This window comes from Drosophila innubila (assembly GCF_004354385.1).
Source record: "Drosophila innubila isolate TH190305 chromosome 2L unlocalized genomic scaffold, UK_Dinn_1.0 4_B_2L, whole genome shotgun sequence".
In the NCBI taxonomy this organism is placed as follows: domain Eukaryota; kingdom Metazoa; phylum Arthropoda; class Insecta; order Diptera; family Drosophilidae; genus Drosophila; species Drosophila innubila.
This window is the reverse complement of record NW_022995372.1, coordinates 5131428-5202338: the sequence shown is the minus strand read 5'-3', so window position 1 is coordinate 5202338 and position 70911 is coordinate 5131428. Positions and strand designations below refer to the sequence as shown.

Sequence of the window (70911 nt, the reverse complement as noted above, 5' to 3'; positions counted from 1 at the left end):
GACCCTTAGCATCGAAATCGAATCTTGGTCGAAAATAATTAAATTTTCTAAATGAACAAAAATTGAATACAGAATGAATTTAGAGGCCAAATCATGATCAAAATGGCATTCCGTTTGAAAATCTATTCAGTTTTGAACAAGTTATGATAGTTGGAAGTCGGACAACTCTTAGACCTAGCAACTTTACCACAACCATACCGGTACAAACGTTTTTCTTAAGTGGTTAACTATTATTTTTTATAAGTGAATATTTAGCTTTCAAGTTCCTTTCAAGTTTTTTGTTACTATGAACTCTATAATGCTTTAATATACAATATTAATATATATATTATAACTTAAAAAGCCCGGTATTTTATTTAGTATACCTATTCAGCAGTACTGCTCAAAGCGCTCTTTAAAGCGAAAGCTCTAAAAAACTGTGCTACAAAGTGTGTTGCAAGCAATTTGCAACTCGTTGCCTTTAAAGTAGCACAATTTCAATTAAAGCAATTGCATGGCTGATCAAAAAACGCACTCAGGGCACTTTTGAAGGCGAATTGGCGTTGTAAGGGAAGCAGAGAGGAGCAGGACCAAATTAAAACACCGACACCAAATAACCAGGCCAGCAGCAATTGTGGCACTGGCAGTGGCAGTGGCACATGGGTCCATTTATTGCTTCGTGCCACATTCCGTTGCCACCATTTGGATTTTTGCCTCGACTCCTTGAACAAGAACAACACTTCGATGTGCGCATAATTCACAGCTGAGTGAATTTTAAGTGGTTATTGCAAAAGTTCGCACAAGCGAAAGTGTTGAATGCCCTTCTGCAACCTGCCTCCCCTTCCCCTTCCCCTTCCCCTTCCCCTTCCCCTACCGCATCTCACTTTCTACTTGCCCCTGAATTTCCACTGTAGTGTTCAGCATATTGGTTGCCAGCAAATAGGAGCGCAGTTTTTATTGAGTTATATAGTATGTGAGGGCAGGAGACTGAAGAAACTGCAGCGTCGTCGTTGAATAGACCAGAAATTAGGTTAAGCATTATAAATAATTTGATTAGCCTTAATTGGCGTGAGCTTGCAACGCGGCGGCGCCCAGGCCGAGAAAGCAAAAGGTCGTCCGTCTTCAGGCTTTTTATGATTGACAGGCAACTGTAGGGGGAAGTGAGAGCTGCCAGACGGTAATGATTATTATATAATTGAAATTGATAGGCAACTGAGTAGAAGGTGGAGAAGGAGAAGGGGCAGGCAGAGGACAGGGCGGTAAAGCAATTGCCAAAGTTGCCACTTGCCAACTTCAATAATTCATTAAAAGAAAAATCCCATTTAATTCCAATTAAAGATGCAAAAGCAGCTGCTCATCTAAGGATAAACAGACAAGCGACCGACCCCAATTTGAAGAATGTGTCATCCTCTCCATCCAAAGTACGTGTCCAACCGAGAAACGTGCTCAAGTTGAGATTTAAAGCTACATTCGATGGAAGAATTTGTGCACTTATAGCTAAGATTTCCATTAGACAAAGTTGTTGTTAAGTAACGACTAGCTACTACCCTGTGATATTTATAAAATTCCGAAAACTAAAATAAGAATGGATTGTTGCCTCAACTATTTAGTCAGTTCACAAACCATATTCTAGATTATTTTAAACATGGTAAGCAATTTTGTACAGGATATCAACTGCAATCTGTAAGAGTTGTGTCTCAGCTAAGTATCCAGTTCACAAACATTTTCCTAGACTTTAAGTATTTTAAAAACCATCTTAGTTAGCCAAGAATTCGCCAACTGGATGGTCCTGAACGTTGGGAGGCTGTCACTCTCTCTTAAAACTCGCTCGCTTTAGTCCAAGGAACCATTCAGTTGTGGGTTCGAATCCCGCCACGGGCATGGATGTTTCTCATTGTCTCGTTTAATGTACTGTCTAATTGTCTATATGTTTGTCTCTCTAATTGTTCACACACAAATCTCTCATCTGAATATCCATTCGAATTCACCTTCATCTCAAAAAAGCGCATATTCCCAGATTAAAAGTTTCGAAGAAAAACTAGAAAGAACAGTGTAAAAAACTGTATATATGTACATAAGCTATATAAGTTAGATTAAGTAGAAAAAACATAGAAATAAGAAAAGGCGACAAGTACTAGATTTAAGCGATTTCTTCTCTCATCGTCATTGGATAAAGGCTCAAAGGTTCACACTTTCCAACATCAATTATATATATCCAACAAACCAACAACAACGGGGTTTTGGAATAACGATGGTCGAAATAAATAACACTGATTGTAAATAAATAATAAAAGTTACTTTTTATACCATTTTTGATTAAAAGTTGTAGATTTTTTAAATGATCAATGATTAGTAAAGTCCATATTTAGCAGATATCAATTTATTTATAAATAGTAGGAATAATTACCCACTTACCAAGTAAATGAATTCAGATTAAACTGTTTGATTTTTATGAGAATTTATTTTCATTAGTCTCATGGGCTAAACACATTGCACATTGAATTTATTTATCATTAACACTTAAATCGAATAAAATTGAAAAACACTCACACACTGATGAATTTGTAGTTAAGTCAGTTAAAAACCACCGTAATCAGCATTAAAAACCACAAAAAATAAACAAGCAGCAATGTGATAAGAAAGCATGCTTGACTAGGCAGATACCCTGTATTTTGTTTAAGCTAATCGTTTTTCTTTGTTTTTGATATTTGATGCTGACGCTGCTTGTTATACTTATTTTAGCCACATTAAAGTACCTTATTACAGGGTATACAAATGCAACTAAACATGTGGGTGCAATTATCAGAAATATCAGCTTTAAAAAGCAATACGCAAAACGTTCAGTCAAAAATCAAATGAACTGATAAACGAATTCAATGCGATGCGCATTGGGGCGTGGTCAGGGCGTAAAAGGAGGCGGGGGAGGATAGGGGAGGTCAGGACAGGCCGAGTAAATGCAAAGTGAAATTTGCACAACCCAAAATGCAAATTGCTGCCTGGCGCCAATTACAACAAGGCGAGTGGAAAGCGGAAAAAGAGAAAAAGAAAGGGAATGAGAGTTGGAAGAGAAAGGGTTAAGGGGTGAGAGTGTGGAAATGTGCACAAATTGAAAATGAAAATGGCAAAATTACTAAATTCAAGCAGCGGATCAAGTGGATTTCAATCAGCAGGCAGTTGAAAGTGCTATAAGAAAAAACAGCGAATTTCAGAAAATAAGTAAACATTTTTGCCATGATAACTAAATAAACTGCTGGAGAATTTAGAGAGTTTTAGTGAGAAAGAGGGGGAGGAATTGAGAGCAACTGACAGAACAAATAAACTGGCAGGCAATAGCCAAAAATCAAGCTAACAACAAATCCCAATGACAAAATCAAGCAATTGCAATCGATATGTACTACACACACACACACACACACACACACACACACACGCACACAATAAATGGTCATGTTTCGGTCTGTTGAAGAGATCTCAGTCAGGTGAGGTATGGAAGGGGGTTGAAGGGAACCTGATACTCACCCATTTCGACAGACATGCGACATGTTGTTGCCTCTCTTCGTTTCTCGCTCTGTCGAAATGTCAATGCAATTGTCAGTCTCTTCCTCAGTTGTTGTTGCTGCTGTTACTATTTCTGTTGTTTGCCGTATGCATCATCAATTTAGTGTGTGTCCAGCAGGATATTCGATTGGAGTCCAATTGGAGCGTCCAACTGCTGCGTCTCTTTTTGATGGGTTACAGGCACTGAAAACTCAAATGCAATAAGCGTACCCAATACTTATAGCTCAAAGGCAGAAAAGGAAAGGAAATCCTTAAAAAAGACAAGCCAAAATTGTATTGCTGGAAATAATTAAAAAAATATTACGAAATATTCTTGTAATTATCGTTGGAAATAAGGGTTTATTATTTAAAATCACATAACAAATATTTATATTTAATTATTAGTTTAGTAAAGCTATAAATTCAAGTCTAAACTTTAAAACTATTTCCTTAAAACTACTGGGGCTATGATATTGTTATTAAAAAACTAAATTTTCAACAATCACATCAATAAAATAATTTGAAATTATGAAAATAAATTAAATATGTATATACTGAATGACAATAGCAATTGTTTAATTCAATACTGCAGAAAAATTACCATTTAAAATTGTGCAAATTTTTTTTAACAATTTGAAAAACCTTTATAAAATGGCTTTTAGTTTTGTCGCTCAGCAAAATTAACATAAAATATAAATATTAAATAGTTTTTATTTAAAACAATAAATGTTATTAAGAAAATTTTAATTTTATTTCGTTTTCAACTGAAGCTTTATGTGATTTTTAGATTATTTAAATCGAACTAACATTTTGAACTTATATTTACATTTTTCAACTCATGCACTATACAAAAAATTACCTTTGTTTCCATTTTATCTAAAATACCCAAAAAATGAATGTTCAACATTTGTGCATCTCTGTAATAGTATTTGAAGAGCTTCAAACCAAATCCTATTTTCCCTTCATGTGCATCAAATATTTGAGGTAATAGGAGAAATGAAAATTTATACACTGAGCGCACTTAATACGAGCAATGAAAATAATTTTCGCAAATTTGTGCTAACCATGGCAACTGCAGTAGACAATGGACAGATGATAGCCAGAACCAGACACAGGCCAGAGCAGAGCAGAGTCGACTCCAAATGCGGCATAAGCGGCTTAAAATCATAGCAGAAAAAAATGGCATATATGGATGCAGGATCGGGGGATTGGCAGGAAGTATTCAAAAATAAAAATCGCACTCGAAACTCATTACAACAAAGGGTGCTTCATCAGTGCGACGGAGGCAGTTGCAACAGGAGCAACAACAACAGGGGAACATGCCCACTTAAGTCGGCATTGGTGGCCATAATCAACTCGCCGCCGTTGTTGAACACCTTTAACATGGTGGGGAAGGGGTGGTGGTAACGGTGCGCGCTGTGGCTGCAACTTGGGGCAGCATTTCATTTGCAGCATATCCTCGTAAAAAGTGAAAAGAACAATGGCGTGGCAAGTACCAACAGGGAATCATGACTGCGGGTCTCTCCCTCTCCCTCTGTCTCTGTCTCCGTCTCCGTCTCTGTCCCTGTCAGCTTGCCTCACACAATACCGGGGCACTTAAGCTCATGCTTTTTGATGCTGCCACCCACGATATCTCTTCCTCTCTTCCTTTCCCTTTCCTTGTGCCTTTGTCCTGTTCCAGTTTCCGGTGTGTGTCACAAGATTTTTCTCATTTTGCAACCGGTTGAAGAGCGTCGAGTTCAGCGTGTCAGGGCGCAAATTCATTTGCCTCTCTTTCTTCGCCTAACTCCCGCCTGTCTATCTCCCTCTCTCTCGTTCTCTGGTTATGTGGAGGGCAATATTTCTGATACCAACACTGTTGTCGGCAGGTAACTCTCTCTACCCTACCTTCTCTCACTCCCACTCCCTCTGCCACTGCCTTCTCCTGCTTCTGTGGACTGACAATGTTGGCGTTGACGTCATTGGCACTGGCGTTGCCTTCTGCCGTTTGTCATTCATTTACCAGTTCCCCGCTCCCAAGTCTTCCTCTTCTATTCCTGTCAGCCTATTGGGTCCTTAGTCTAGATGCAGCTAGTCCCATTATTTATGCTTTTTAGATAGCTCTCTGTACACACTGGATAGATTGTTTGCATCTCTACTCCTGGCACCTAAAGGTATCATTCCTGTCCCTCCTGTCCCTCCCGTCTCTCTCTCTGTCTCTTATCTGTGTGCGCTTCTGGCAGGACACCAGAGATTGGTGCAAACATCTTCAATTTGCACTTGTCGTACACTTTAATTGTTATTGTTATGCGTGACGAGATTGTTCCAATCGATAATTGTCGTTCAGTTTGATTTTAATTTGAATGACCCGCATTGCATGACTTTTGTTGCAGTTCTCTTTAAAAATTCCCAACTGCTTTTTTTTTATATATTATTCAGGTTGCAGTTTCGATTCTATAACAATTTAGCTAGGACACACACCATCATGCATTTCTACTTAAGTGAGTGCGTTAAACTAGAAATCTGATTTACCATATTCTCAGCATTTACAGTATGAATTGTAATAATTCTTATTTAAATTAAATATTGCAAATAGAGAGCAGGGATTATAGTTAGTAAGTTAAGTATTTGAAAATTTGAAAACTAAAGGATTATTTTTTATTTACTTGTTTTATTTTGCTCAAACAATTATACTGAAATTGTATCACAAATACACAAATTTGTTAATATAACTGGTACAAATAATTGTCAGAGTATATATTAAATTGATAATAAAATAAAAAAAATATAATAAAAATGTTTAATTGTTGAATTGACAAGCAATTACACCCAATCGAGATTCATTTAAATATTTGGTTTAATAACTTTGATTTGAAGTATTTTACACAGCTGCTGTGATGTCCTCGACTCGCAACACTTTATCATCGTCAGTTGGAAAGCCCAACCCTTTTTGTTTGGGGGTGTCAAGAGTGGGCGTTATAGGCAAAACGCCCGGCAGTGACCAAAATTACAAATAGCGGTTATTATGAAGCCATAATTTATGCAAATACGTTTGTGGATGATTGTCGGAGGGGTGTGGAAAACTGAGGCAGTTACTTGACGCAACCAGCTCTAATTTTTTGATTAATGGTTTGCTAAAAACTGAGACACGTGCTCGCTGAAATGAGACCTGGCATTTAAGTTGACGAACAGTACCCTTATTTAATAGTAATATGCATAGTTAACAGCGTTGAGTGTCTGACAGTTATTGTAGGAATAAAGACGATTTGTGTGCGACTAAAGATAGTAGTACCATTTATTTGTAATAAAAGTTGAGGGCATTCATAATTATTATATGATAAGACAACAAAATTTGACATAATAAATAAACTAAATATCCAGCAAATTGTGTAATACCTTGTTCTGTGTGTATACAAAATCATTTAAATAACTGAAACAGCTCTTTGAACTGACTAATTTGAAGGCCTTATGTCACGAGCTCATCATTGAAAAAAAAAAGACCAGCTTCTAAAATCAATAACATTCATTTCAAGTATTTTGTTTTGAATATAAGACCATTTTAAGACCATGTTTCTAATACTAAGGGCCGGTTTTTCAATGTCTAGTTAAAGGTTTTGATAACTATATAAGAAATTTTTTGATGTAAGATGTGTAGAAATAAATGTCAAATTTGAAAATATCTCTTTTATAAAACTTAAAGAGGCATTGAAAACCCGGCCCTAAGAATATTAATCTAACATATCGAAGATCTTATTACAAGAATAAAAATCACAAATCGTTAGGAAAGTATAAATATATCATATTATCTCTGGTTAGAGTCGTCATTTCAGATAAAATCAGAAACGGGTTCGAACCCCACTCCGTTACAAGGAAAAAGCACAGTAAAGTAACATGTTTCAAATTTGACAAGCCAGAATAAATTGTTTTAATAAAAATTTAAAAAAATAATTAATTAAATATTTATGTTTTTTTTTTTTTCTGACTTACAATTTATTCCTATAATAAGAACTTGGAACCAAGATGTGTTTTCTTTCTTTAAGAATTTTATGTTCTCGACGCATTTTTTTCTTTGTTTTGAGACCAAACTCTTAATTTTAGAACATTATTTCTATCAGTGTAACAGCCCAAGTATTTTCAGTTCGTGCTCTCTGACCTGTTCAACGTGTAGAGTATAGAATTTACAATGCGGTTGCTGTAAAGCGCAAATATTGTTTCCAATTGCAAAACTTGCACACATGGAAAGATATTTACCTGGCGGGCACAGACAGGCATCGCATACATGGAGTATTATTCAACACTGGAAACTATATGCGAATACAACTCACGTAGCTCGCGAATATGATATGCAACGGAGTGTATGCAGTTGAGATACATACATACATAAATATATCTATAGAGAAGATGCATGGATGCATATAGTATATCATGTGTGCTTTATGCATAACCCGGCCAAGGTTCCACCAAACTAACTCTCGGCTACCCCTCCCCCCCCCTCGTTTTCATTCCTGCCTTTAACTGTAGTTTCGTGAGTTTTGCAAGTTGTTTGCTGTTTTTCATGTTTTTCATGTTTATGCGAAAAACTTTTCCCAAGCTTCGCCAGTACACGACGCGCCTTGAGGCATATTTTCGTTCTATGTCTTCCGCTAGGGAATCCGATGCAGACGAGGAAGCAGGAGAAGGGAATGCAGGGTATCTGTCTGTTGGGAACAGTGCCAGCAGAGTTCTTGGCGGGATTGCATTGTTTGTCTTTTGGCTTCAGCCGTTGCGGCGCTGTTTGCATTCTGGTTTATGCATCTAGTTTTTTATGCAATTTTTTTTAGTTTTATTTCATTTATTCTGATGTTGCTGTTGCTCCTGATGCTGCTCCTAGTTGTGCTCCTGCTGCATCCATTGGACATATTAAAAGATTTACATAGTTAAGCTCTTCAAATTGCAGCCAAATGGCGTCATATTTTGTTATTATGGCTTAAACCGACTGGCCAGTCCAGTTTATGCACGGATGTATAAATAAAGCCAGCAACTAACAATTCATTTGAATGTCTTAAGTTACATCTTTATAACTAACATTTCCTAACAAATTGTTTTTTATTTCCAAAGTCTGGTTGGTCTTTTATGCAAATGGTCAGTTACTTGTCTATTAACTAGCAAATCAACAAAATGTTTAAACTTAAATACAGTGAAACTTCCATGTAGCAAATTTGTTAGGAATCATTTCTAGTCTTAAAATCTATAAACAAAACTTTTGAAATATGATAATATATCGCAGAAACCACCACGACTACAGTTTTTCAGATTAAATGTTTTTTGTGGTAATTACCGTTAACTATTATTATTATCTACTATCCTACTTAGTCGCAGAAAGGTTAAAGAAGTTGAACAGCAGTAATGGCTAATCAAAGTTCTTTAAGCAATACAAGCTCCTTAGAGTATGCAGTAGATTTTGTCTTGTTGAAAAAAACACCTTTCAGGAACTTTTATATATATTGAAATAATTAAGGGGTATCCTATAGTCGGGATTTCGACTATAGAGTCTATGTTATAGACTTTCCGAATTGTTTTTTTTTATTCATAGACTGATGGAAAATATTTAAGAATATTCGAAGCTATTTGAGTTAGAGGTTGATTAGATTAGATTGTTCATCCCTTCTATACCGTTCTATAACAACATTTACCCGCACTTTAATAAAAGGTGTTATGTACATTTGTTATAAAGAAGTTCGACTGTAATCTCTTTCTGCCCCTACAAAGTTATGGCTGCACTCAGCATTTCTTGGACAGTGAGCTCTTCAATAGCTGGAAATCGTCAAAGGACAGACAAAAGTTGAGAAAGTTTTGCAGTTTTTTATGCTCGATTCGGTTTGGTGTGCTTCGGTTTCGGGAGGGTTATAGGGGTCAGAAGAGGAGCACGCTGCCACGCAGACAAAAGATAAGATAAGATAAAGTTCGGCACAAAAAGTGTATGCAGAAAATTGAAAACCCAATTGAAAGTTATTGAAATTGCACAATAATTTCTTCAATTGCATGCACTATTGAATTTCTGTCATAAGTTTGCTTCTCTCTGTGCTTTTCTCCAGCATTCTTTCACTGCCGAGGGACAGCAGCAGATCGGCGGGGGTGAAGACAAAACAAGAGCAAGAAAATTCAGTTTTGCTTTGTTGTATAGCATTGTGTGTAATTATGGGCAGTGGGGAAAAGTGTAGTAAAGTTTTCGGACCGTCATTCAGCATTCAGAAGGGGTAATTAATGGTAATGGAAAATTTTGTATTCAAGAGCCAGAGAAACAGAATAAGAGCCTTCATTATGATTATGGCCAATGCATAGATATTACACTTCACTGAGCTCATGTTCACATCAATTGATTTAAAATTGTATAAGAAATTTTTGTTTGTTTATTAATTTGAATTTAAAGATGTTTAAAATTGTGCTGGTTAAATTATCACAGTGCCTTACAGAATAAATTTAATTTATAGTAATTTAATGTAATTGCCAATTTCAGATAATAAGCACAGCTTAAAGAATATTTTCTACACATTTGATAAAGCTAATTTAAGTTGAACAAACTTATTTAATTTGAAAAAAATAGAGTATTTTTCCTAATATAATCACTTAACAACAATTGAGTTATAATTATTAATTATTTTCTGTAAAGAAATAATCTATGATAAATATCCTTAATAACAATAATGGAATACGTATATATATGAGTGTATCCGATAAAAAAAACTCTTTAATAAGCATTATCTTCAAAAATATTTATATAATGAAAAAAATTGAATGCCCGCACTCGTATTCATTTTCATTCATATTCGCATACACGAATCTGACATTGACATTTTATGCATGACATTCTTTCACTTGCGGCTTGTTATCGAACCCCTATTGAAGCTGCCTTCCTCTGCAATACGTCAGCCCCTTATCCAAAAGACCGTTGACATACCCATGTCAAGAGAAAAAGAGCAGTGGACCACAAAAAAGAGAATGTTGTTGTTGTTGGACTGCAAATGACGCGAGTTGTCAACGTGAATTAAAATAATTGATTTATTTTTAACGCAAGTTAAGCGAATAACAAAAGTAAAATTGACAAGCATAACAATGTATGGAAGCACGACGAATTAATACCCTTACAACTACTTGTAGTAGATGTAGGTGTCGGATATATTTAGATTGCATTTTTCAGTTTTGAGATTAGGCTTTAATGATATACAGAGATTTAATAATGAATCTTAAAAATTGGTTCTAAAGAGAGCAATATATAAATTTAGAAATTAACTATCACACATCTATAAAATTTTTTTCAAAAATTGTACCCCATATACCGCCTTCAAAAATCAAAATTCCCTTCCATGAGCTGAGAAAACCTGAAAAGGGCCACCCACTTGAAAGTTGTCAGTCGCAGGAAAGTTGACTAATTTGAAGGGTTCTTAGGCTGCTTGAAAAGGAATGAAAAACAAATATTATATGAAAGTTATTAAGGGAAGCAATAAATATGCAATTAACAAATTTGTAAAAAATCTGTACAGTTTACTAAACTTATTAACCAAGTGAGCAAATTAGAAAAGGGCTGACAAGAGAAAGGGGTGTCTTGTTACAAAATCAAAAAGAATTGCCAGAGTTGCCCCAACCACGCCATTCCCTTATCTTTTGCCCAATTTTGTGTAAATTGTCAAAATTATTAATTGCGGTCATTATTTACAGCTCCTTTCAGTTCAAGTTCTATAGTCAAAGCATATCCTGCGGGGCTTTGTCACTGCCGCCTTCCGCCCCCTCAAAATACACTCGAAGACACAAACCCCTCGAACTCCATTTTAATTAGCCAATAAATGCCGTTGTGAAAATTACGCCACAATGAGAATTAATGCCGCCTGTTAACCGTAAGCGATTTGTTATCGTTAAAATATAAAAAGAATTTGACTTTGCCCCGACATTTGGTAAGTTGTTAAGCTGCCAAAAACTTTGACTAACCGTCCTTTTTATACCTCTTCTGGGTTAATCGCTTTCTTGCCTGCCCGCCCTTTTATTAGCCAACATTAATATTTTTATAGAATTGCGTCCATTCTGTCTGTTGTGTGTATATTTGATACAAGTCGCCAAACTTTCTGTTTCGCCTCGTTAATAAAGACATAACGATAGCCTCGAGTCTTTTATTGAAGTGTCTTCATTTAGTTGCGACGTCCGATAAGTTCCCGAATTTCATATAAAAATTTATAATGTCAATTGTTTGATATAAATTAAATAATTTATAGTATTTCTGTCTAGTCTTAGCATTGGATCTGCGGAAGTTTAAGTGTAATTGTTTTGGAAGAGTATGTAAATAACCTATTTTTTTTAATCTTAGATTCGGAAATTACATTGTTTAATTATAATAAGAAAAACGATTTTTAGGAATCTTGCAAATTGACTCATAACAAATAAAATAAATTTTATATGTAACTCAAATGTGAAATTCAGTCGTAATAATCCAATTAATATTACAGTTCAAGACGAAAACAGTAGTTATAAATAAATGTATATATTTTATTTTAAGGTCAACAATAGTAGTATATTTGATTAATTTATTAATTCTGCTCTAAGAAAAAACATACCCTTACCACAATCAGTATATGGAATTAAGTTCCTTATTCCTCGTTTTTATTGACAGTTTTTGTTGTTGTTTTGGATGTGTGCTCGATACGCAAATGCGAAATGTTATCAGCTCATAACGCGAGGCGTCACATTGCCACAATTACTTCCCCGCCTGCAGACAATCAGGAAGAGCAACAACAACAACTACAACAACAACCAGAAGAAGCACAATTGAAGCATTTAATCAAAATAAATAAATCGGTAAATGTTGCCGACAAGTTTGAGGTTGAATTTTTCAAATTGGAAGGATGCCAATGACAATAAAGAAAATGGCAGTCAGCTGGAAAACTTCGGATAAGGTGCAAAGATACATTTTCAATACATATAAAAAATGTGCGAGCGATTCGTTGATTTTAAAGGAAATTTCAAACGGAAATTATCTAAAAAGTATGGGGAAGTCGTATATTTTTTTTTTATTTTAGTATATATATAAATTCATTCACAACATACTTACAAGCATAAATATATGATGCGATAGGAGCAGAAATGGCAAACCAATTCAACTTTACACGCAAAAGCGAATCCGAGAACCCTTTTCTGCATACCGAGTATTATGCGATTTGCATATATAAATAAACTTTATCAAAAACATATTCATAGCGCCCGCACACATTTACAACATGTGGCAAGAGGGGCAAAAAAACGATTTTCCACTTGACATGTGCTCAAGTGGCTGCCACTCGGAGTTGCTTTTGCTTTTGCTATTGTTGTTGTTGTTGTTGTTATTATTGCGAGGATATTCAATCTGTTTTTTCCATTTAAACAATTTTCAAAACTTGTTTATAACTCAATTTTGCAAAATTTAACGAAATAACACTTAAATAAATAAACACAATGCGCACACAGCATCAGCCAAAAGTTGAGCTCCAAATGAACAATTCCCCAGTTTTGGATGATTGTTGTTGCCCATTGTTGTTGTTGTGTTGCCCGCTTCTCACGCATGTAATACAATAACAACAATAGCAAGAACAACACTAACAACAATTGCTTTTGTTGTTTGCCAGCTCTCAACAAGCACGCGAAGAATCCTCCAAACAAAATGGATATATCAAGCGCTTTAGTCCTGTGTGCTCCAAAAAGGATACACAACAAGTGAAATTGCCAAATGCCATTTGCTCTCTATATATGTTACATGTGTGTGTGTGTTTATCTGAGTGCATTTGTAAGTGTATTTGTAAGTGCTGGAAGGAGTATTCGTGGCAGCTGTAATTTCAGACAGACTTGCAAAAAATGAAACGAATCAACAACTTATTAAAAGCAAATTCTGCACGTTATTTAACACAAATGCATAGCAGACACATTATTTTAATTTTAAAAATGATTTTGGAATTATTACCACTTTTCTGTATACCTTAATTTACCTTACTTAAATTGTGCATTTGTAGAATTAGCGGATATTTTATAAAATATCATATAATGCATATACTACACCATTTTATGGTTAATTGTATGGAAATTTATTTCTTAATTTCCTACTAAGATCTATATAATCTCAAATAAATTTGAAAAAATTGTTCCATCAAATATCTAAAGATGTAATAAATATATCCATGCTATTCAATAAATATTTTACATAACAAGAAAATTGTTTAAAACTATAGATTTTATCCACATACATCTAAAACTATGAATAGTTATCTAAAAAATTATTTAACAAAATTAAATTCATATCCCAAAACAACAAATATTTTATTAAATTTCGGATTCATTGAAATTTAAAATGAAACTATTAAAAGCAAGCTATACTATGAAAATTAAAGCAAACCATAAAGTTTCTACTAAATCTTAATAGAGCTTTCAACTTTGGCGGAATGTCTAAGGTCTTCTTCTTAAATTACAATCCGGTTTTTGTATAGGCCTTGCAGATATCCAAACTTTATCGTTTCTTAACGGATAAGAATACTACTTTATATAAAACCAACAAAAAGTTACTGTCGCACTCCGTTTAAATTAAAAATACTAAAGAGCATTGCATTCAAGCACAACTTGTGCACTGATAAGCTGCAGCTCAACTTGGCAATTGCTAATTAGCCGGGTTAACATCTCTCTTCTCTTTTCTGCTCCCAACCTCTTCTCCTCTCTCTTCTGCTCCTGTCAAACCAAGAACCCATTGTTTTTCAGCAACTTCTCCACTTGAGTGTCCACAATTTATGCATTTCCATGGCAATAACGTTGAAAAGCGTCGCAAATGAAATGCCATTCAAATGTTGTGAGAGTCTGGCTAAAAGGGTTGGCTTGAGTTTGGGTGGCTTTTGGTTAGTTGGTTAGTTGGTTACCTGGGTTGACTGTGCACCCTCAGCCAAAGGTCATGCAAATTAGTGCAACAACACTAACAAAATCAGCAGATACAACAACAATGCGAAAGTTTTCATGAATAGAAACTGCCACAGTCTCAGCTCCCAGCTTCAGATTCAGCTCAACGTTCGTAATCTTGGGCAAAAACTTGTAAAAGTAACTGGATAATGCAGCCAGAAGCTGGAATGGCATAGAAATGCAACCCACGGGAGAGGCTAATAAAATGTGACACTCCGAGCCAAGGGAGAAAAACCTCGGGTGGTTTATGTTGTTTTTTGTATATCTTAAGTATTTACGATTAAACAATATTAAATTTATAGTGGACATTTGTCGTATTGCAAGCAGCTGATTTCTTTAGATTTAAAAACATATTTTGTGACATACAATATGTATGTATTATTTAATTAGAATTAAAGCGTTGATCTTCTACGTGCAAGGCTTATAAACTTAACTATTCTTTTTCTCATTTCAGCCTTTATCAAGTTCTAAAATAAGCCATTCCGCATCTTTTCGTTTATAGAAATTTTTTCGAAATCAATTTAAAATGACTTTACGAACAGTTCCTAGCTTAAAACTTCTGTTTTCACGAGATCAAACGTTGTTTTTCTTACTCACCTCTAGTCTGTATTAAATTTGAGTTTTGTTTATGCTGATGTTTAGTTATAACCGTCAGCTTATACATTTTATTACAAATATACCCAAATCATTACTCATATTTATTTAACATTATTTAACTCTGTTTAATATAAGCTCTCTGTTAAAATATTTGTTCTGTTATGCTCAAAGCTTTGCTTGAAGCTGCTTTTATTTCAGCTGGAGGATCTGACATGATAAAATCTACAAAATTTTGACTCTTTTTCTTACTAAAAGCTTTGTTAAAGCTTATTGAGATGAGCAGAGTTTGAACAAATGTTGTTAATCACTTATAAATTAAATAATTCGAATAATTTGTAGATAGTATAAATCAAAATCTATTCAGAAATCGTAATAACTAATTTAGTCCGAAAGTTACTGAAGCAAATGAGACTTTAGTTCATTGAGGCATAGAAAATTACTTACTAATTTGCTGAATATTAACAACTCGCAAACATCCTTGCAAATGTCACAAACACACACACAAACACACACATTTCCGCACACCTTGTGAAATTGGAAACGTTCAAATAATTAATAAGCAAATTAATATCTAATATGGGCAAATAATGAGCCAATATTTACGCAAATATTGAGGGAATGGCAAACGTAGTGCTGAAATTACGACATCAGAGAGCCTCGCACACCCACACACAGGAATGTGTCTGGATGTGTGTGTGTGTGTAAGTGTGCCTATTCAAATGCCATCATTATCGTGCTCATCATCGTTTACATGGCAAGTGCCCAACATGCCACAACGTCTGCCTCTTACTGTTGCTCTTGCTGTTGCTGCTTCATTATCCTTATTACTCCTTTCGTAGCTGTTGCTTCAGTTGCCAGTTTTCAGCTTTCAGCTGCCAGCTTCCAGCTCATGCTCCAGCTGCAGAGCTGCGTTATTGTTTCCATTTTGATTTATGTCTGGCTGCCTCAGTCTAGGTCCTTCCATTCCCGCCCTCCAGCTCATCTACAATTTTAACGTTGTTAACCAAATTGCATAAATTAAGTGTGTTCGTTTGCTTGAGTGGCGCTGGCTTGGCACAGCTCAGCTAGTTGCTGTTGGATCTCATCCTGACTTTCCTCTATCTCCCCCCCATCTCTCTGCTCCTGCTTATAGACATCCTTCAGGCATCTCGACTGCATTTGTGTTGCTAATGTGCGCACATTAGACGCACATGTTGCCACAAGTTGAAGCTCGACGTTGCCAGCTTTGAGGCGCAACAACTCTTTCGTCTTCTACTGACTTTAGCGCTGTTTTATTTCATTTTTGTTGTTGCCTCCTGCTGTGGAAATCTCAAAAAAACTCACATAGTTTTGCAAATTCTGTACATCACTTGTCTTTTATAATTTGCCATGGAAATGAGAGTCAGTAAACAGGGTTCCCTTAATTAAGTTATGCTGTGAAAATTAATCTGGAATTAAAAATAAAATATAATTCAAACTGGAACTGAAACTTTGTAGCAATGTTCAATTAACTTGAAAACGAAATTTTTCAAATGGATCAACTACAACGCGTATTTAAAGACTAAGAATCAATACAATCAATCACCAATTAATCAATGGAAAAGCAAATGCTTATGGTGATAGATATATTAATAATTTAAAGGAATGAATAAATTTCCATAAATTTGTTTCACCTTTTATGAAATATAACTCACCTAGTTATTATGTGTAAATGTCGATAGTCTAACAGGTGAGATAAATGAAATTATATATGTTACATTGTAAGCGCAGACAATTGAGATAATTTGAGTATATTCTAATATCAAACAGTTTATAGTAATTGTATGACAACTGAAAAGACTAGTTCATTTTGAATTGTGGAGCAACAAAAGCTGCTCAAATTATAGAAATTGCTCGAGCATTTAAATATATCTGTAAATATTTGCACGACTTGCACAAATGACTGCAAATTGCTGTGTCGCAATTTGCTTAATTATATTTGCGTTGACAATTTGAGTCGGTGATTAGTTGTAAACAATATCGATTGAGGGAGCTATAAAAAGCTGACCGTTTCTAGCCGTAAGTTCAAAAGCTATCCAATGAATTTCCACTACGGTTTCTTCCTATGCATGTTGTGTCTGACACGGGCCGAGCACGACGAGCTGAATGTGAGGCGCATTATGAAGGAAATGGAAGTAATACCCGATGTGATCAAGGAGCCGCCCAAGGAGCTCTTAAAGGTTTGCCTAAACCTCTTATCCACCACTAAACTTAACCAATAAATTGCATATTTATTTCAGATGCGATTTGAGAATGATCTGGAAATAGTCGAGGGAAAAGTTTATACGCCAGCCGAGTTGAAATTTCAGCCGAAACTCGAATGGAATGCGGATGCCCAATCGTATTATACCATTGTAATGCTAAGTCCCGATGCTCCAAGTCGTGAGAATCCCATGTATCGCTCCTGGCTCCATTGGCTGGTCGTCAACGTGCCCGGCAAAGATGTGGCCAAGGGTCAACTTATTTCCGAATACTATGGTCCCTTGCCGCTTAAAGACAGCGGCCTTTGTCGCTATGTCGCTCTCGTGTATCAGCAATCGGATAAATTGAATTTTGAGGAAAAGCAAATGGATCTGAAAAGTGCCGAAGATCATAGCAATTTCGATGTGCAGAAATTTACGCAGAAATACGTTATGAACGATCCACTGGCTGGCAATGTTTTCCAATCCAAATGGGATGATTCTGTGCCGGAACTCATGAAAATGTTGTACGACGTGAGTGAGTGAAGGGAACGACAGTGATGAGGCTCTAACATGAATAATTTCTTAAAGTTTTGGTTATGGGTTCCTATAAATATAGCTTATAAATATTCAACTTTTCATTTACTTGAATTTTAATTAATCATATATTAAAAAAATTATTTTAAAAAACTGATAAATATGTGTATATTTAAATAAAATCTTAAAGATTAAATTTAATTTAAAGCATTGCTGATAAAAAATAACTCACAAGTTATTTTGTCAAGGGAATAAAAATCATTTAAATGCATTAAATATGTAGCTTAAATAAAATTTGTGAGATTAGACAAAATCACTTTGAAACGTAAACTTATCTCTTAATTTAATACCAACTACCAACTACCAATTGTGAGAGTCTCTAAGGAAGTCTTTGAGTTAAGTAGTATCCTTTTGAACAAGTAGAAAGCATGTCGAAAAATAAACTTTACAAAATGCAGACGTCTAATCGAAATTTAACTAACTTTTACAATACCACAAACCCAACCCAGTATCAGGCAACAACATTGATTGACTTGCTACATTTTCAAAGTACAACTGTGCCAGCTATCGCTTTACACTTGCAGAAAAGTCACTTAAACTTTGCAATCTAGATAAGAGGTAATGCTAGATTTCCATTTATATTTCCTCTAAAACCCAAAACCCTCCCCCAGTTCCGATTCCAGTTCGTAACAAGTGTTAAAGGTGCAACGGCAACGCGACTCTGTGAAATGCGAGTGTTGTCAAGTGTTGCCAAGTCAACTTACTGAAAGAAAAGGGATGGGGAAGTGGGAGAAGGAAACTGGGAACTGGGGACCCACTTGAATAGTAACTAAACGCAGAGGGCACAAAGCGTTTTGTGGCAAACGGCAAATAACCTTAAGGTTAAGATTACAAGGTAATTTGATTCAATTCCACTGATAGGCGTGCCAAAAGCAACAGCAACAGCAACAACAACATCAAAACAAGATGCCAAAGCTTGAACTGATGCTGCAGGCAGCTTTGGGCCAATTTCAATGGCAATTTCCCAGTTCCACAGTTTCCCAGTTCTAGAGATGACAATGTCAAGATAGCAATTGTTGCCAGCAGCCAAAAAAAAAAAAAGACCTATTTATTTTTGTATATTTTCTTCGTTCTTTTTTATCAGTTTGTGTATAAATTTGCTTTTATTTTGACATATTTAGTGGCATCTTACTACGCCTGGACGATAAAGCCAATAAGGCAGCTCATGTGATGCTCACAAGCTGTTAGTCCATTAAAACGCAATATAAACACATATAAGTAAGTGAAAGTGGTTGCAGTTTCAATTGTGGACTGGAGTGAAATGGGATGCGGAGAGGATAGAGAAGTCTTTAGGCAACCCTTGAGTGAAAGAACATAAATTTAAATATGGTATGAAATGTTGTCTGGCTTTACAGCATGATGAAGTGTTAATTAAAATAAGTATTAAGTATTAGGCATTAGAGTTGGTCTTTCTAATCTTATACCAGATCAAGCTTAGCTTAAACTCTTCGATATTAAGCAAACATATTTTATTTATTTATTTATTAATATAAATATGTCTCAGGATACAGGGCACAAGATATCATTTGACCTATCAACCTCTAGTAATACCTTTTCTAATATATAATTATTTAATTTTTCTTTAACCAATTTTCAACTGCTTGTATTCGCAGTCACATGCGACTAGCTTACTAATTTCACGCTGGCCTGGTCACACTTTTCGTACATTTTTCCAGCACTCGTCGCACAGGGCGTATGAGTAATCTGCCCCAGCTCTGTCACAAATCCCAAAGCGCCAACACTCAGCTCTAGTTGAAGCTATGGCTCCAAGGCTCTCAAGGCCTGTGGCTCAACTTGCTATGGAGAAAAGTTTAGCAAGTTTCTTCTTATTATTTATCCCATGTGACAAATTTGCTGCAGCAGATTTTTGCCTCGCATAATAAATTATGCGTCGCAGAGCAAAAAAGAAACCATCAAAGATGTTGGCGTTACAAAAGCACAAAGATTATTAAATGCTCTAACAAATACTAGTTCTTATCACAAGTAGAAAATAAAACAAGCATTTAAAAGAATAACACTGCTTGAAATTGTTTAAAAATATAAACCATAAATCTATAAAATTGTCAGAATAAAAAAATACTTTAAGGCTTTTCTAATGCTAATTTAAGTGTCATGTTGTAACAATTTCAATTTGGAATGTAACATTGTTGCTGACCTAATCTAAATACCCTGAGTAAGTGCATGAGAAAAGAAAAGTTTCCGCGTTGGATAAAGTTTTTTGCACGTTTTAATTTAATAATCGACGACGAGTCGTTAAGTTGCCGCAAAGTTTGAACTTCCTTCGGGCCAAAACTTGATAGTTGTGCTGCATTTACATTTTACTTAATAGCCAACTGATGAGTAGGCTTTTAATTGCTTAAGCGACGGCCAAGATAAAAAGAGAGAGATGGCATCTGAATAAATAAATAGACAGCACACTTGTTGCATTTGAATTATTTATTGTTTTGTTGGATTTGCTCGAATCAATGACTGTGACACTTGCGTTGCCATTCAATATGCGAAACTTGCACTTGCACATATTGAATAACATTTCAAATGCATGCCTGACAAACACGAGCAAATGACAGGATGGCAGAGGACACCAGTAGTTGGACGAGTATGTGACCACACACACACACACACACACAGCCGCACACTTACATACATAGACTGCTGCTGACGTTGTCGTTTCTGTCACACAGTTAAAATGTGATAAATTCCATTAAATGACAGACGCACACAAGCATACAAACTGAATTCCATTTTGTGGGCTCAAATCAAAATCTACCAGACCCACGAACACACACCCACACACACACACCCTATACACCCGCACAAATACTAAACATCAACTTGAAAGTTCATGCTCCACATTGAAAGCCAAACTGCCACCGACAGACGACATTTGTACGCATCGCATATTGAAATTGTAATTTGATTTCTGTCTTTTGCCACCAACCGAAACAACAGCGAGAACGACAACTCTTCAACTGTCCAACTGTCTCTCCCTCTCTCTTTCTATCTTTCTAGCTTTATCTCTCATTCTGCATCTGTCAGTCAGATTGCAACCTATTATAACCCGCAATTGCAATTAATCAACTCTAATTAAAAGAAAAGATCAATAGCTGTTGATTAGTATAACATAACATTTTAAGTGACGCGATTTAGCATTTACTGCTATTGTTAACAGTTGCTGTTGCTAATCTTTAACATAGGAAGATCAAGGTTTTAGATCAAATTAATTATTTTCATATTTAAAATAGCTTTCAGTTTAATTTTTGTGATTTTAATTTGAGTTTCATTATGGCGTTCATGAGTTTTTAAAACTCCATTTTCTTTCTGTAACCTCTTCGAATTTCTTATGAGCTAAGCAGTTGAATTAGTTTTTAACTTCAATTTAATAGCAGCTGATATACTTCACTATGCTTTTTAATCTGATTTTTTTTTAATTTCTTGGTCAAAAAGCTTTTTCTGAATGTATTTTTTATTTACATAACATTTTTACAGCTTACAGTAGCTTTTAAGCCTTACAGCTGCTGTATACTAGATTTGTTACATTTTTTAAGGCTTCGTCTAACGTGTAATAAAAGATTTCAAAGGCATTATTTAATATATTTCATTTTACATTCTCATAAAACTCGAATACAGTCTCTCTAACTCCTTTGTGAATCTGACAACAGACAAGGCCTCGCGGCGCACTTAAATCATTATTTAATTTTAATTTTAAATGCACTTTTTTCTGTCTTTTAGCAGTGAGTGCGTTGCGCGTACAACGAGACAAAGAACTGGGCAAATAAATAAAATAAAATGGCAAACTCATTACATGGCAAGTGGCGAATGGACGCCAAGTGGCAGCGTCACGGCAACAAGTCCTGCAACGAGATCGACGTTGCACGCCGGCAACAATGCAACACACACACTCACACACAGCCATACAACAACAACAAAAAATTGGAAAAAAAATGGACAACAATGCGCCGCTCAAAAGGCACAATGGTGGCTCAACACACGACTACCTAGGGCTGCCCCATTTTGCGTCCTGCCGCCTCTCAGCTGCCTCATCTTTGCTTCCTGTTGCTGCTGCTGCTCGGTTGGTTGCATTGTTCGGTGGCAGTGGCCAAACGCCAGCAGCGATGGCAGCGTCGACTCCATTGGGGCATTGATGCCAGGTGACAGACGGGAAAAGCTGCCAGCCAAGTGTACGAGTATGGGTGTGTGGAGTATACAATTTTCCGACCGCAACCAGGCATGTTTTCAAGCTAATTGCTCGCTATTTACATTTTAAATTGAAATACTTAAAGTGTCCGTTTACTACAATTTTAAATATAAATTAGCCTAACTTTAAATTCCTTTATGCTTAAATTTAAATGCCATTTATTTATTTTTTAAATTTAAATAATAAACTGGATAAAATGAAGTCTTGCCTAGTATTTAAGATTATTGTATTCAAATAGCAACAGCTGCTACTTAACTTAGTCAATGTTAATAACATACTCTGTAAGTCAACATCGAATTTACATTTGCTGCTTTTGTAAACAGACAAGAGAGAGAGAGACAGAGAGTATTTCTACTATTTAACAGGGTTAGCATAGCATTTTCATTCTAAATGAGATTTAGATCAAATACAAATTGAATACTAATTTACATAAATTCGAATATCATGAAATACAAATAAACTAATTTCAGTAAATGTAATAAGTAAGATAAACTCACACAAACATATTCTGATACTGTTAACTTAAAAGAGCGAACTTAATTTATTCTTCTTTAACATAGTTATATATTTAAAAAATATCGGCATAATATAAATACCAGTCAGCAGTCACAAAGAAATGAATATAAATAAATTAACATTGTGGTTAATATTAGTTAAAGCGTATATATTAAACTCTTTAGAATTTAGCTGTCAGTTGACAAAAGTTCAATTTTTCCATAGTTTGAATAAAATTCAGCCATACATCATGTACAAGCCTTAAAAATATGCCTCTGTCAGAATGATCTATGCGACTAATCACATACGTATCACCGAAAAATAGAAAGGGAAAAGCTGACAAAAAAGTAAAGAAAAGTAAAAGTGACTTGCATATGGCAAATATATATTTATAGAATATTGAAAAAACAACAACGGAAAACAGGAAAAGGAAAAACTGAAAGAAAAAAACGGAACGAAGAGTGTAAAAAATGTGCAAACATTAAAAAGATTTAAGTAAATTTGTCTTGCTGCGTGTGCCATCAATAACTTTGGCAGCATATTTGACTTCTGGGGCTGTTACGATAGACGTATATATATACACATACATATATATTTTTGCAGCATCTCTCCCTCTTTTGAACTGGCAGCTTATTACATTGTGGAGGGATTTTGTTTTTGGGGAGTATTTTCAGCTGGACGCATAAATCCAAAAAGTCAATGCAAGCCTTTTTAAAAATGTTTGGTCTAGTCGCCTGCCAACCAGTCAAACCAGCTGCTGCTCCACTTCAGCCACTTCACTCAACCCAGTCTCTTAACCACCCAATCCACTCAACCACCCAGCACACAGTGTGCCAGCTATCTGGCTAATGTTTGCTCTTGGCATAGCATTACAAACATTAGCTTTTGGCTGCTGCCATGCCATGCAAATATAGCCCGCAACTTCTCTTCCTCTCACTCTCTCAAATTACCCGAAAAAGTATGCTACAATTTCTGAATAGAGGGCGAGACGCTCTAGCTAATTTTGTGTTTCCTTCTCTTACACTTTATCCCATGTAATTTTAAAATCGATAAGCAACAGAGTTTTCTTTGCCATTTCCCTCACTCTCCCCCAATTTTTCCCTTTGCCATTTTGTTTTGCCATATTTTTGCATGAATATCACGAACTTGTTGTCAAAAATTTCTACCTTATCGACTTTAGGCCATGGAATCGGTTGGAATCGCGGCGACCACTCCGAACATTTCCACAATAGGTGTGTGTGTGCGTGTGTGTGTGTGTGTATGTGTGGGCGTTTTGTTGCGGTAAAAACAATTTCCAAAGTTGTCAATAAAAAGTAACTGCTCGAATTTTGGCTGTCGAACGGCAGCGAAAAGTAAGAGGTGGGCAAAGGGAGGATGTCAAATTCTTATGCACGGTTAATGTTAGCCATTTTCTTTGCCTTGCTTGTCAAATGCAGCCCACAACGACAACAACAACAAGAAGAACCACAACAAGCTCAAATCCAATAACAAAGGATTGACGTATTTCAAGTGGCCCACAAATGACAGCGCATTTCGTATGCATGAGAATTGTTAGCCTCGATTCTCGTATTTTTGATTACACAATATATAGGTCACATTTGTAGCTGAGAAATGAAATTTTCAAATTTTTTTGAAATATTGCCATACTATATAAAATAAATCGAATATTTTATCTAAGATCCTTTTACTGACAAGTTTGCATTCACTATGAAAACATTTTGAAATTTATTCCAAGAAGGTTTCCGCTTTCAGGAATCATCAAATGGGCTAAACTGAATTTGTTTGAACTAAATTGTTGTTTAAGTTAATTACATATTCGTGGCTTTTCATTAGTTTTCATATTTATTTAATAATTATAATTAATTTAGAATTTGAAAAATATATAGATAACTTTTTATTACTTATCTTAGGCTTTTATTTCTTTTAATACTTCATCTATTTTTAATTTAATTCAAACATAGAAACAACAGCTAGTAAACTCTATATACCTGTAAAATACATCTGTAGTTCTCAGACAAACTTAAAATTTTAGCATAATAAATTAAGCTCCTTTCATGTCTTTAAAGTTTAAACCCATAAGCTTTAGGCACCCCGAAAAGAAAACTCAAAAAGGGCATTACAAAGTCAAAAATAAAAATGTTTTGTGGGGAATCCCCTCCACGCATACCGAGTATTTGCGACTTAATCAACAAAAGTACTAATTGCATAGAAGACTCGCTGACATTGATGTCTGTTTTGTCTGCCTGTTGATGTGTCCGTCTGTTTGTCTGTCTCGCTGGCACATTCACCTCCATTGCCACTTCCTAGTCACTCCATAGTCACTTCCATATCCCAATTTCATTTGCGCTTATATGCAATGGCAATAGCAATGTCATTACCTTTACCTTTGGGCCCTGACGCTAAGCTGTCTGCATGCGTAGGGGGAAACTCCCTCTCCCTCTCGCTCTTCCTCTCTTCCCCTCTGACTCTGCTCGGTCCCTTTCTGTCACATTGCCTCTGGGCCAGTCGACGCACAACTTCATTAACGCAAAGTAAACACACGCATGCAGTTGTTGCTGCCAGCAAAGTGTTTGATGTTGTTCGAGTTGTTGTTGTTGTTGTTGCTGTTGCCAGTTTAAAGTTACATTTTCGAAATTTTCAGTCAGGAGGGAAGGGGGAACAAAAGTGCAGACAAGCTCATCTTAACTGTATTTGTTGATTCACTTAGACGTGCTTTAAAGTAGAGCATAGAAATTAAATTGCGCATACGCCGTGTGGAAAGATCTTTGGCATCTTTTAAATGCATGCAAATTAACATGATTTAAATAATTAAATATAATTTGATGTGCTTTGCGGTTATGCCGTTGTTATTGTTGTCATTGTTCTTGCTGTTGTTGGCATTGTTGTTGTTGCTGTCGGCACGTTTATGAGACTCCGCGAGAGTCCATTAACAAAACATAACGATGTGTCATGTGACTCATAACAGGCACAAAAAGCGACACACACGCACACACTTCTACACACGCATAGAGAACAGGCAACCGCAAAAAGCGGCGCTTGCTGCGCATTTTCCTTTTTTCTTTCAAATTTATGAGTTGTCGACTGTCTAGATGTGTGTGTGTGTGTGATCTGTGTGAGTATTGGTGTGTGGCTTCTAACAAGCCTAACGAACTGCCAAATTACGCGAAATAGCATTAAAAATTTAAATTTTGTTCGTGCTTCGTCAAAAGCGTAAGCGCCCCAAAAAGTAGGCAACAAAAATACGCACAAAGCTTCAGTCTAAATGGCCATTCAAATTTGTTGGTGCCGTTGTTGTTGTTGTTTCTTGTTGTTATTGTTGCTCCGCCCGAAATAAATCACTTATCAAATGGCAGACAAAGTGCTGTTAAATAACGCTCATAATAAACAAATATATGTATAATAAACGTATGTATGTATATGGCTTACAGGTACTAACTGCATTTGGAATAGAAGCAAGCAAAAAAGGGGGAAGAGTCAGTCAAAACAATTATTGCTGATCAAGAGTATATAGAACAAATAGTTCACTGTTTAAAATATCAGCAAATATTGTATTAGATTATTAGAAACTTAAATTAGACCTAGAAAATTCAAGTAGATTTTTAAAATGAAATTATTTAAAATTTATAAATAATTAAAGTGATATTTTTTAGCTATAAGAAATTTCAACATATCTTAGAAAAAATCCTTAGTCAAAACAAAAATATTTCTGATTAATGACGGCATTAACAAATAATTGTACGTTTAAATAGTTACAAATTTAAAAGAGAAAGTACAAAGAAGAGTTGTGTGTAACTAAAAGATTATTGTAGCAAATAAATCAAATTTGAAGCAAAACAGAAATTTAATTAAATAAAATTTTACATTGGCCTTGTCAGCTTATTGGTAAATAAATTAATCCTATAGAGAATGGCATACTATTTATAACGGGCATTTCATAAAATTGAAGATTTTAAAGACTTGAGTTGTATGTTGTACTTGCAGTAAAAAGTGCCCATATGACAAGAGTCAATTTTGAAATGAAAAATAGCTTTACAACCGCATGTTAAGTCCTGCCTACTCTATCTTGCTCTTACACACACACACACACTTGCGCTCTCTCGCTTTCTTTCTTTCTCTCCTGGAGCAGTGTTTATCGTCAGGGCGTAGGCAACATACAATTGTACAATATTTCCGGTAAGGTAATAAATAAATTGCATACGTAATTAAAATCGACGACTGTGCAGGCCTCGGACTTCGAGACAGGTTCTCGGCAATTGTAACAGCAATTACAGCAACAACAAAAGAATTGCAAGAATAAGAAGATGGAGGAGAGAAAGAGAGAAAGAAGAGGACGAAACAAAAGTTTTCTGACTTGACTTGTGCTTCCTTTTAACGTCAACCAGTTGCCAGTTGCTGTTGTTGGCAGTTTTTTTGTTTTTGTTGCTGTTGTTGCTGTTGTTTTTTCCTACTTACTACAAGTTGCATGTGAAACATGAATGTGGTTTGTCGTCGAGTGCGGAGAAACAGAAAAAGAGGCAGTTTTGAGAAGGTAAGCACTGTTAACTTGCCTGCTTGTCTGCTGTTTGTTTTTAATTTTATATCATGGGTTGTCTCTGGAGTCCGCCTCGCTTGTTGAGCCATTTGCATGACAAAAGCTCAACAGGAGCTGCCCACTGTAGTGGAGTGTCTTTACGTCTAGGAAACACCTTTTGATTGTTCCCAGTTCCCTTTTCCTTCTTCCATTGTTTGCCACAAGTCACGCAATTCGTGTTTGAAACAAGAACCTTTCATGCTCATAACTAGCCCATAACTTCATTTTTCACAACTTGAGAAACAACAACAACACAAAAACATCCATTGTTCGCCCTTTGTTGTTAATTCATTTGAAGTTAGGTTTTTAGCCAAAGTCTTGTGATTGGAGAGAAAATACGACAGAGTCACATTAAATAAAAGAAATTATTTATACAGTGGCATTTTATAATTATGAATATTATATTTACAACTGAAAAATTACGATTATTAATTTGCATTGTAAATGTTTTTAAGCTAGAGTTTTTAATTTCGTTCTTTTTAAAAGACAATGTTTAACCTATAACGATGAATTACAAGCGGTAACAGCGAGCAAAGAGTTTACAATTTTCTGATTGATAACAGACAATATAGTATATATGATATCACAGAAAAAGGTACAAAAACGAAACAAATTTCATAATCATTGCTTAATTCTTTTTCAGGTGACATCCTTACACGCAGCTGTAAAATAACTTTTTTTTGTAACAGCTTTAAAGTCAAGAAATTATGAAAGGCATAAATGTTGTCGTCGACGTTGTTGCTGCTGCTGTTGCTGATGTTGTTGCTGTCATGCGAGCCATTAAAAAATCAAAACAAGTTAACAGCAACCAGCAAGTAGCAGGCGAGCCGGAAGCCGGAAGTGAGAACAGGGCGCTGCCGCAAGTTTGCGGTGGCGACCGCGTGCGGCGTGTGCAGGAAGTGAACACATCGCAACGGCAACGGCAACAACAACAACAGAAGCCACAGCAGCAACAGCAACAGCAACAACATTTGAGACGACAGTCCAAGCAGCCATTGCTGTTGTTGTTGAAATTGTTATATTGCTGCTGTAGTTGTTGTGATAGTTGCCTCATGTTCTGTGTGGCGCTGAAGCGAGCAGCTCGCGATAAAGTTGCCAACACGTTAACAAGTTACAGATGTATATGTGTGTGTGTGTGTGTGTATGCCCATGTAGTCCAATGTCAGAGCTGTTAGCCGACCTGTTGTTGGGACCTTAACAAACGAGGGTCATTTGCAACGGCCTCGCCACCTAACCGCCTCACACCCTCCTCCCCTTTGTGAGCCACCGTTTGCTGCCCCTGGCAACAACTAATCGACAACATTTTTGGTAACAATTCAAGGCTCAAACTTGAATCATTTTATGGAGCCACCATTTTAACGGACAACCAAGCGACAGCCCTCTGGCCAATACTGCAACAACACTGTATCTGTCTCTCTCTCTCTTTCTTCATCTGTCTGTCTTTATCGCTCTCACTCTCTCACAGCAGCGCTTTTGGCATTATAATGCCATTAACTTTGTCAGAATTTAGCGCTGCAAATTTTCGCTACGACTATTTATGCATAATGAGCTCAGAACCACATCCACACACACACACACACACACACCCACCAAAATATATGTATAAGTGTACAAGCACAACATACACTTGCAACTGGCAGGACTGCAGTTGATTACCCAATACACATTTCGATTGAAACTCGGTAAAAGAAAATTCTTCAATGTTAAGGATTTATTTTCAATTGAGATTCCTCTGTGAATTTATTGAGACTTACTATATACAAACAGTCCAATCATTCTTACAATAAATTAGCATTGTCTTAAAATTAAAAATCTAAACGAAAAAAGTTTTCAAAACTGATTCAAAACTATACAAATTTCAACTCCAATCAAATAAAATATTTTGCATAAAGATAGTATTTAGTTATTCCTATTGCTGCAAATAAAAGCAGATTATAATTTTTGAAGTTTGGAGAGCTAAAGAATATTATAAGAGTATTAAATTGGTTATGCTTGATTTTCACTAGATACAGCGTCAATTTTCGAAAATTAGACTGTGCTGTTTACTATTTAAAGACATTTTTTTAGAGAGTTGACCACCATTTAACCAACGTTGACATCAAAGTGTATAGCCTATTGGGATGAAATTGACTATAATTATTAATAATAATTATAAGAAAACGTACGATTAAAATTGTATCCAGATCACCAAACAAGTCCTGTTTATTACCAGAAGTTTTTATTTTTTAAATTAGCATTTTTTTTCATTTTTCTTAAAAATTTTTTATTTGTTAATTTTGCATTAATTATTAATAATATTTGTTTACTGTGTTATTTGGATAACCAAATGAGGTTGTTTATGACAGCGGCAGCAACAGCACCCACTGGGTAACTAACAGAATCTGATGTTGGAGTTGGAGTTGGTGCTGTTGCTGGTTCTAGTTCTGGATGTGGCACTGACAGTGTCACTGCTTCTATGCCACTGCCATTGCCACACAGCCAGTTGCCACACAGCCAGTGGCAGCGACGACAGCAAGTGGCAGTACCGAGTACTCGTATTTGGCAGTCATAGATGTCAACTACTCGTAAGCTAGCCGGTCATAATACCGCTAAATATGTATGTGTGTGTGTGTGTGTGTGTGTGTGTGGGTGTAGTTGACTGTTGATGTAGCTTTTGTCTAGGGTTGCCATGGCAGGTGAAATTTCTTGGAAACACCGCACAACAGCAACCTCATTGTGGCAATTGGGTAGTCAAGTCTCGAGACAAAGTTGGCTCATGACTTGCACTGCAATTGACTCTGCATATATGTGTGAGTGTGTGTGTGGGTGTGTATGTGTATGTGTATGTGTATATGTGAGTACTGTACATGCTTGCGTTTATTTGCAGTGTGCTTGACTTTGCTCTCGTCAGCGAAAAATTTGTATTATTTGGCTTGGCTTTTTCGGGTTTCTCTTTCTCTCTACGCTTTCCTTCTCTTTCTGCTTGAATTTATGACACCGCACACAGAATTTTGCATATTTGCACTGCGCAAATTAATTTCGCTTGTTGTATTTGTGTTCTGCGGTATGGCAACGCCCTTTCCAGTTGTAAGTAGATCAAGAGTGTGTATGTTATGTTCATAAACGCGTTTGGTTAATTAAAAATTTCATCAAATTATTTGAATTTTCTCATGCGGACTCCAAGCACTATTTACAGATTGTATCATGAAAAGTACGTACTGAAAATTAAACAAAGTTTCAATTATAACTTGTACAATAACAATGTTGGCAACTCTACCATAAATTACATTTTTCGTTTATAGCTATGTATATATGTATATCACTTATTCCTAGTTTAGGACACGTAATGCCGTTAAGGCCTGTCAAAAATTATGTCAAAATTAAGAAATATTTTGACTTGAAAGTTGCTAGGTCAGAGGCTTGAACAACTTCGAACTGTCATAACTTTGGCAAAACTGTACCGATTTTCAAGCGGAATGTCATTTTGATCATGGTTTGGCCTCTATATTCATTCTGTATTCAAATCTTGTTTATTAAAAAAATTTAATTTTTTTTTTGACCAAGACTCGATTTTGATGCTAAGGGTCCCCCCTTTGAAATTTCGAAAATTTTAAATTTTAAATCTCAAATTTTCACTTTTAATCAACTCCTTACATCTTAATTAGTATAAAACAACGCTTTAAACTTGATTCTGAGTCCTTTAATTTTCTTGTAAAAAATCATGTCAAAATTAAGAAATATTTTGACTTGTAAAGTTGCTAGGTCAGAGGCTTCAGCAACTTCGAACTGTCATAACTTTGCCAAAACCCAACCGGATTTAAAGCGGAATGTCATTTTAGTAATGGTTTGGCCTCTATATTCATTCTGTATTCAAATTTTTGTATTTAGAAAATTTTATTATTATTCGACTATCGAAGCCGTGGTTCTATGTTGATGGTAAGGGTCCCTCTTTGAAATTTCGAAAACTCAAAATTTTAAATCTCAAGTTTTTACTTTTAATCAACTGCTTATATCCTAGTTAGTATAAAACAACACTTTTAACTTGATTCTAAAACCTTTCATTTTCTTGTAAAAATTCCTGTCAAAATTAAGAAATATTTTGACTTGTAAAAATGTTCTATGTTAATTAAATTTACTTGCAGTTTTCTACATCATTAATAGATCGACATGTTTGTAATTTGTGTACTACTCGACTCAATTTGACTATAAATTTTACCAATACATTTAGTTTAAGTAGCACTCGAAACTGACAAAAACAAAACAGACAACAAAAACTGTAATAAATCAAGTAAAAATATAATAAATGTTTATAAAGTTAAGAGTCACGTTTTTTAGATTTAAAATTAACAGTCAAGTGCTTTCAAAAAGTCCATTTTGCTGTTTATTGTATCCGTCGAGAGGCAAAAGGTCAACTCCCTCCCTTAGCTCTCTTTCTCTTCCCTTCTAAATCTCTCTTTCTCATTCTCTTGAATCGCTGGCACCTCAAACCATTAAAAAATCCAGTCGGCTTAAATTTTGTAACTTTAAGGAATCCTACTGAAAAATTAACTTTTGTAGAATTTAGGGATGCGAGCGTATCTCATCAAAAATATATATTTAAAATATTTGTTTGTGAGGCAACAACAAAATAAAGAAATTTTCCGAAAGAATGTTTTAAAAAGAAAAATTGCAATGGCACTATCTACATCAAATACAATCGAGGATGTAGCTAATCAGCTTATAGAGCCTGCATAGTTCAAGAAATTCTTTAAATCATTCAAGCGTGCTTAAATTCAACTTATCAACAGGAAAATTTAGCAAAGAACTCTGTTTTCAGCTAACTTTTAATACTTTTAATGCGATTATCAATTTATAGATTGTATTTTATGTTTAAGATATTTATATTTAAGTCCCTTTCTATAACGACGACGTGACACGAAGCAAAGCACTTCATGCTGCCATCTTCAGTCTTATAAATATATGCGCTTTGGGTGGTAATGGCGAAAGTTTGACATTTGCATTTGTCACAGTCAGTGGGAAAAGTTTTCAGCTTAAATTCCTGCATGCATTTCAACACGCAATTGGCATGTGACAGTCAAAATGTTTGCACAAGATAAGACACACATGCAGAGGGAGATAGAAAAAGAGAGCGTGTGTGTTAGAGAGAGAGAGAGAGAGAAGGAGACAACAATGAATAGGAAAAGGAATACGAATCGAATGTTTGATATATCAATTTGAAAAGTTTGACTTAGTTTTCTCACTCGAGCATTTCGATTAAAGTTTTCCATGCGGCAGATTAAAAACTTTTTGTTCCGAGCTTAAACTTTTTGTGTGCCAAAATATTTTGCATTCTCTGCATTATTCTCCTGGCAAACATCCTCAACATCCAATATGCATTTGGCTTTTTTTGGCATGCCTAAAATTTGTAGTATGCCAACTGTGCCATGAGCATGAAAACAAGAAGAAGCTGTGGATGAAGAAGCCACATCAAGTGAATATATTTAAATATAATTTGGTGTCAAATATTTAAATGTGCTCAAAATCGAACTAATTTGTATAAAATGTGAATTAAAAGTTTTTGAGAAACTGTATATTTAATATCTTTAATTTTAATAGTTACGGGGATAGACAAATTCGACTTAAGTTTGAAAAATAATTGAAATAGAAATAACAACTGTACATATGTGTGGATACATTAACAAAGCTACTTCAAAGTTATACACCAGATCATATAATATTAAGTCCAGTAAAAAATCTATGTAATATTGTTAAAATAAATTTAAACAGACTGGCGGACATATGTACGAATAGAAGAGAGAAGAAACAATACTGAAATATTTTGACTTTAATTGTCTAAATAAAGTTTCAGCTAACATTAACATAAAGTTGTCTTATTTTTATTTAAGAATAAGTTGCTGATAATAAGAGGACAAAGATAAAAAACTAATCTTAAGATATATAATTAAGTTACAGTTGTATACTTCCAATATACATTTGTTCCCTTTGTACAACACAGCTCTCCCCTATCGAACTGAGAATAAAACCGTAGAAATACAAGGGCAATTTATAAATGGATATAACAAGTATTCTAAATATTATATTAATTTTATTGTTATACCGTATGTACACACCTGTCAATAGGCTGGGTTGAACGTTGCGTGTGTTCCGTAAATTAGCTTTTCATTAAAAAACAAGCAAAATTTGTTCGCAATGTTGTTGGAATTGAAAAGGGGCTCGGTTCGTGTCCGTGTCCATGTCCATGTCCGTCTAAATAAAAAAGGGGACACAAATTAGTTGCATTACTTGATTAGAGAGTTGCACAATGCTATTATTAAAATTCAATTTCCTTTACGTGCACGGACGTGCAGCTCAGCTCGTTTACGGCATTTGCATGTCTAATCGAACTTAACAGCGTTTCCATTTGCATTCCTGATGTGATAAATGTGTCCGGCCGAAAACATACACAGTGAGCGAGAGAGCTAGACTCATGAATGAATTTCAACGGTAAGTGCAAATTCCGGCGTGCAATTTGTCGTGCGATTTTTATATGGCGTGCTAATTTTATACACTTTGAACTCCAATAAGATTCCGGTCCTTAATGTAATCGCCATCATCCAGTAATTTGAAGTTTTTCATAATTTCCATTTATTATGCTTTCAGTATCTGGAAATTCACGTTTTGAAATGCAAGCTTTAATATTAAGACCAAGTATCGTTTGCATTAAGAAACTATTAATCAATTTTCAACTACTTTTGCGGAGTTTGGATTTTTAGTTTACTTAACTAAATCAGTCATTTTGTTCAGTTGGCATATCGAAAATCGATTACAAATTTATGTTAAATTCGAGCCAATAAAATTCCAAAAAATAAAATTAATTCGCCTGCACTGTTGTTCATATATAGCTATGCCTATTTTCGATGGTCGATTTCTAGCAAATTTTGAGAAAATCTTAAGTCGGAAATCTGGCAATTTAGAATATATATATGTTATTAACTTTTTTAAAATTATGCACAAGTTAAAAAAATAAAACAATTTGACAACTCTGTGCTTTTGGTGAGTATCGATACTCTTTTAAATTACCATCTCAATTTGCGGCAAAAATTCATCACTATACCCTGTTTCTAATTGACTTTTGAGATAATTTTCTCATAGTAAAAAGAGCAAATTATATAAAAAAAAAGAGGAAATTTTAATTGTAAAGTTTGTTAATTTAAAAACTTACTTTCCCACCTGTAAAAGCTAAATTTTCCTTTTGAGCTTTGGCAACACTGCTCGCCTCTAACTACGTCAGTGTTGCCATATGTTTAATGTTGCAAAAGTGCAACCCTGCGGCAGCATTGATAAGTGCTTGTCACGCCGTAAATATACAACAAAATTCGAGAATTTTGGTAAGCCTGGAGCATATATTTCGGATTGGTTTGATCTAAGGTCGACTGATTTAACAGTCAAAATAAAACTAACACCAGAATACTTTTAGAAATTCGATATTTCGTTACGACAAAATTAACCCGGAATTCCACACAAGCTTCCATAATGTAAGCGCTTTAATCAGCTGACCGATAAAATAACTAATTGAATCTCGTCCGTATCCAGATCATTATTCAAAGTTATTAACAGTACAGAGGCAAGATGTCGGATCGCAAGGCAGTTATCAAAAATGCGGATATGAGCGAGGAGATGCAGCAGGATGCCGTCGATTGTGCTACTCAGGCATTGGAGAAATACAACATTGAAAAGGACATTGCCGCCTACATTAAAAAGGAATTCGACAAGAAATACAATCCCACTTGGCATTGCATTGTCGGTCGCAACTTTGGCTCATATGTGACTCACGAGACTCGCCATTTCATCTACTTCTATTTGGGGCAGGTGGCTATTTTGCTCTTCAAGAGCGGTTAAATTACATGCCACATTTTGAGTTATGGCACAAAACCACCAACATAGTTTCTGCATATTCGCACACTTTAACACACAAACAAGCACACACTCTGATTTGAAATGGCACCTTGTTGATACATATATATTCCATGTAATCTCCCACAACACATATTAGCAGATTGGAATGGCATAATACACTTAAATACACACAGACAGTAAAACCACAGTTTAATATTCTATATTACGATAGAGTTCCCACAAAATGCAATTCTAATCAACTAATAGAACAAACTACACACATTTCGATATGAATTAAATCAACTATACCAAACAGAAACCCATTGTTTCCATAAATTCCCGCAATGAATTTGGCCACATCAATGCTAAAAGCTTATAAACATGATTATCGTTAATTTTAGATATATTTACAGTTATAATTTGAAGATAATGTCAACGATTTTAAATTTAAGAAACTCATTACCAGTGTAGATACTTATTATATTTTCTGTGGAATTGTGCAATATTTGAAACACACTTGCAGAATATCAGACAAATGTTTTTAATGAGTATGTTGTAAGTGTGCCAGTCCTAGTTTTAAATTCATTTACATATGGAGGCATCGAATGAGTTAACTCGGCATTATAACCTACAAATTTTAATTACAAACATTTATACTTTGAGATTTTTGATTAAATCTCTTTATTCTCTGCTTTCTGCTTTATTGAGTTTCGAGCACATATAAAAGCAAGTTCTCTGTTATTCGTAATATTACTTTTAGAAGATTTAAGTTATATACGTTCGAGATAAGAAAATATTTCCATACAACATTCAACCTAACAGCGACTTGTATTTAAATAATATATTATAGAAGCTTGATCGTACTTGCTGTATAAATACATATTTCGTAAAGCAACGCATAAAAAATAAGCTGATAAGCCCAGTCGCAAAAATATGTACATAAATGTCTCTCGATAAGGTCGACGAGAATTCATAAACGCACTTCAACATTTAGTTTCGTTTTGTCAGCACAACGCACCAATTGTTAAAAAAGTCTTAAAATGTTGAAAATTTATTTAATACTCCTTGCACTTGGCAGTTTTACATTATCAGAGTCTGCTCGACTGACAGATAAGGAGAAACAGGAACTCTTACAAAATCCCAAAATGCTTGACAGGCTTATAGAGAACACCAAAGAAACAATAAAAATGGACAGAGATCAATTATTGAATCTACGACATGGTATAGCACAAAATAATAACAACAACGAGCTATCTGATAAGGCGAGAAAGTCGGCCCGAGCGTTGGATATTATTCATAATGCTCTGGAGAAGAAACACAAAGACTCATGGGAATTGGCGAAGCAAATCAGAAGACAGTTTCAGAACGAGTTCAAATCACAGAGCTGGCATTGCATCGTGGGTAAAAACTTAGCTTACGATTTACAAAATCATGAGGAAAATCGTATCTTTATTTCTGTAGGCGATATGGATATATTATTATTTAATTTGAGCGACAATGTTAAAATAAATGAAAATGATAAAACATCATAATACAAAACAAAAGAAATTCAAGGAAATAGAAATAAAGCTAGCTACAGTGAGTGATAAAATTGTTTATATTTCTGGAAAGTGAGTTCAAAATCTTGAATTTTTTATTTGAGATTATAGGATACCCTTTATTAAGTATCAGAAAATTTGTTGTTAAACTAAATAAAATGTAAAACTTGGAGCAAATATGTTTATAATCAGAAATACAGTTGATAGATAGTTGACTAATCTATATAAAATATTAAGTAATTTACGGACTTGAAGGGTATGTTATGGTCGCGCACTTTCGACCATAATGTGGCTAGTTATCTTTTACAGCAACTGGCACATCGCACATCGATCAAGTCCTTTGAGTTAATCCTTGTGTATCGAGCTGCATAAGGTAAACAATGCTGGCCATCTGATGCTGACAGTCTGTGTGTATTGTGTGTGTGTGTGTGTGTGTGTGTGTGTGGTGTCTGTGAGTTTACACCTGACAGTGGCAAATAAAAATGGCTTAATTAAGTTAATTAAAATATTGTTGCTGTTGCACGCGGTTCACATTTATGTGCTTTTATTATCTCGGCGAATGGCAATTTTCGGACAGCAGGACCTTTGGCCAAAAGGATGTTGCCAGGATGGAGGCCATAATTATGCCAGGGCACGTAGCCGGAGCCGTAGAGCGAATGACAATACTATTAATAAAGTTGCTTTACTCGAAATATGTATTTATTTATATAATTTTTTTCTTTTGTTCATTGTTGTTGTCAAATATGAAATCGTTTGCCTGTCGGCCAAACAGATGGACAAATTGTTGAGAATATCGTCATTTGAGCCGCTTTTACAGTTGAACGACTTTTGGCCTGGCCTTGTGTTGCCTTGCATTGTTGCTGCCTCGGATGAACTGACACAGCTGCAAGAATGTATTCAATTGGCTGACTGCTGTCCAGGATCTGATCCAGGCACAGACAGATTTTCATGCATATTTCATGTTGCGTTTAAATACAGTCGAAATGGCTCCATGCTTAACAAAATCCTTTGCGATAATAAAAATTTAAGTGCCACGTCGCAATCGCAATCAGGTTTATGGACATACGCTCTTTATTAATATTTTTACGTTTGTCAATTTATGGTAATTTTTTATGTTCTAACATTAAAAACAACAAAGGCCACACACACTCCAGTTGCAGGCAGGTAAATTGTTTAGTCTCCTTCTCCCATAATTCTGTATCATTCCTCGTCTCGACTCGTCTCGTTTTATCCGCTCAATTCTGTTCCGCTTTTGACCCCCAACTAAGCAACTTGTCTGTCCGTTCAGTTCCGTGGTGACTTTTGTCCAGCAGCTGTTTTGGCCACTTGGAGTTGCCTCTGACTTTTTGGAGCTGAATGGAGCGACTTTTGTTGAGTCTGCGCACTCGTTAAACTTTAACGCCGACGAGTGGAAAGCTACTAGCGAGTGCCAAGAGTCTCGCTTTTTTTTAAGTTTTGAAATATTTGGAACATATTTGCAGTTCTTTTTAAAAATAATGACATTGTTGTGAATTATCCACCATTCTGTCTTATCAAGTTTGAATATATCAATGTGAATTTTATCATTTATGGAACGTTATGGTCTTAAAGAAGAAAATATTCCAATAATATTATTCTAGGCAATTGGTTACAGCACAGTTTCCAATTGATTTGGATTTATTTTTGTTTACACGTTCTTTTTTTTTTATACTCGTATTGCTGAGGGTTTTTTTACGATATATTGATAAAAATTTAATCTTAATTTTGGAATTGGAATTGGAATTGGAAATTTGAAAGATAGGTTAAGATATTGAGCACAATTTTAAAATAAAATCAATTTCTATAAAATATTATATAATTTCAATATTGACTTGTTAATGGCGAGTCTATCGGCAATTTAAACTTTAAATGATTAAGCAGAAATATTTTTCATATTTGAATTTGTATTTAAAATTTACACTAACCTTTTTTGTAGTTTATCAAGTTTCTTATGACAAGGTTGAACAATTTTGATACCACACTGAATAATGAAAAAAACATTTTCGGTTGCTTTGAGCGGTTTCTGTTACGGGGTCAAACAAAATGGCAACTTTTATAAATTACAGACGACAGCAATGACCTCAATATTAAATTACACAACATGACTTGAATTTACACACACACGCAGCCACAAAAACGACGAAAAAAGAGGACAATTGCAAGTGCCATAGATACGAGCGTAATTGCATTTTACTTTGTTGCATTTGGTCAGGCAAAAAGCTAGAAAGCCAAAGTCAACCAACTAGGCAAACACACACACGCTCAGTCATATAAATATATATATATATATATATATATATACACTGAAAAAAAAGACCAAGTTCTAAAATCAAGAACATTCATCTTAAATATTTTGTTCTTAAAATAAGATTATTTTAAGACCAAATTACTAAAACTAAGATTAATAATCTAAAAAATCTTAAAATCTTAATATAAGAATAAAAATCTTAAATTGTTAGGAAAGTATAAATAGGTACTATTTCGTATCAAGCGAACGATGGCACCGTGGCGCTCTGGTTAGAGAGGCCGCTTCAGTTGTGAAGCAGTAGGCGGCGGTTCGAATCCCCCTCGTAACAAATTAAAATAACATTTATAAAATTATTAAAACAGAATAAAATAAAAATAAATCAAAATTTAAAAATAAAAAAAATATAAATATAAAAAATAATTTTCATTTATTTTATTTTTTTATTTTAATTTTAAGAACATTTATTCTTAAAATAAGAACTTGGTCTTATTTAAAATGTTCTTAAAATCAAGATGTGTTCTCTTAATTCAAGAATTTGATGTTCTCGACGCATTTTTTAGACCAAAAATCTTAGTTCCGAGACCAAAATCTTGATTTTAGAACATTTTTTTTATCAGTGTATATATATATATATATATATATATATGTATATGTACATACATACAGACATACGTATGTTCATATGTACACTTTTTGCAGTTATTATTATTCTTATTATTATTATAGCTATGTTTTTTGTTGTTGTTAATTTGCAACTGTAAAGCGCACCAAAGCTTAGCGCTTCAGTGTGTGTGTATGAGTGTGTGCATGTGTGTAGAGAAAGGAGAGTGGCGGGGTGAGATCATAGGGCAGAGGGCAAAGTCAACACTGCGACTAGTTTTATCAGTCAAGTGGCACAAAGCGTGTGGCAGCCAACTACAGCTGCAACTGCAACAACAAACACGGTCGACACTCTGACAATGACAAAAAACTTAATGAAACATAAACAAGACAGTGGCGGAGGCGGAGACGGAGACGGAGGCTGAGGGCAGTAACCAAGCAAACAATAATAAAAACCGCACAAAATAAAATAGACAAGAACAGCAAAAACAACACGAGCAATAACAGCAAACAGCAAAAGCGAGAAAATTCTCATTTGTTGCGCAATTTAACATATGACCAAAATAAACAAGGGCGGGAGTTTTCTAGTAGCAGATACCCTTTTAAAGTCACTATGATATATGATCAACTGTGATCTCTGATCAAGTCAAGGAGCGCAGTGCAGAGAGACAAAAAGGGAGGGACGAATTTTAGCATTATGATTGAGAAAAGCATTAACATTAGTATTACTCTTTGCATTATGATAATCTTGTAAACAGCATAAACATATATTAAATAATATTATCGTTAGCCAAATCATTAGAATTCACATTGGCAATAGCATTAAAATTAGCATTAGGGTTACTTTTTACATTACGGTTAAAATTTGAAAAATTATTATTATTACCATCAGCTTTAACAAAAACATTAGCATTAGAATAAGCTTTACCAATTGGATTAATATTAGTATTTTCCCTTTTGATTTGCTCCAGCATTAGCATAAGTGTTAGTGTTGACGTAAGCATCAGAAATAGCATTAGCATTTATGTTGACATACAAAATATGAATATGAATATATATGTATATTAGCATTGGCTATCATTAGCAACAGCGATAACTTAAGCATTGCTCAAATGATTAGAATTGCTAAAATAAAGACTTCTTAAAATTCGCTAAGAGTACTTTAGCTCACATATAGTAAGTACACTGATAAAAAGAAATTTCTAAAATCAAGATTTTGGTCTCAGAACTAAGATTTTTGGTCTAAAAATGCGTCGAGAGAGCACATCTTGATTTTAAGAACATTTTAAATAAGACCAAGTTTTTATTTGAAGAATAAATGTTCTTAAAATTAAAATCAAAAAATTAAATAAATAAAAATTACTTTTTTATATATATAATTTTTTTTATTTTTAAATTTTGATTTACTTACATTTTATTCTGTTTGAGTAATTTTATAAATGTAATTTTAATTTGTTACGAGTGGAATTCGAGCCGATTCTTATATTAAGAACAAAATATTTAAGATGAATGTTCTTGATTTTAGAAGTTGGTCTTTTTTTTCAGTGTATGTACTTACACATATGTACAAAGCTACATATATAAAAAATGTAAATCATTTTCAAAACAAATCTTCTGATTGCTTCAAAGTCTTATATACAAATCAAGCAGAATATTTAAGAAAGATTCTCGTCAAGCGTCATGGTGGAATTTCCATAAAACATGCACTAGATAATCGCCTACATAAACAATAATAATCGCATGACAGCCAGGACAGACTGTGGCAGGCAGTCAGGATGATTCTTTGCAGTTTCCTTAGCTGAGCCGGAAACTTGCATCGCTTTCGGCGTGATGAATGGACCCAAGCGATGGAGTCCCCACTTCCCACGTCAACCGCAAAACCATCAGTCGGATAACCCCCATTGGGCAGGGGAGGATGGAAAGAAAAGAGTAGGGAGGCAGAGCGTCAATTTTTCATTCAGTATCCTCAACCATAAGAGTCAGTCTGTCTTGTTTGAATTTGGGAATATCTACCCCATCTCTCTCACTTATTGCCTCTTTCTCTGTCTCTTGTCGCTGACCATTGTCAGTGTCTCCTTTCAAAGCACTTGTCTTGACTCGGACTTCGACTCGGACTCGGACTTGGATTCGGTTTTGGTTCTAGTTTGTTGGATTGCTCCCTTTAAAGCATTGTTCACAATTCTCTTGTTAGTTTTTGGATTTATTTGGTATACTCTATTAAATTTAACTTCAAAAGGCATGACAGACTGTAGAAAAAAGCAGACTTGAGTTGTTACTAAGCTGGAATAATCTTATATATATGTATATGACCTACAATTCACTTTTCAGCTTCTCTAAAGCGAAACAACAATCGCTAAAAGTTAAATTATATTTATAATAGATAAACCAGGGTATTTCAGTTTCGTATCGCCTAGCTTTTTGTCTATTTTCTGTATTTTTGTTTCTTTTTGGTTTGTTTTATTGTTGCCTTTTGATAAATTGTGCGCCTTTCGTTCTGACACATGTCAGCGTTTGTCTGCCCATTGTGAAAATAATATAGAGGCTTTGTTTTATTTTACAGCTTTTGATTGTCTAGGATGAAGCCCAAAGGTTATCGCACTTTTTCAATTTCAGAGTCTAACAATTGTGTAGAAATTTGAAGACAGGTATGTTATAAGTGCATATAATCTACAGTTACATCACATGGGATTATCGACGTTAGATTTATAAATGGAATATGATAGGAATTAAAGAAATACAGCAAACATTCTACATAGGTAATATTTTGTACAATAGAAACTATTTTTAATAGGCTTATATTAGTTGTTTATATAGCATTTTTACTGTCAATTGAGGAGCAAATTGAGTATAAAGTGAATTTGAAACTTGCTTACTCTCACTTATTAGGGCCATAATCTATTCATATATTTAAATTTGAAGAGTGATTGAAGACCTCAAGAATTTATAAAAGTTTGTATTTTAATATTAATATATTTATAAGAGGCTTTATAACTATTTAAGAGAAAATTTCTCGTTAGCTGCATCGAAATTAGTTTTAAATTTGATCAAATTGAGCTGAGCTTTGAAAAAAGTTCTTAGAGAAAGAAGAAAAATGAGTTGACCAAAAAGAAATATTGTTAACAAAACTATCTCTCTCTCTACTAAAAGTGCTTAAAGATCTGATGATTCAGTTTGAAGATAGTCCACGATATCTGTCTATATATTATGTTATATATATGTACAAATATGTTACATATAAGAAGTGAGCTCTGTTGTCGTATACTGTCAGCTGTTTACTGTTGCTTCAGTGTGTTTCACTTGATTTGACAACTGTGGGTGCACTTTGCCAGTGTTGTCCACTTGGAAGGCACAGGCCAGGAGAAAGGACGGGGGAAAGGAGACGAGACATGTCGCATTTTGTGTCAGTGTCAGTTTATGCGCCTGACAGCGTCAACAATTTTATTTACTTAATTTGGCTTTAGTTTGTCATTTATTTACTTGTTTGCCTCAAACAGGCCTGTACTTTCATCTATCTATCTCGCTCGCTCGCACGCACTGGCAGTTCATTCAGAGCGTTATCTCCATCTCATGGACGGCTCGGCTTCTGTGTGTGTGTGTGTTTGTGTGTGTCTCCTAATGTCTGTTGTTGTCACTTTGATGCTTGACGTTGCCCCAGTTGTTGTTGCTTGTCTTTGTTTTACCCTAAAGTGAGGTTGCAACAAAAACAACACACTGTTTGTACGGTTGTGGAAATATTATTTTTATGGAAGTCATAGTTGCTAGTATTCTCTCAAACAATTTTTTCTTTTTAAAACTATTGTATCAAGAATATTTTATCTATAAAATAAAATATAAATAAGTAATATACAGCTGAACATCGAGATTAATATTAATTTTAAACAGAGTTTGAAAACAAGTGCGGGTTCGAGTCCCACTTTCCAAGAAAAAAATATTTAAGTAGATTTTTTTCAAAAAAACAAGAAAAATATTATAAATTTAAGAACCCATCTTATTTTTATTAATTTATTGTGTTGAATATTTAAGAACATTTATTCTTATACTTTATACATATTATTATATTTGTGGTTTTGATAAAATAAGAGGTTTTGCTATTTTTAAAAGAACTTAGTCCTTTTAAAACCAAGATATGTTTTCTAACTTTAAGAATTTTATGATCTTGATGCATTTTTTACACCAAACTTCTTAGATCTCAAACCAAAATCTTGATTTAGAACACTTTTTTTTTTATGTCAGTGTATGCATATAATTAATGTGTAATTCATAGAACACAGTTTCAAATGGAATTAGTGATTTCTAAGATTTGTTATTTAAAATAAAATATATTTTGAAATAACTAAGGGCATTGCAAATTCGACTTTTCCGTAAACGAAAATGTTTATTTCTGTTTTTTTTTTCTGGTTGGACTGTGACTACACTTTATTGTCATTGTTGTTACTGTTTGTTGTTGCCGTTGTTGTTGTTGTTGCTACTGTAACTGTTGTTATTGCTGTTGTGTTGTCGCTGGAACGTGCTTCTGCATTTTTTATGAAAATTTAGAGCCTGTTGTTGTTGTTGCTATTGTTACACTTTGCGCGCATTTTAATTAAATATTTATTGCAATCATTTTGGCCAAATGGAAAATGCGTTCAGGTAATAACAGCAAAATCACAACTGAAGCAAAAGAGATTGCAGATGGAATTGTGAGAAAGAGAGGGAGATAAAGAAGGGACTGCACTAACATTTGTCATTACACATTAATAGCGCATCATTAATCTTTTCGTGAGCTGTTGGCCAAATGGATGCTGCTACCAAGGGCCAAGTCCCGTTAATTAATGTATGCCATTTAGCCGGAAAATTGCAGGGGTGCACACACTCACACGCACACGCACACACACATACATGCATACACACATGTGTGTGACTCTGTATGCCCATCATAATGAGCGCCAATTTAGTGTGTCTCTGTGTGTGTGAGTGTGTATGTGTGTGTCGTTGTCGCTACCACAAACAAGCAAAGGCCAAAGCCACAGGCTTTCCCACCCCTGCCAACAATCGTCTGAACTTCCTCTCTCTCTCTCTCTCTTTGTTTCACTTTCTCGCTCTCTCAGTCAAGCAGGTATGCTTGATTAATGCTTTATAACAGGACATACGAACACACATACACACACGCACACAGGCAAACAAAACAAGGATGTCGCTGTCTGAATACTGAGCCCGCAGCTGTTGCCCCTGGTCACCCTGTCGCCCCTGTTCACCCTGTTGCCCTTGTCCCTCCTTTGTTGGACCCTTGCTATTTAACATTAATTTAGTGGAATGCTGCAAAGGACTACGAAAGCTTTTCAGCGTCGTCGTCGACACATGTTAATCCTGTCGTTCTCGCTGCCACAACCACTCATATTCACATTCACAATCAAAATCATTTAAACTCATTCCACTTAATTATTGTATAATCGGATTTTCGACTGCATTGATTTGAAACGCTTAAGCAGACAGCGCATTTTGTTCATTAAAATGTTAAAGATAATGTTAACAAAATACCTTTCTCTTTTTTTCAAATACAAAGATTGCCTTAATATCCAAAAATATAAAAACTGTTTATACCTATTAAGTTCAGCTTAAGTAAACTATTAAACCAAGTCACAGAATATCCACGATTTATCTCACTTATTTTTTATTTTGTGAAAACATTTTAGATAAATTGTAAAAATTATAATACAGATTTCATTTTTCATTTCATTTTAATAAACTCTTAGATAGACTTTTTCTGGAGTCTCCTTCATTAAACAAAAAAAATAAAAATTATTTATGCTTATGTATTCTGAAGACCATGAGGAAATATACTGTTTTTCTAAACTAACTAAATATTTGTGAGACTTGGCAGCAGATGTCATTGTTGGATATTTAAATTTAGGTCAAATTTAAAGTATTTTTTAAATTTTTTAGAGAAACATATTAATATTTTCGGTCCATCCCTATGTGCGATAGAAAAGCTCCAATCACCGCAACTCCGGCGCGGTGTCTGCGCTGTTGTCCGGCTCCTTGTTGTGAGCCCTGTGTCTCCTACTGCATCTTTGATTTGGAAAGTGCAGTTTTCGGTAAGGAATCTCATTATATCTTATAGCTGTATTTGTATTCTGCCCGTTTGACAGACACCCGTCACATTTATCAACGTGCCTGCCGCGAACTCTTGGCCAGCTATAACAAGTCTCTGCCGGATTCGGTGCTGATGCAATGTGGTCCAATGGAGACACCTGAGATGGCCGAGCTGATATGCCGCAAGTGTGAGTTGCCTGTTGTGTGGGAACAGTTTCTGGTGCAGTTGAATGAGCACACCTGTGAGCTGATTGCCAATCCTCCCTTGATGGAGGGCGTGGAGCGTCTGGTGAATCATTTGCATTGCAATTGCATTGGCCTGGCCTTGATTACGGCCAGCAAGAGATCCTTATTCTGCAAGAAGATTCGTGGCAATGAGGACTTCTTTAAGCTTTTCGATCATGTGCTGTGTGCCGATGAATACAATCAACCGAAGCCTCAACCCGACTGTTATTTGCTTGCCATGGATCTGTTCTGTGAGCGACCCCCGCCGGAGTGTTGTCTGGCCTTCGATGGCACAACGAAGGGTGTTCAGGCGGCCAGAGATGCTCACCTGCAGGTCATTATGTTGCCTGATCCCGATCTGCCCTGTTGTTGGTCCGAGTTGGCCACCCAACGTCTAGAGACGCTCAAGGACTTTGATCCTGAAGACTTTGGCATGCCATATCTAGAGCCCCTTTCCGAACCGTCGCCTCCGGAATCTCCGCGTAACAGTGTGAATGACAAGGCTATCGAATCGTCACAAGAGGAAGAGCTAAGGGGCAGCACCCAAGAGGAGGAGGCGCCACCAGCCGAGGAGCCAGCAGCTGAAGCAGAATAGATTTTATGCATCAATATTGAATGTTTTAACAACAATAAAAGTCAACAAATTTATAAACAATTAATAACTTAGTGTTATATATATAATTTTGAATCTTGTCTTAAGACAGCTTAAATGACCAAATGCGGATAGTAAACAAAATAAATTTCCAATGCTCAATTTTCCAGCTTAACCCAAACATTTCCCCTGGAAAACTTGCCGACAGTTTTTCATTTCCTGCAGATTGACCAAATTGTCATTATAAGCAGGACAAGTCAAAGCATAAATCTAACTCTAGTGCTGTCTGTCTCGCCAGCAAATGCCAATTGTTGGCAATTGTATTATTCAGCATATTACGCATACGCCGTGTGCACGGATGTCACTCGTATGCTGCAGACGTCGGCGTCAACTTGCCACAACTTTTGCCAACTTATAATTACTTAATGTTTCATCTAGACTGCAATTCCCTCCTCTCTTACTTCAACCTTACTCTTGGCTGACTCGTTTACCCCTTAGGAGCTTTAGCTTTAATCTCTGTCTATGCCCTGTCCTCATAAAAGTAAAGTGAATAAACCTTTTAACTCTTTAGCCTTGCAGTAACTTTACTTTTATTATATAATTTTTTTTCCTACTTTGCCCCACACTTCCGTTCTGCCTAATGAGCAAACGCCACAGGAAAAAATAATAACTGAAATGGAAAGAAATGGGAAGAAAATTAAGTAAGCAAAATTAATCGTACACCTCAAAGTTTTCTGTACGTGTACATTTTTTTTCTCAACTTAATTAAAGTAGTCAATGGCTAAGGAGTTATAAAATGTTTGCAAAATTCGAATGAGGCTTAGCTTCGATAATATTTTTATCTTCTTAATTGAAATGTACATTTTAATAATTTAAAACAAACTTTCTTTTAGAGCATGAATATTATTTTCAGAGTGATTTTCTCATTTGCCATGTTTAGTTTGAAGATTTAAATTTCAATGACTTTCTTACTTGTTGTTTTGAAAAAAAATTTTAACAGTTGAACAGAACATTTTTTTCAATTCAGTAAAATAAATCTTGAAAATGTTTTAGTCGAGATTAGCGCAAGGACCAAAGATGCCAGATGCTAATGCAAAATGTTTCCAGAAAGTGACGCATGTCATCTTCGACAATGATGGAACGCTAATGGGTAAGCAAGTCGAATTGCACTAGAACTGATATATCTAGTTATATATGTCTGCAAAGGTTGGCGATTTATTTGAACTACACTAGAACCATTCTTTCAATGTTCAATCTGTGACATATAAGTAAATGCATATCTCTTAGATTCCGAAAAGATCTATGCAAAGACGGTACAGAATCTGCTCTCGCCTTTTGACCAAACCTTCACCGATGAACTTAAAATGCGCGGCATGGGAAGGCCATCCCAATATATGGTGGATCTATTGATCGATTCTTACGACCTGCCCGTGGAGCGAAGTGATTTATTACATCAATATGAAACGGAGGCCAATCAATTGCTGGAGAACGTGCCATTGATGCCAGGTGTAGATGATCTGCTGCGACATCTCTATGATCAGCATATACCCATGGCCATAGCCACCTCCTCGCATCGGGATTCGTTTCGTATCAAAGCTCGTCCTCATTGTGATTTGATGTCCGTTTTTCATCACGTTGTCTGCGGAAGTGATCAGGAACTGAAAAGGGGAAAACCAGCTCCGGATATCTTTCTGTTAGCCGCATCTCGTTTTAAGCCCCAGCCTCCGCCCCACTGTTGTCTGGTCTTCGAGGACTCGCCCGCTGGTCTTCGAGCAGGCTTAGCTGCGGGTATGCAGGTTGTTATGATACCCGATCCACTTGTCCCCGAAGAGGCCAGAAAGGGAGCCACACTTGTTTTACGATCTATGGAGGAATTCCAGCCGGAGCTTTTTGGTCTACCCTATATCGACTATAGCCCTAAATTTTCCTTTGGTTAGTCAACTAAATTTATCAAAATTATCTGTGTATTTCAATAAATTTTTAAATAAAAAATAATATCAGCAATTAGCATGAAATAATAAGGAAAATAAATAGTGGGTATACTGGTAGCATATGAGCAATAGATGGAGCTTTATGTTTACTTTTAATAGCCTGAGTCCATTGAAAATGTGCAAAAAAGGGTATAATGTGTTTGGCAGAATGTATGTAACAGGCAGGATCAGGATCAACAGCCGAGTCGAATGAGCCATGTCCGTCTCTCCGTCTGTCTGTCCGTCTGTCTGTCCGTCTGTTTGAACGCGTCGACCTCTGAAACCATACGAGCTTGAGACTTCAAACTTGGTATGTAGATTCCTAGATACCATAGGCAGATCAAGTTTGTTTTTATTTTTGGATCAGTCCACATTGAAAATGAAGTTTTAGTATGGAAAAGCTTTTTATTTGTTGAGATATCAGATGCAAAATTAAAGAACATGCATCTGGGTTGGTATTATTCATCCTGACCAAATTTGGCTAAAATCGGTCCACTATATCATATAGCTGCCATAGGAACGTTACATTAAAAATGAAGTTTTAGTATGGAATAGTTTTTTATTTGTTGAGATATCAGAACCAAACTGATAGAATATGCATTTGCGCTGGTTATATACATCCTAACCATGTTTGGTTAAAATCGGTCCACTATGTCATATAGCCGCAATATAGACTCTCAATCAAAAATTAAGTCTCAGTATAAAATTTTAATTAGTTTTTTGAGATATCTTAATTAAACTCATATAATATGCATTTATCTTGGTTTTGTCCATCCTGTTCTTTGAGATATCTTAACCAAACTGTTAGAATGTGTCTTAACGTTGGTTTTGTACATTCTAACCAAATTTGGTTTAATTCGGCTCCATATATCATATAGCTGCCATAGGAACAATCGGTCGAAAATCAACTTTCAGTACAAAATTCCTGGCCACAGGGTATCCTACTGTCTAGTGTGCTCGACTGTGTAGAAATTTCAGTCGACAGTCATAGAAATTTCAGAAAAGACAGTGAGCATGTTATGATTTTCTCTTCTTTACTCCTAATCAGATATCTATTAATAAGCATTTTATCATACATAAAAATTCATAAATTTTTTAATTTTTCTTTAAATTATATAATAAATTTTTTACTTTTGATTTTAAATGATAATTTTAATTTGCTAAAATTTTGTGAACTAACCAAATGTAAATTTAGCACAGTTGTCATAGGGAGGCAGACCAAAAATTTCCGGCTTAAATTCTTCCATGGAGCGCAAGACGAGTGTGGCATCCTTGGTCTTCTCTTCAGGCACACGTGGATCGGGTATCATGACCACTTGCATACCCGCAGCTAAACCAGCCTGCAATCCAATGGGCGAGTCCTCAAAGACCAGACAACAATGTGCAGGTGGCTTTGGCTTAAAACGGGATGCAGCTAGCAGGAAAATATCCGGAGAGGGTTTGCCGTGTATGAGTTCCGGATCATCGCCGCAGACAATGTGATGGAAGGCTGGTAACAAGTTGCAGTGTGCTCCCGCCTTATGACAAAACACTTTGCGACTTCCCGATGTGGCAATGGCCACGGGAATCCGATGATGATACAGATGGAGCAACAGATCCTTAGCACCTGGCAATAGGGACACATTTCCCATAAGTCGATGCACCTCGGCATTAAACATTTCTTCAAATTTCTGCTCATCAACGGGCAATTTGAGTTCCCTAACCAACAGTCTTGCCGATAAATATCCAGGTAATCCCATGCATCGCATTTTCAGCTCAAACGTGTACTTTTCTCCAAAAGGTCGAAGGATATTTCCTACTGCTTGCTCGTACTGCTTTTCCGTATCTAAAAAATGTCGAAGGTCGTAAGACGCGCTATATATAGATTTTATAACTCCTTACCCATCAGTGTGCCATCATTGTCAAAGATACAGTGTGTAATTTTGTGCAACTCTTTGGTTGATGTCATTTTTGGTTAGTTCTTCTGCCTAGAACATGCGTCAGGAGTTAAAAATATTTGTAAACATTATTTTCAGTTTAATTGTCAAGATTTGACTTTTCAATATATAATCTATCTAGATTTTTTTTTATTTTTTTTTTTGAAATCATAATAAATTAATTTAATGTCTAGATTGTAGCGCCAAACATATTATCTATCTATTACAAAGTTGCCTTCCATAATTCTCGAATTTTAATTTCGAACCCTCTGTTTGTTTTCTCAGGAACTTTTAATTTTTAATTATAATTTAATATTCAACTCGTTTTCTTATGGATAGTTGGTATATATATTATCATACCGCAATTAAGAACACGATTCTTAAGTTTTGGGAATTAGCTGTCTGTTGAGAGATCACGTTAATTTGATTATGCCTGACGGGGGGAAATGTTGAAAAGAAAATACTTCACATGCATTTTAATTAAACTATTTTCGACTTTAGCGACGTGCAATTTAAAATACTTTCGAAAACTTCCTTTTGCCAGGCTGTTGCAATGCTGTGGGGTTGCCCCGCGGGGCATGTGGCATGAGGCATGAGGCACGAGGCACAGGCACAACTGCTTCGACTGAGACTGAGACCAGTGAAAGGTGCTTGCTGCAGCTGTCAATTTAGTGGCGTCTCCAAGAAAAGCTGACGTTTTTCTTCCTTTGCTTAGCCAAATGCCACGTTTTTCAGTGCAAGTTGTGTTCGGATATTCCCGAATGGAGTTGGGGGCTCAGTTTGGTTGCCATCTACAGCTTGCAACTTGCAACTTGCTGCATTTTATTACAAAGTTGCGTAATTGATTAAGCAGTTCGCAACCGTGCCACAAACCGTGCCACAAACCGGTTGGGGCAGTGACAAACTTCATCATAGACGCGGTACGTGCTATATGTTGACAGTTAATTTTAAATGTGGATTTGACATTCCTAAGCACACGTTAAATACTTCATGGAGAAAACGAATATTAGTTAGATTGGATCAACACTAAAGTGCTGTGAAGTTCTCTATATAAATCTGAATTTATTCTGCAAGCTTTTATAAAAAATGTCAACTACCAGATCTTTTGTAAGTTACTCGAGCTTATTATAAAAATATGATTGTATTTTATTTTTTTTCACTCACAGAAAGTAATATTATAATAAAATCTGTAAACCTTTGCCTAATATATGCACAGAAAAATTAATAGTTTTTCATCAAAATTTTAGGTTAACTATTTTCAAAATCAAAGCTTAGATCAGAACTTTAACTTTATGGTAAGTGTTTAATGATGTTTTAACTTATTAGTACAGTTGCATGCCAACCCAGATTTTCGGGTTGAGCAGCTAAAATTTGTAGTAAAACAATTGCGTTTTCAAGTTAAATTTTTTTTTTTGAAAACTCTATCCGTTTTTGGACATTTTCTATTTCGACATAAAACACGATCCAAAGTGATGATTTACAACACTACAGTTAACCAAACTACGAGCAAAGTCAAGTGTTATACTGAACTTTTCTGAATATCAAAAGATACACACGACGAAAAAACACCTTAAACTTAAAACATATTAAATGATTTTTTCTACAGTTTCTTTTTTGGGTAAAAAAAAAAATAAAAATACAAGAAATTGTTTTTATGTTATATATAAATAAGTATCTTTAACTCCAACAAACCCAATTAACTTAACTTTAATACGTGTCAGTTAAATAAGTAATAGAACATAATTGGTTTTTAAAGGTTATTCACGAATTTTTTGCATGTTATAAAGTGCTAACCACAAAATAATTGGCACATTCGATTTTTAGCAACAAATTGCGTAAAGTGAGTTGAAAAATCGTCGTTTAAAACAAAAGTAGAAAAGAAAAAAATGAACAACTGCAAATACTGGTCAATAAAATGGCATTAATTAATCGGAAAAGCTGCGTCAGCTGTTGCCAACAAAGTTGGGGGAGACATAGTCATTTTTGGCCATTTGAATGCAGCGACGAATTGTGCGCCTAAATTATGCACAGCCAACCATTTTGGGCCAAGCATTTATGGCCACATTTTTTGGCCACAAACCGCCAAAGGGGAAGGTGCGGTGCAGAAATAGAGGGGTGTAACGGGCGACTGGCCAGCAACAATATGTTGTAAACGTTTAATTTGAACGCGTCTCTAATCGCTGTCCTGGCAACGTGCAACGTGTGGCAACAACAACCTCCACCCCCCATCTCCTGCTCCTTGACAACCCAACCTGGTCGCTTGTAATTGCGTTCATTGAATTGTTAACTGGACTCGTTGTCTACCGCCAGCCGCTGGCCGCAACCGCAACTTGCAACAGAGCAGCAGGCGCAGCAAAGGAAAACGGCAGCGGGAAACGGCAGCGGTAAAACGGCTAAAAGCCGTTGTTATCCTTGTGGTTTGTTGTGGCTCTCTCTCTGTCTGTCCGCCTGGTGTCCGATCTGTCTATCTCTCTGTGCCCCTTGAGTTGATTTGGTTTGGTTTTGTTGGGACCACGACGCATTTGGGATTTGGCCTCCGTCGCCGCCGTCCTGCCTCAAAATCCCGGTCAATGCACATCAAACTTTTGGCTCAGTGCTCTTGGCATTTATTGGTATTGTTCCAATGTTCCAATTAAAGTTCGACTAGCCCCATAAAATATGCAAACACGTAAAAGTTCCTCATTCGATTTCTGGCTGCCACAGAACATTAATGCTTAACGGTCAATGAGTTTCACTGCAGCATCCGAAGTCAGACAAGTTGGCCAAGTCATTCGGTGAACAGTGCCAATAAAAGGTAATAAAACTAGATACCAGACGTTCCATCGGCCAAATAATCCAATATTGCATGGTTTAAATATAAGGAAATTGCAGTGATTTTAGAGAGGAAGACGACATCTTCCTTTTCAGATGGTAAGGATATAATTGCACTTTAATTGTTCTTCCTAAAAGTATTGGTATAGTAAGATAGCGGAGCAGTCAATTTTTAGAAAGAATAAACTTTCATATCTTAAAAATAGAGAAGTTAATTTTCTTGAAAATATACTGTTCAGAAAGACAAATGTTTCTTCCAGTTATCTTTTTTTGAGAATAATTTTAATTTAGAGAAGTTTTGTTTTGTTTTCCTTAAAGAGAAAATTATTTATTTCCTACTGGAAACATATTTTTGACCTGACCAGAAGAAATAAATCGATGATATAAATCGGTTCCTTTTCCATATCTGAAGAGAAGTATACTAATTTATCTTCTCTTGGTGAAAATATTCGGGGATAGCTTGTTTATCCAATTTAGAAGAGAAGTTGTTTCCTATTAGCTCCTTGATAGAAGTCGCTTTCCTATTTATCTTATAGATGTGATTAACTTTGCTTTTCTTTTTAGAAGTGAAGTAGCTTCCATATATTTTCTGGGTAAAAAGTTATTTCCCCATCTGTCCTTAACTGAATTATAGTGAAGACAATTCTTGACTGTAGAAGTAAGCTATTTTCTCAGATTCTTTCCAAAGACTTATTTAACATACAGATTTAACTTTCTTCTCGTATCTCCACTTATTCTTTTCCATAAAATGAAATTCTTGCATATATCTTTTTGATAGTACTACTCCATAGGAATAAAATTACTTGCCATTCTCTTGCTCACTTTCTTTAATCGTAGTACTGCCTTTACATTGTCCTTAGATATATTTATGAACTCAAAGTGAATGCCAAAAATAAACTCCGTCTTGGCCTTCGGCAACTCACACATGACCAGGTCTGAGTGTGTGTTTTTTGCACTCAATAAATATTGTCTGACCGCAAACTATCTATCGCTCATCGAGGTCTCAAATGTCAGACGGACAGTCAGCCGTCCATGTCGAGGCATCACGCTCTGAGAATTCGTACTGTCGACTCGTTGGGAGTGGATCCAGAGGCGCAATTGAGCGATTTCCCAACGGTAGCAACTCCAGCTATAGCTTCTGGCCAAAAAACACAACGGGGGAGCCAAAAAAAGAAGTTCAAGAAGCCGCAACAAAGTACAAAAAGCATGGTACAAAGTCCAATTTGTTTGTAATGGCATTTACTTTGTTTACAAAATACATTTTGTATGCATAGCGAGTAGTTGAGTCCCTTCAAACTTGCACTGGGTCGCAGCCCAGTTTGAGTTCCAGTCCGAGGAGGAGTTGGAGCTGGAGTTTACGTCGGAGACTAGACCGGGTCTCGGACTGAGTCTGGGAATTTCTCTGGGCTGTGTATCGTTGGCAAGTCATGCACTGTCGCGGTAAGGCGACTACAAGCTCAAAAATAAAATAAAATAGATGGATGCATATATAGAAATTCTAAAATCGCTGTACCATAAAATTTCCCCATTGGGCGTTTCGGGTTTTTGTTATGCCACTCTAGGCGAGGACGATTCTCTTGCCTTTTCGCTGTTTAATTTTGCAATTGTCCATTTCGATAGAGCACAAGACAGCGAAAAGGAGCGAACAATAGAGCGAGACAGAGACTAAGATAGTTGGAGTGGGAGTTATCTATGCCGGTCAGAACTATTGCGGTTTCTGATTTATGTTTGTTTATGTTGTTCAACATTTGTTTTATTTACCGCAAAAAAACAATAAAAACGAAAAACATACAAGGCTGCACTCTAAAGTCGAGTATGATTGACAAGAAAATACCCTGTGACCAGACTTAGACCTCTGTGCATTTTTAAACTAATTAGAACTAGTTTTTTTTTTAAAATAATTTCGTGTTGAAAATAGTAGAATGAATAAAATTCATGTTAGAACACGATATGGTATAATTTGAAACATTGTCACAGAGCTATAATACCCCTTAATATCCATCTAAAATGGAAACAGGGTATAAGAAAGGCAAGTTAAGCAAGACAAACTCGTAAGCAGCTTACAGACAATAGCTGAAAGTGCTACCTGAGTAAAAAATATTACTTCCGTTCAGTTACAGCCTGCAACTTTGTCCATGTCTTTAACATTTTCCGAGTGTCACTTGGTCAGCTCTCAGACATTTCTAAATATATAAATCATATTTTGAACTACGAGTATACCTTCGATTACTGTAATGAATTTATGTTTCCACTGTAGTCAAATAGCCAAATAATCTAAACAATATCAATTTCTTAAATGCATATATATTGTCGTTTATTTTTAATGCATCGATTTGGTCACAGCCCAACTAAATTTTAAAACATTTTTGGTTTAATTTTACCAAAGCTAAACGATTTAGGTATGGAAAATTCCTCAAACTGAGAGCAGTACTAATGAAATAAGAATATGCTCTATCAGTATCAGTTAAACTTTGAAGCATGCCCAACCTACAAATCTATTTGTAAGTCTATTTTCAAAAGATACAACGGAAAACTATCTCACAGATACATTTCTAGTATTGCATCAATTTTGTTGGTTGCCTTTGTTACTCAAGCAACGACTTTGGCTGTGTTTAAAGGACCCTGTCCAAATAACATGACATCTATTGGAAACTTTGATATGAAGCGGTATTTGGGTAAATGGTATTCACACTCCATGTATGCGTTGTTTTCGAAGAAAATTCCCAATTGCAAGTCCATTGAGTTCATACAGGAAAAGGATGCTACCTATACACTTACAAATAAGGAAATCAGCACCGTGTAAGGAACTTTTAGTGAATCAAGTTTTGTATACATCTATAATATACATTTCCCAACAGGACTCATACACTGAAAACAAAAACATACAAGATAAATAATATCGATAGCACGATTGGCAAGTTTGATATGGAAATTAACGAAAAAGGTTCGTAAAAGCCCATCTTAAGTGCCGAAACTAACATATAGTATATATCTTCTGTTCTAGGCGACACTAGAAGCATTGAGATCTATATTTTAGACACGGATTATGATAGCTTTGCTATTCAGTTCATGTGCTTCGATTCCAATAGCGTTTTCAACTTTCGTAAGTCTATCACACATACCACGAAAAACTTCAGCTTAAAGTCCTTTTTAATTTCAGAGTGGGCTGTGATCAATACACGCAAGCGAATACCATCAGCAGAAACTATATTCACAGCTCAAAAGATGGCCCAACTCTCAGGCATAAAGATAAGTAAAATGATTAAGGTATTGCAGCATGCCTGTCCGTCAGATACTTAAATGTATAAAAATCTATAAACAATTATGCTATTATAATATTATTCAGTTATTTCTTAGTCGTTTTATTTTGTCATAGATCTTTGACAGTGTGCATAAAGAACGAAAAATTCAATTTCGACATATTTCCATCCATTTGCTTCACTTGTGGATGGAATTTTTCTGGAAATTAAATTAAATTAATTTTGGCATAGATCTTTAGGTAAAGAACAAAAGGATTGAACTCAAGTTGTATACGTGTCATAAAAATCAATGAAGTTAACTTTAATATTGATAAATTTAAATTATGTCATAAAAGAAAACAAAAAAAATAATAATTACATAAATTATAATATTTCAACAACTTTTAGCATATTTATTTTTTTTATCATACAAGCCAGTAATTATTTGCTTTAAATACAATTTGTGTCAAATGTGTATGATTTTTTTGTAATTGATATAATAATAAGTCTGAGTATAAACATATTATTTATTGTAGTCATTTAAGAAGTTTCTAATATGACGAAAATACGCTCATAGAAGCGTTTTAGCCATTCTCATGCCTTCTCAATGGCCTCGTGAACTGCATTGATGTCAAAGTCATCCTCCTCCAATTGCATTAATGCCGAATCAGTTGCATTGCCCTCCAGTTGGGGACAGTTCTTCTGTAAGGTATCGATCAGCATGGCTTGAGAAATCTTATTGTCATCGAGAATCTTGTGGGCAGCATCGATGGACTCGACTGTGGGCTCCCGTTGGCGAGTTAATATCCAGACAATCTCTGAAATTGGCAAATGGTAAATGACATCGATTGTAATTATCGTGTTTAACAATGTCTCCCTAGTTGGCCGTAATGCAATTAATTATGCACTTGCATTAATTATGCCAAATGGAATAACTGATTTTGTCGTTTGCATGCCAAATTAGCCAAGACCAAGTCAAATCGAGACATGGCTTCCGCATACTCACTCAAATGGGCCAGAGGAGTGAGGCTATTACAGCTATAGACAACTGCGTATGATTCGTAATCGGTTCCCAGTACCAGATAGTTCGGCTTGCTGACCACCTCTAAAAGTGATAGATACAAAGATACAGTTAAGGCGATAGATAACACAGAACATATAAGTATATGTATAGATATAGATATAGATATGGACATAGATTTGTTATAGTTATAGTTATAGAAATACAACCTTAACTAGAGAAAAGCCTATACTTACGATTCTTTGAGAAAGATACGGCCAGCTGAGCAGGTGCAATGACCTTTGCAGTTCCTGTTACATTTGTTGATTTACCCGTGCTGTAATTTCAAAAAGAATTATAAGTAATAAAAGCATATCAAGTGAATTGCAGTACTCACAATCTGTTGATAGCCGAATTCACTACAGATACTGTAGTATTATCGACAATCTCGTAGCTTGCGTAAATACACTTTTTGCCTAACTCAAAGGCAAATGGATACTTTGAATGCTCATACCAGATACCCATATACTGTAAAATATATTAAAAAGTAATAAATTATTTATTTATTTACAATCTGAAATGTTTGATTTCGGTTCAAATATAATATCATATACAATTGAAGATCAGTAATTGATTTTCTTAAGTCAAATAAAATTCAGGATTTTTTTTTATATTTTCGAGCGATGAAAAAAAAGTGATGGTCAAAAACGTTTTCATTAAAAAATCCAGGTACAAATTCATATTGTGTATATCAAAATATTCTTACGATTCTAAGCAATGGAAATTATTATAGAATTCCAGAAGCATATTAGCTCAATTCTGTTAAAATACATATTAACAAACTCTTTTGCTGTCAAACTTAAAAAATGATCATTGAAAAACTCGCGAAGGCAATCAACTAGTCTGCCAGTCACTTGACTTATTACTCTAACCTGTTTATTTTTACTATTAATGTCATAAATTGTGTGGTATTTGGATGTTTGTCTTTATCTCTTCTATTTAAACTCTGTAAAAAATTCTTAGAAAAGCTCTAAGACTTTATCAGCTAGTTATCAATTAACTTATCTTGAAACGTGTTTGTTTCAACCATAGCGCCATCTGTTGGCTTTGATTTGATGTAACTAATCTTGAAATTAATTAACCTACGACTTGAAATTATCTATGGCACAATTAATTAAAATGAAAATTTCAATTGAGTGACATTTGATTGACTATAGAACAACTGAAGTAGCTGTGAAGTGGTTGATGGTTTTGTTGTGACTCACTGTCACACGTCCACTTACCGCATTCACATCAAATTCGTCCATTATCTTTACTTCTGGACATTGGCCGGGAAAGGGTACTTGAGCCAAGACTCCACTAAAAGCCACAAGTGTAAGCAGCCAGATTGAAGTGCTGTGAAGAGATTAGAAGTCCAACTTAGTTATATTCTATATATTGCGGAAAGCGTAGAAGGTGCTATTGGTTACCTGATTGACTGACGCATTATTGTTTTTGCCTGCACACGAATTGCTCTGATTAGTGGATTTTTGAGTACTTTGAGTACTTTTTACTAGAGCTCGTTCTATAACTCGTCTGCTCGGTATTTTGAGCAACTGAAACTCGAGCGGTTGCAGTGCATCATTTATAGATTTATTTGTAAAAGCTTTTGGATTGTTTCTACTAAAAGCTTTAAACACTGCGCCGACGCTGCTTTATTGTTTAGTGTCAACAAATGAAAAGTGAAAAGTGTTCGCGATCTGAACCGCAGGAATGAAAGTTGAACTTGGGAGGTGAAAACTGAGGACACAAGTGCAAGCGAGAATGTCAATGTTCTCGTTACACTCATTGCCCGCGAGTTTTTCACTTGGCTTATCAGCTGCAGTAGATGAATCCAAAGATCAACAACAATTACAAAAATTGTTGTAATAATATGTACTACTATAAATAAGCGCTTGTAAATATTAATATGGCATGATTAGATCTTCCGCATATTCAGCTGACTGTTTGAATGTCTGACAACAATTAGGTTTCGAAACACATCATCATTTGTACATAGATATAATATAAATATTAAATATATCATAACAATTTTAGTATTCATTTATAGCCGTAAGTTGATACATTTTAAATATATACGATTTTATCAAATGGTATTAAACAATGTGCAAAATATATTTTAATTTGTATTTGTAATGCGTTTTAAAGGCTTTTTAAATGGATTAACATCCACTACCACTTAACTAAGAAAATTTTCAAATTGCACTTCCCTCTTTTATTTCTCATATCAGTTTAATCTATTTTCATTGTAAAAATATCTTAATTACTATTTAACATTCAACTAAAATATTAAACTGCACGCTTGTAAGTTTAAAATTTAGCATCCACATGCATAACACAAGCGTAAAGCTTTTGTCAGAGTGTGGAATGTGTTTGTGGCGCCATCTATTGAAGCGCTTGCGCTGGCGCCATCTATGGTGTGCATTGTGCTTTCGCTGTTACTGCAACCAAGAGTGAGTTCTTTATAAAGCAGCTTAGTGGTCCATCTTGGCTATTATTTATTGAAATCACACACACACACAGAATTGCACTCGCAAACACACACACACATGTCAGCACACACAAGCAGAAAATTGTTGTATTGCGGTTATTTAAAAAAAATTACATTTGCGTATTATTAAATTAATTAAATGTAAGCCACAAATTGAGTTAAATGTGCAAAAATGCGCCAATGAAAGAGGACGAAAAAGTCTCTGAAAGGCCTTACACATATTGCTGTATGAAGACACCTGGCTTGCAATTATATTTATTTAAGAGGGTAGCTTGAGCAGTTGAAAAACGTTCTGTAAATGTATTCATTCTTTGTATATTAAGATATATCGGAAGGGAGCTATTCTTTGTCGTATTTGTTTCTTTATTTATAGTAAGCATTGAAATGAAAAAAGATTTAGCAAATCAAAATTTTAATTGGGGATTTTAGAAGGCAGTAATTTTTGAACAAAATTAAGCAAGATTATTTTAAATATTTTTATATTAAAATAAGTAACCTTAAAAAACGATAATAATTCTACAAACATTAAAAATTTTTAAAAAGTGAAAATAAAATAATTTCTAAAAAATTAATTAAAATAAATCAAGCTTATGAAATAAGCTTAAGTAGAGAAAGAAGATTTTTAATAATATTCCAAAATAAAAAATATTTAATATCAATAATGAAAGATAAGATACCTATCGACAAGAATTCGAACTTAAAGCAAAAACTATATTTATATTTTTGTTATGTGTTCTTGTAGAACTGTCATTTCATAAAATAAATAAAAAAATGGCACGTAAGTCCCAATGGTTTCTTGGGCGTAGCCTTTAAGTATATATAAATATTATAAATTTATTGAATGACCCTCGAGTATTTAAACTCATACAGTTGTATGTGGATCCGAATGGCCTGCCAACTATTTTCGTATGGGAATTTATGGCAGTCCAGCGACTGGGCCAATGCGACAAATGAAAGGATCCATGGAATGGGTTTGGGATTGGGGAAAATGGTATATGTGATATGGGCTGGTTGATCTGCTTGGCTGGATGGATGAATGGATGGATGGATGGTTGGATGGTTGGCTGGTTTGGATTTGGCTCGCATGCAGCGTGTAGTAATTAAATTTAAAATATGTACAGACGCCGAATTGTTTGAGCTTGGGTTTGAAACAGGTGCATTGTGTGGCAAGGTGGGGGGGAATAATTTTATCAAAGGCAACCGACACGACTATGAAACCGATGCCATAAGCCGGCCAACTGGACAGCCCTCGAATGCGGCACTCTCAACTCATACATATATATGGTACAGGCATGCATTAAATACACTCACTCGGGCACTCACACTCAATTCAATCATTTTGCCTTTTAAGTGTATTTTGCGGTTATGCGCTTTATGTGCATTTTGTCTCATGTAATTTGATTTAACTCTCTGCCTCTCTATTCATCTCGAAAGTGCTCGACTAACAAATACTTTCTAGTCACAACTAACTAAAATAGAGCAATTTTATAATGTACGGTAGATGGCGCCAGTGCACTTTTCCCTACTCCACACTATGTAAAATAAATTGTTTATTATTTGGATACTGCTTGTGATACAGTGATAAACCCCTTTCAACATTGACTACAGGGTATTTATAAAAAAAGGAAATCAGTTTCCTGTGGCCATTTAATTGAGTGTATGCCTTTTATAAATTTGTTAACAAATTGCATTAAATTTCATTATTGTTATGCCTGCCACTTGCTGCAGTTGTACAATCAGCAGTTGACACGTACAAAGGATTCAGCACAAGGATTAAGCCAAATGACCAACTAAACTACAATAAGATATATAACTACGACAAAGGGATTCAGTTCATGATGATGACCTTTAACCCAATTCCTTTGGGGCTTAACTTGAGAAAATGCAGCTCCTGAGAACGTCACAACATGACGCAATTTGGAATTATACACAATCCCACACACATACATGAACACCAACACACACAAATAGTTGGCTACTTATGACATTCTCGTGCTTTTTGGATGACTTGAAGCAGAAATTTTACAAGGATTTATATTTTTAGACATGGAATTTTTTTTCTGATATGATATATTATGATTATTGATTCGATTCGGTCGGCCTTGACACATGTTTCAAGTTTCATTAAAATAGCTTTAAAATTTCATCATTTCAGTTGTAAATTTAAAATTTTTTTAAAATTTATTTTTAAATAATTTACAATTTATTTTACTTCCTAATTTTAATCATATTTTTGAATTTAATTGAAATTTATGAATAAATTTTTTGTCAACTGCATGTACTTAATGTTAAATAAAGAAATAAATATATTTGTCAGAGAGTTGAAAAAATTTAAAACACGCCATAAGAAACAATTTATTTTAATACCACAAAGCACAAAAGGCAAAATTGCCATCATTTAACTGTTAAAAAATTCGAAAAGAAATTGAAATTTTGTTAACGATCGTAAAATTGCAAATTTTAATTGAAATGAAAATCGTTAGTTAGTTTAGATACTTTACCAGTATTTACAATTAGGAGCAATCGCGACTTAAGGATATAAACTTATATCAAATGTGATTAATTTTATGTTTTTATTTTTCATACAAGTCAGCGTGTGAAAAACTGAATGCTTATTGATGCTGCAAATAAAAAATAATTTATTTAGCAGTTTGTTGTTATGTCTGTTGTTGTTGTTGGCTGCTTGGGCATCAGTTGTTCCGCTCAACTTTCACCCGGGGCAGACAACAAAGACGCAGAAGCAGAACCTGAAAGTATTTTGATTTGTGCAATAAGTATTGTCGTTTGGCTGCCACTGTCGGCAATTTCTTAAATTTTTTATAGCGCATAACCTGTCTGGCACACATGCGCTTGCCGCCTCTGCCCCAGTCCACGCCCCCCGTCCCCGTCCCCATCCCCGCCCTCTCCACCACCTTCTTCATCTGTCGCGGATTCCCTGCAGCGCGAACTTAGCGCCCGTTGTTTGTTGTTTGTCGTAAGGCTCAAAGTTAGAGCAGGACCAAGACGAAGCCGAAGACGCGGCGGAAGACAAAGTCGAAGTCGAAGACGAGAAGGAAGAGGAAGACTTCGTCGCTATCGTTGGCTACGCTTATTGCATTATGCCACCGAACGCCAAGTCAGTCAGCGTGCGTGCACAGCCAGATAGAAGGCACTGTAGGAGGCAAGGACGAGGTGATTGAGATGAAGGAGAAGTGGTAGGAAGTGGTAGGAAACGGCTCAGGATATATCCTCGCCAAGTGCAGCTGATGCCACTTTTGGCCCGTGGCAATTGCTGTTGTTGTTCTTGTTGGTTCTGGCGTGCAAAGAAGAATAACTGAACGCAAAAAATAACAAGAAACGAAAATTACAAAATTATGTCAACGAACTCGATATACACTTTAAACTGTAATAATTTTGTACAAGGAATCAAACTGAAACAACTATTTTGGTGAAAGGTTCTATTTCAGTTTTCTTCTTTCGGTTTCGGTAACAGTACCGGTACGTAAGGGCACTACAAATCAATTTTGAAAGGGAAATTGGATGATGCATGGCTTATAATCGAAAAATATCAAATTTTCTAGTTGATAAAAATGTAAATGCAGAATCAATTTAGAGGCCAAATCATGATCAAAAAGACATTCCGCTTGAATATCGGTTAATTTTTGACGAAGCTATGAGAGATCAAAGAATTTGAAAAAATGTCAAGGGGTGTATATGGAAAATTGGATGATAGATGGCTTAGTTTCGAAAAATATCAAATTTTCTAAACGATAAAAGTTTAAATGCAGCATCAATTTAGAGGCCAAAACATGATCAAAATGACATTCCGCTTGAAAATCGGTTTGTTTTTGATGGAGTTATGAGAGATCAAAGTATTTGAAAAAATGTCAAGGGGTATGTATGGAAAATTGGATGATAGATGGTTTAGGTCGAAAAATAACAAATTTTCTAGATGACAATAATATAAATGCAGAATCAATTTAGTGACCAAATCATGATCAAAATGACATTCCGCTTGAAAATCGGGTCAGTTTTGTTCAAGTTATGACAGTTGGAAGTTTGTTAACTCTTTGACCTAGCAACTTTACCACAACCGTACCGGTACGAGCGTTTCGGTTTTGGGTTCTTGTAAGAGAATTGATTTCGGTTACGGTTTTATTTCTAGTTCTAAAAATGAAAAGGTAAGATTTGGTTAACGGTTCCGTTACCGGTTACGGTGTTATTCCCCGATTTTATATAATATTTAATTAAACTACTACTGTCAATAACAACAATAATTTGATGATTAAATCTGAAAAAAATTGACAAGTTTTTCAATTAAAATTAAACAAGAAAAGTTTTTAATTTTTATAAATTATAGCATTTTAATCTATTTTAATTTATTTTCAATCATTTAAGCAACTCTTTAAATTCTTTCCGTTGAGTTAGTTTAGATTTCATTTACCAAATTATTTGGAATTTCAAATATTTCGTATATGTATGCTCAATAAAATAATACATAAATCATTAATTATTAAACATTTATAGAAAACAAATTAGTAAATTTCAATTAGATATTGTATAAAAAGTTAGAAAATATTCTGTAACAAACCTCGCAGCAAAGTCTTCTTACCTTTGAGTGTAGGGCAAATAAATATGAGAATTGGCACAGCTTTTGGTACGCAACTTATGCTTCCCCTCCCGCAAACATTTCCTGCATCGTCTATCCCTCCACCCACTCACACAGACACACACACACACGCATACACATACACACAGAGTTGTTGGCAAGAAATGTTAATACCAAAAACGAACCATTTGCCGCAATGAAAATCGCGTAAATTTCATACTGATTGTAAGTGTCGCCGTTTTGCTTGACGTTCCCGTCGCCGGATCTGGAGATGAAGACGTAGCCAAGGAAGGATAGGGGAGGATTGAGAATGATGCAAGGATGAGATGCCGCCTTGTTGCCGTCTGTTTGTCTAGCTGCCTGCCACATCCTCATCATCCTGCCTCAGTGTTGCCTGTCGCCTGCAGATTGTCACCATTGTCACAATTGCAATTTTTACTTTTGCGCTGTCGTTTTGGCCCTGATTTGCTTGCCATTTTTGCGGCATTTACCATCAGCGTCTTCGCGTCGGCCATAAGCTAAGGACTAAGGACTAAGGACCATGGCTAAAATGCCCTTCGATTGCATTAATGGCAATCGCGTCCAGTGCCAGCTGCAAATCTCTCAAATGAGAAAACTTTTGCACCCCTTCTCCAGCCAATGGCCAACTGAATCTTTCAGCATGTCGTTTGGTTGTCTTTCGGAAAATTTACTCACACTCGGAACGTGTGTAACCAGCCGGAAAGTGATACTATAGTAAAATCAGTCTTAGATTTGCTGCTGTGTGGATAAAAGTTGGATCAATTCCTTGTTACATTGTTTTTTGGATGCATGACAAATTTGAAACTGAATGTGGAGTACAGAAGCAAGAAAGGTAGCAGATTCATATATATCCATATTTGCGGTGTTTTCTATGTTATAATTTAAATATAACTAACAGCTTATCAAGTCACAATGGAGGACGATCATCTGGACATGGAGTAAGTAACTTAAATGGCTGTATTTTATTGACTGGGAATCCTTGTTTCTCTGTGATTGCATGAAGAATAAAGTGAACATGGAGGTAACATAACCTTTTTTGAGTGTTAGATGTTTCCTTTAAATATCAGCATGTATTCTAAATTCTTTGCATAATGTATGTAAATAATAAGTTGGCCAAAAATTAAGTGACCATGGATGACAGGTATTAAAGTTGCCTTTAAGGTCAGTAATTTAGAAAATTTATTATAAACTCTGATGCACACCTTAAATGCTGGCCATAGTTTTACAAAATAATGTGAGCATGGAGGACCAGATAAAGGGCTTACATTTTTAAAAAATAAAAATGTAGATATTAACTGTATTATACAAATTGTATTAAATAAAGTGAACGTGGAGGACAAAAATAAATATATGAATATATATATTTGGGTTGCAAATTGTTAGCTTTCGGGATTATATACGTTACAATGTTGTTCTTGACAACATTACGAAATAAAGTGACCATGGAGTATAAACGAGCTACAAGTAAAAAGTTGAGACTCAACTGATTGCCATTGGAAATGTGAGCCATCTGCGATATTCGAAGTGTGATTAAAAAATAATTTCACAGGAATATGACAAGAAATGAAAACGTGGCAAGCACGTCTTTGATTTGGTAACGAGAGAGAACCTCGGGGAAAGTCAAAGAAAACATTTGTCAGGCATCGGGAAGACTGATGGCGCTTTTGATGGCCGAAAATCAAGTTTGTTTTTACGTGCCGCGTGACAGGAACGTGTGGCACTGCCACATCCAATGCCACAGTGCCACAGTGCCAGCGACTTTTGGTTGGTGTGTGGGAATTCGGCTGCGGATATCAAAGGTCGCAGCTGCTGCAAATGGCTGGTGCTTTAACGAAATGAGAACCTTGCCCCATCCGGTGGCACAGCCAATGCGACGAGTGGCAGTGGCTATGAGAAATCGCTCGTCATTATTGACGCTTGCGAAAATTCGCTAGAATCGCACACATGCCTCCCCCTCCCCCCTTTTGTCTGCAGACATTGCGGGGGCGCCATAAATTATGCTACTTTCTGCGTGTTGCCTGCCGCACGAATATAGACATCGACATCTGTAGCTGTGAAAAATCGTGCCCCAAAAACTTTGACCCGTCCTCCCCTTCCAGGCGCCTCCCCCTTAACCACTAAACTGCTGCCAACTTATTGAAAATCACTTAGACACACATGTGACGCCCGGTCGAAAGCGTTACGTGAGCGTAAAACTGGAACTTCTCCCACTCCCATGTCCCCCACTTCTAGTCCCGGTCTGGTTGGGTACTTTGTATAATTTATGTTCGGCATTAGAATTTATTTGTTACCACAGCCCTGAAACTAGCTAATCTTGTATGTAGAGAACTGCTGCTTGACATAGGAATGACAGCCATGTCCAATGGAAAAACCAGTTGAAAGCGATTTAAATTCTTTAAGCCAATTACTGATAGTAACCAAAGTTACTTTCTAACTGGTTTGACAAAAGGAAAAGCCGCTCTAAATCATATCTTGTGCAATAAAATATTTTTCATTGTTATAGCTAAGTTTTCATTATTTTATATTTCAATACGTAAACCTTAAACGATTTGCAAGCGATAAAAGTGATAACAGAATGAATATAATAACATACAAAATATTATAAATATGTTAAACAAATATTTAGTGATATTTAAATCAAGGCTGCAAACCACAAACATTTTGTTAAAGGTTCGGTGGCCAAATTTTGACAAAAACTTGATCTGCTTGCATTATAGAGGAACCTACATACTAAGTTTGGTGTCTCTAGCTCTTATAGTCTCTGAGATCTAGGTGTTCATACAGATGGACGGACAGACAGACAGGCAGACAGACAGACGGACATTGCTATATTGATGCTGATTAAGAATATATATACTTTATAGGGTCTGCCACGCCTCCATCTGCCTGTTACGCACATATTCGTTAAAACAAACCCAATAGACCCCTGTACATTTTTTAAGTACGGGGTCTAAAAATTCATAATTTTGATAAGAATCTAAATTAATTTAAAGATTTAAGTATGACTTATCTTTATCCGAAGTCTCAAATACTTGAGTTATATTAGAAAAGCATAAAATTATTGTAACAATTTTTATTTTCGAACCGAACTTTTTATTAAGGAAAGTGGTGTGGTTCATGTTCGGGTTCGCTGGGTAAATAATTTCAAGGGTTCAATTCATAATTCGTTTCACTCTGCTTTAAAACCCGAACTGAACCGGTTCTGTGAGGTTCGGTTCAGAATCGGTTTGCAGCCTTGATTTAAATACACTAATAGTAATAGACAATAGTTATTAAAAGAACAATAAGAATAGAGAGTTGCGAAAAAATTATCAAAAATAAAATACTTGCTTGCGTGTTCTATAAAAAATATTGATATATTTTCCAAGCTAAGTTCAGTTTACATATAATATTTATTTAACCAAAATCCCTTACTGTGGGAGCCTCTTGAAATCAACATCAGTAGCACCTTATCGGTTGCTTTAAAAAAATGGCTTAAACTGTTCTCGGCCCACAGATATGAGGCAGGCCAACAGCTGTCGCGGTTGAGTGCACTTGATAAACGAGCCGAGTCCTGTAGTGAACAAAAGGGGGAACGGGAAAGCGGGAAAACTGGAAAACGGGTTTAAGCCCCAAGGCCAACAGAAGCCCCAAACTAAGCCTAAGCATTGTCAAACTCGAACATTCTAAGGCTGCTAATAGACACAACCGAGTGGAGTCCAGCGACGACATATTCGTAATTTATGACCAGTCGCTGAATGTTATCTTCGGAGTGAAAATGGCGGATGTGGCGAATACTATCTCAGGGTAACTGCCGAGTTTTGGGTGCTGCTAACATTCACGCACTGCTTTTGTGTCCTGTCTGTCAGTGTCAGTGTCCTTGTCTGTAATTGTTTTCCTAATGGAAGCCACCCCAAGAACATTGACCGCACTTAAGTTGTCAGGCGAGTATGTGGTTCTACAAATTTATGAGCTAACATCGAGACCGAGGATTGGGTATTTGAAATTGGGATTGCTACTTACAAGTAGTACGAACAAACAGCTCATTTACAAGACTGCATTTGATAAGAAATCAGCTAGAAAATGATTTTCTAAACGATCATTGAAAGCTGTTTACGATATGCAAAACTATCGACTTATGTTGGGTTCAAAGTTTATTTATTCTCATATCTGCTGTTTAATAATTTTCTAATAATTTTATTTATTTGTTTTGTTGTAACCCTTGTTATCTTTTCAAAGGCTTAAGCTTTAGCTCTCCAGTCTTTTCTCTCACTTTCTTCTCTTCAAATGTTGATTGCAAATTTCTTGGCATGATTTTGTAACTTCATTTGCAAATCCCTTAAGCCTTTGCCCATTAAAGACTAAGCCATTTGACCAAAAAACAAATGTATGAAGTTATGTTAAAAAGCCTTTTGCCAAAAATGCAAACATGAATCCACAATATCGCAAGGAAATCCTTTGCCTGGAAGCCAACTCAATTAGTTGCACGCATCCATTAGATATTCCAGGCACAGACACAGTTACAGTCACAGTTATAGCCACAGAACGATTGCAAAGCCATAAAATAGCCAAAGGCCGCATTGAAAAGACCAAAAGAAGATTATTATTGTACTACGGTGTAAAGGGGGAAGGTTTTTGGGGACAGCACGGAAAGGGAAAACAAAAAACAAAACACAAAAATGAGACCAAAGATGTCACGCAACGGTCTGCCTAAAGGGATTTGCCATAGCACAGCAAAATATGTATTATATGCGTATAGATGATATTTTGTTATGAATACTAATGTGAGAGGGGAACTTTAAAAGGGCCAGCAAACACTTTGCATAACGGACAATAGTGCAAATACTATGGAATATCAAGTCATTCCAGAAGAGTCAATCTTCCAATTTTGTGAAATTCTGTATGAGAATATTTAATAAATATTAATTAATTTTTAATAAATTTTCTTTGGAGACTACTTATAGAATGCTAAAAATTTTTTTATGTACCTATATTCATAGCGTGTAATTGGCAATTTAATTGAATTTGTGTTAAAATTCTTTTTGGAAATATTGATAATTATTTGAAATCAATTTGGCTTAAACATGTATTTCTAAAAATCTCAAAAGTGCAAATACTATGGAATATCCAAGTCATTCCAGAAGAGTCAATCTTCCAATTTTGTGAAATTTTGTATGAGAATATTTAATAAATATTATTTAATTTTCAATCAATTTACTTTGGAGACTACTTATAAAATGCTAAAAAATTTTTTATGTACCTATATTTATATTAACAATGTTTATATTAACAATGTTTTTGTGTACCTTTTTATTTGAAATTAATTTGGCTTAAACATGTATATCTTAAAATCTAATAATACAATTGAAATAGTAAAATATACTTTATTAATTAGTTTTGCAGAAATCAAAGCGAACTTGTTTACAGGAACAACTCAAATTTGACAAGGGAGCATTGTTGGAAGGTCGCTCAGTCAGCTGCAACTAATGCGTCTCCATCAGATTGGGTATACCAGGTACAAATCATCATTGAAGCAACCACTCGGCGTAGATATATATGTGTATAAATATATGTATACATATTTAGAGAGAGCTTTACTTGTTGGCAACATTGTGATCCACTTTGCGGCATATCTTGCTAAGATGTTCGGGCAGAGGCTTGCCAGAGAGACTCTTCACGCCCAAAGGCTGCAGTTTCTTCAAGAGATTGTGAACACACTGCTGCTGATAACATGCAGAGTCTACACCATAGACCTTGTCATCCAAGTAGAGTATATCGATGCCCTCACTCATGATGCGCACATGATAGTGATGGGTGTTCGGAAAGAAGTTCAGTTCGGTGCCCAGTTCCTTGGTGATCAGCGTATTGACCTCATAGATTTTGACCAGGAAAACAACGATTTCGGTGCCACTGTGCAGAGTCTGTCCGGCGGGAAGAACGGTTATCTCGACCACACAACGCTCACAGCAGATTAACTCTGGTTCGTAGGGTTCAAAAGCATGAAAGGTCAACAATGTGCAATCAGGCTAAGATACGAGAAAAAATCCTATTACATTAAGACCGATTAGATTTCCCATTAAGCTCACCTTGAAGCGCTTGCGATATGTATCCAACAGCTCCTCGGTGCTATAGATAGTGCCATGCCAACGTGGAGGAATATACACCTCAAAATCGGCCGATGTCAGTAACATAACGCCATGCTGAAAGTTCGATTTCGGCATTAAACATTTAACATGAATTTTAAGCCCAATGCTCACCAGATCGTACGGATATTCGTCTAGATTGTCGGGTGTCACCTCCTTGGGTGTGCCATAAGCATCAAGAAACATTATGCTAGCTATAACTCGAATCGAATGGGCATATAACTTCAACTCACAGAAATTTTATAAGTTATACTGACAGTTGGAAGTGTAAAAACCATATGACAATTATGTTTAGAGTTGTATAGTGTCGTTGAAAATTAGTTCAACTGAACTACTCACAAATGTTAATGAACGAACTAAGTTCCTGATTCGCACCACTAAACAAATAACCTATAAAGAAATCATTTCATACAACGAAAATGCCGCAGACATGGCGTCCACCGGTGAAATTTGCTATGCAACTTGAAAAAAGAACCTGTTCTTTT

The 70911-nt window shown here is 35.4% G+C and overlaps 8 protein-coding genes and 1 long non-coding RNA gene across 10 annotated transcripts; 5 read left to right on the top strand and 4 right to left on the bottom strand.

Annotated features, from left to right (window-relative positions):
* Positions 1-17090: 17090 nt before the first annotated feature.
* On the top strand, positions 17091-17908 carry LOC117781051 (putative odorant-binding protein A5). The gene is made up of 2 exons (XM_034617771.1): positions 17091-17225; positions 17286-17908. The coding sequence occupies exons 1-2, from the start codon at positions 17115-17117 to the stop codon at positions 17769-17771; spliced, it is 597 nt and encodes a 198-aa protein (XP_034473662.1). The 5' UTR covers positions 17091-17114; the 3' UTR covers positions 17772-17908.
* A 15223-nt stretch (positions 17909-33131) lies between these two features.
* Positions 33132-33650, bottom strand: LOC117781052. The gene is made up of 2 exons (XR_004617138.1): positions 33393-33650; positions 33132-33307 (listed from the first exon to the last, which is right to left on the bottom strand). It is a non-coding gene; the product is annotated as an uncharacterized LOC117781052 (long non-coding RNA).
* Positions 33651-34427: 777 nt separating this feature from the next.
* On the top strand, positions 34428-35251 carry LOC117780187 (dynein light chain 1, cytoplasmic). Its single transcript, XM_034616616.1, has 2 exons — positions 34428-34575; positions 34634-35251. The coding sequence occupies exon 2, from the start codon at positions 34670-34672 to the stop codon at positions 34937-34939; it is 270 nt and encodes an 89-aa protein (XP_034472507.1). The 5' UTR covers positions 34428-34575; positions 34634-34669; the 3' UTR covers positions 34940-35251.
* Positions 35252-45278: 10027 nt separating this feature from the next.
* Positions 45279-46296, top strand: LOC117780493 (probable pseudouridine-5'-phosphatase). Its single transcript, XM_034617051.1, has 2 exons — positions 45279-45414; positions 45469-46296. Exons 1-2 carry the CDS (start codon positions 45294-45296, stop codon positions 46230-46232), a joined length of 885 nt encoding a protein of 294 aa, XP_034472942.1. The 5' UTR covers positions 45279-45293; the 3' UTR covers positions 46233-46296.
* A 940-nt stretch (positions 46297-47236) lies between these two features.
* Positions 47237-48226, top strand: LOC117781054 (probable pseudouridine-5'-phosphatase). The gene is made up of 2 exons (XM_034617774.1): positions 47237-47379; positions 47517-48226. Exons 1-2 carry the CDS (start codon positions 47307-47309, stop codon positions 48164-48166), a joined length of 723 nt encoding a protein of 240 aa, XP_034473665.1. The 5' UTR covers positions 47237-47306; the 3' UTR covers positions 48167-48226.
* Positions 48227-49285: 1059 nt separating this feature from the next.
* Positions 49286-50223, bottom strand: LOC117781019 (probable pseudouridine-5'-phosphatase). Of its 2 annotated transcripts, XM_034617727.1 has the most exons (3): positions 50081-50223; positions 49355-50024; positions 49286-49303 (listed from the first exon to the last, which is right to left on the bottom strand). In XM_034617727.1, exons 1-2 carry the CDS (start codon positions 50145-50147, stop codon positions 49375-49377), a joined length of 717 nt encoding a protein of 238 aa, XP_034473618.1. In that variant the 5' UTR covers positions 50148-50223; the 3' UTR covers positions 49286-49303; positions 49355-49374. The 2 variants fall into 2 exon arrangements, with proteins under 2 accessions (XP_034473618.1, XP_034473617.1); XM_034617726.1 differs by lacking the exon at positions 49286-49303 and having other exon boundaries at positions 49347-50024.
* A 5181-nt stretch (positions 50224-55404) lies between these two features.
* LOC117781037 (apolipoprotein D) lies at positions 55405-56275 on the top strand. The gene is made up of 5 exons (XM_034617752.1): positions 55405-55427; positions 55483-55725; positions 55785-55870; positions 55931-56029; positions 56087-56275. The coding sequence occupies exons 1-5, from the start codon at positions 55405-55407 to the stop codon at positions 56224-56226; spliced, it is 591 nt and encodes a 196-aa protein (XP_034473643.1). The 3' UTR covers positions 56227-56275.
* A 380-nt stretch (positions 56276-56655) lies between these two features.
* Positions 56656-58802, bottom strand: LOC117780147 (apolipoprotein D). Its single transcript, XM_034616570.1, has 7 exons — positions 58729-58802; positions 58635-58688; positions 58449-58560; positions 57563-57693; positions 57423-57502; positions 57172-57270; positions 56656-56983 (listed from the first exon to the last, which is right to left on the bottom strand). The coding sequence occupies exons 2-7, from the start codon at positions 58649-58651 to the stop codon at positions 56760-56762; spliced, it is 663 nt and encodes a 220-aa protein (XP_034472461.1). The 5' UTR covers positions 58652-58688; positions 58729-58802; the 3' UTR covers positions 56656-56759.
* Positions 58803-69647: 10845 nt separating this feature from the next.
* LOC117780911 lies at positions 69648-70664 on the bottom strand. The gene is made up of 3 exons (XM_034617604.1): positions 70541-70664; positions 70370-70483; positions 69648-70309 (listed from the first exon to the last, which is right to left on the bottom strand). The coding sequence occupies exons 1-3, from the start codon at positions 70610-70612 to the stop codon at positions 69878-69880; spliced, it is 618 nt and encodes a 205-aa protein (XP_034473495.1). The 5' UTR covers positions 70613-70664; the 3' UTR covers positions 69648-69877.
* Positions 70665-70911: the final 247 nt, after the last annotated feature.

Bases quoted from the DNA above. Each gene is read 5' to 3' on its own strand.
- LOC117781051 (XM_034617771.1), top strand. From the start codon at position 17,115: ATGTTGTGTCTGACACGGGCCGAGCACGACGAGCTGAATGTGAGGCGC. The intron at 17,226-17,285 runs GTTTGCCTAAAC...TATTTATTTCAG, and splicing joins CGCCCAAGGAGCTCTTAAAG to ATGCGATTTGAGAATGATCT.
- LOC117780187 (XM_034616616.1), top strand. From the start codon at position 34,670: ATGTCGGATCGCAAGGCAGTTATCAAAAATGCGGATATGAGCGAGGAG.
- LOC117780493 (XM_034617051.1), top strand. From the start codon at position 45,294: ATGTGCGATAGAAAAGCTCCAATCACCGCAACTCCGGCGCGGTGTCTG. The intron at 45,415-45,468 runs GTAAGGAATCTC...CCCGTTTGACAG, and splicing joins TTTGGAAAGTGCAGTTTTCG to ACACCCGTCACATTTATCAA.
- LOC117781054 (XM_034617774.1), top strand. From the start codon at position 47,307: ATGCCAGATGCTAATGCAAAATGTTTCCAGAAAGTGACGCATGTCATC. The intron at 47,380-47,516 runs GTAAGCAAGTCG...CATATCTCTTAG, and splicing joins CAATGATGGAACGCTAATGG to ATTCCGAAAAGATCTATGCA.
- LOC117781019 (XM_034617727.1), bottom strand. From the start codon at position 50,147: ATGACATCAACCAAAGAGTTGCACAAAATTACACACTGTATCTTTGAC. The intron at 50,025-50,080 runs GTAAGGAGTTAT...GACATTTTTTAG, and splicing joins CAATGATGGCACACTGATGG to ATACGGAAAAGCAGTACGAG.
- LOC117781037 (XM_034617752.1), top strand. From the start codon at position 55,405: ATGCCCAACCTACAAATCTATTT. The intron at 55,871-55,930 runs GTTCGTAAAAGC...CTTCTGTTCTAG, and splicing joins TATGGAAATTAACGAAAAAG to GCGACACTAGAAGCATTGAG. The intron at 56,030-56,086 runs GTAAGTCTATCA...TTTTAATTTCAG, and splicing joins CAATAGCGTTTTCAACTTTC to AGTGGGCTGTGATCAATACA.
- LOC117780147 (XM_034616570.1), bottom strand. The intron at 57,694-58,448 runs GTAAGTGGACGT...TATATTTTACAG, and splicing joins ACGAATTTGATGTGAATGCG to TATATGGGTATCTGGTATGA. The intron at 56,984-57,171 runs GTGAGTATGCGG...TGCCAATTTCAG, and splicing joins CACTCCTCTGGCCCATTTGA to AGATTGTCTGGATATTAACT.
- LOC117780911 (XM_034617604.1), bottom strand. From the start codon at position 70,612: ATGTTTCTTGATGCTTATGGCACACCCAAGGAGGTGACACCCGACAAT. The intron at 70,484-70,540 runs GTGAGCATTGGG...TCGAACTTTCAG, and splicing joins ACGAATATCCGTACGATCTG to CATGGCGTTATGTTACTGAC. The intron at 70,310-70,369 runs GTGAGCTTAATG...CTCGTATCTTAG, and splicing joins CATATCGCAAGCGCTTCAAG to CCTGATTGCACATTGTTGAC.